At 40.1% G+C, this 72,089-nt stretch overlaps 1 protein-coding gene and 1 long non-coding RNA gene across 2 annotated transcripts; one reads left to right on the forward strand and one right to left on the reverse strand.

Moving 5' to 3' along the window:
• Positions 1–9,557: 9,557 nt before the first annotated feature.
• LOC140035985 (uncharacterized) lies at positions 9,558–10,179 on the forward strand. Its single transcript, XR_011839879.1, has 2 exons — positions 9,558–9,607; positions 10,008–10,179. It is a non-coding gene; the product is annotated as an uncharacterized lncRNA (long non-coding RNA).
• A 27,758-nt stretch (positions 10,180–37,937) lies between these two features.
• Positions 37,938–47,810, reverse strand: LOC140035693 (uncharacterized). Its single transcript, XM_072077022.1, has 5 exons — positions 47,397–47,810; positions 45,605–47,303; positions 45,062–45,265; positions 44,291–44,890; positions 37,938–38,173 (listed from the first exon to the last, which is right to left on the reverse strand). Exons 1-5 carry the CDS (start codon positions 47,808–47,810, stop codon positions 37,938–37,940), a joined length of 3,153 nt encoding a protein of 1,050 aa, XP_071933123.1.
• Positions 47,811–72,089: the final 24,279 nt, after the last annotated feature.

The raw sequence follows: 72,089 nt of genomic DNA on the forward strand, positions 1-72,089 counted from the left end.
GTCAAATCTTGTTCAAGGCCTTTTTGTCCCAAAATTTCTGTGTATTTCACTTCCTTACTACTGTGTGCATCATTTGCATCCTTCATTCCACACATTTCGCACAATGGTGAATCTAAGAGGAGGAAAGGTTACTGCCGGACGCAAGCATGCACTCAGGGATGAGAATGATGATCTTCCTACGGTCAAAAGGACATCCAAACGTTTCAAGAGAGGAGCTGTGAAGGGTCAAATGTCACGGCCTACACCACAACCCACCCCTCTGCTTGAATCTGGACAGGGAACCTCAACTCAACCGCCTCCAAAATCAACTACTCTCCCTCCATTTTTTGATGATGCTGCAAAAGATAGACATTCCTGGATATCCCAGAAATGTGTCATCCCTCAACGCACTATAAATTCTTCTGAATTTCGTCACATAGGTTTAGAATCCATTCTGAGTCTATTTGCTTTCCAGAAATGGTCACATCTCATTTCTATGCCCAATGTTTATTACCCTGAAATGCTGTATCAATTCTTTGCTAATCTTAGAAAAGACACTGACCAAACTGAGATCATGTCCAAGGTTAATGGGGTAGACTTAGTCTTTGATTCTGAAACTGTAAATTCCATTTTAAATACTACCATTGAACGTGGTTGCAAGGATAAAATTGCAAATTTCTTTTCCTATGAAGAGCACCCTACTGCTGATAATCATTTTGATGGGGCTAAAATGTTGACTTATTTTAAAAGAAGTTTTTCCTCCCCTGCTGATGCTAAACTGAATGATCTTGCCCCTGTGAATCTAATTGCATTTTCAATCATTTCAAACCTACTTGTGCCTACTGATGGTCATAGAACTGATGCAAACAAAATGGAGTTGTATCTCTTTTACTGTTTTCGAGAAAAAATTCGTATTGATTTTGGTTTTGTCATGTGCAAGTTTTTACTTCGCTATGCCACTGATTCTCGCAGAAAATTATTTTATGGAAAGTTTCTTCAAAAGATTTTTGAGTTTTACAAAGTTCCAATTCTGGGTGTTTGTCCCAAAGAAGCATCTTCTTATGCCTTTACCAAAGGATATTTTGAAAGAAAAAATCTTGTCTTTAAGGATAATCTATGGGCTTATAAGGGGGCATCATCTAGTGAACATAGGTCTAAGGCTACACATGATCCTTCATTTGTCACACTCACTCCCATTCATCCTAGGAAGTCTGCCACTAAGGCATCTTCCTCCTCCAATGATGAAGTGATTGAGCTCCTTCGTGAACTCAAACAGCATGCTCTTCTTCTGGAACATGGTCTAATGCTCACCATGTCCTCTGAGCATCAAACAGCCTACCTAAACAAAAAGAATCTTCTTTTTCCCCTACCTGTGGTTGAGGAAGCTTCACATGGCAAAGAGCCTCGCACCACTGATCCAAGTTCATCAATTCCAGATCCGAACCCATCAACTCCTGTGACTCCTCATGGCCCTTCCACATCAGACAAAGGCAAGGCACCAATTGAAGAGGCTGCTGAAGATGATGAAGAAACTGATGAGGAGGACCTCTCCCAATATCAGCTCTCTCGAAGATCACCTGGATCCACATAGTTCACCATTTAGGACATTTGCATTCTGTTTGTCTCTTTTTATGTGTTTGTGGTGTTCAACAATGGATATGTAGATGAATTCAACATTTGGTTATGCTTATGTTTATGTTTCTTTTGGTACTTTTTGATCGATATGTAAGTATTTTGAATGATGACTGTGTGGATATAATGAATTTCTTTTTGGTTTGCATTAATGAATGTGTTTGTGGATGAGATGGATGTGATTGATTGCCCTTTTGTGATGACAAAAAGGGGGAGAGGACTGGATTGATTGATGATTGATGAGTTGATTAAATTTGGATTGACTGATGGATTGAATTAGTAAAATGTTGGTTGTTGGCTGCTTAATTGTCATATTTTTGGATAATTGTTCAATTCGGTTGGGCAGCCAAGTGAGGGGGAGTTTTTCAAAATTTTTTATGATTCACTAAGTAAGGGGGAGCTTTTATTTCAATCATCAAATCTCATTTCAAACCTTTGTTTTGTCATCATCAAAAAGGGGGAGAATGTTATTCTTGGTTTTGATGATTACAAAGTACTTTGAAATGTTTGTCTAACTTTCTTCAAATATAAGTGTTTTTGCCTATCAAAGAATCAGGTAAATGCAAATCAACCAAAAGAAGAAGCAAAAACAGGACACTCATGTCGGACGTCCGAAAGGAATCTGTAGGACGTCCGAAAGGAGAAAGAACATCAAGAAGGAAGCTCTATCGGACGCTCATAAGGAAGCATCGGACGTCCGGAAGGATCGGACGCACACCTCGGACGCACATCAACCGCATCGGACGTCCGAAAAATTCCAAGATGACTTGCCAACTCTCTGCCAACGATCGGACGCTGTGCTGTCGGACGATAAAAACGCATCGGACGTCCGAACTTCAACTTGGCTACTTTCGGACGATGATTTGGTCGTCGGACGTCCGACAGCCCTAACGGCTAGTTGACTCTTCATCTGTCTTCTATCCGTTGGAAGCATTGATGAAGCCCATTTTTGGTCCCCTTTAAAAACAAAGTGTTCTGAACCAAGAAGGGACTTTTGCACACTTTGTTTACAAGATCTCAAGAGATATTTTAGCTAGAAAATAGTTTCCAAAGCTAGATTTGTTCTCCAAGTGGTGTGAATTTCTTGTGAGCATTTCTTTTGCGGTTGAAAGCTTCATTAGTGTATCTCTGTTGAGGGTTATCTGAGTGTTTGTAAAACTTCTTAGCTTGATTAAGTAAGGCTTAGGGCAAGGAGGAAGTGCTCCCTCCATTGTACATCTAGTTGAACATCTTTCATCAAAGAGAAGTTGCTCAACCTAGTGATTGGTCTTCAAGTTTGAGGAAAGCTTGGTAGTCAATCGGTTTGATATTCTATCTTATTTTTTGCTTAATAAAAATCTCATTGCTTATCTATACTTGTTTTTCTATTCAATAGTGTTCTCTTATTCTAATTTACTTGGTTGATCATTACTAGAAAAGAAGGTAAATTTTTATTAAAGAAAAAGGTGCATAAATTTGATTAAGATTTTAATCAACCTAATTCACCCCCCTCTTAGGTTGTATTTGGGCCTTACAGAAGACATTCTGCAAATTCTAAAAAAAAAAACTTTCGGCCAACATCAAAAGCTCATGTGAATTTAGAAACATTCACTCAACAATGTAAGACCGAGAGTTTAAACCTTTTTCAACAAAATACGATGATCAATCACTCCTAAAACAAGATTTAATTTAGTAAGGATGAACGAATGCATACACAACAGCAAGAGATGTCCCTGTCAAGTATAAACGGCTCTTCCATATGACCGACTCCACAATACAACAGAGACACAAAGGGAGAGGCTCGCGGCAGATATGCATACAGCTTGCCAACCAAACATACTAAAGAAAACACAGGTTTCAAACCAATCCAAACTTGAACAAACTGAGGGAAGAAACAGAATTCATCTGTCCAAGCTGCTGCAACAAGCCGAGAGCCTCTAACTTGTTGCAGCGCATCTTTCGAGTGAACTCCAAAGACTCTAATAATTTCAGGTTACGCAAATAAGGTCCAAAGATGCAGCCTTTAACGCACCAGATTTCATTTCGTCAGATTGGGCTCTGTTTAGCAATGGAAACGAACAAGGAAAAGGGCGAAAAATTACCTATTCCACTGCTGGAACGCACCCTCCTCTCTGCTTGATCTTTGGAGTTGCCGCAGTCGTGAAGCTCTCAGTTTCTTAGCCTCTCCTTCAGCCCGTAGCTTCTTCCCTTTGCCTGTAACCCTTTTATCCTTTTCTCCAGCTTTCGGTTTTTCCTCCTCAGCCGCAAGTCTGACTTTTTCTCGTCCCTTTTGCCGTCACTTCCAATTTTCTTGATCTCGCTCACCAAAACCTCTCTCGGCCGTCCAGTTCTCTATTCTCTCCCTCAGGTTTATAGCTTTCCAAAAAACTTAGACCCTCAGCTCTCGTTTTGTTTTCAGTTTTTTCCTTAGCCGTCTCTTTCTCTCGGCCTTTTCAGATTTTCCCAGCCGTCAGCTCCCTATCTAACCCCTCCTGGTTGCGGCTGCTGTTTTCTATTTATATAGGACCTCAACCCTAAACTCCCAACCATTTCTTCCATATTTGCAGCCAAGGGGCTGACCAAGCCCTCCCTTGCAAGCTGCGAAAAAATGCAGCTTGCATGCTACGGGCGGGCTTTTTTTTTTTCAAAAATAAATAAAATGCCCAAAAGATTGAATTTAAAAGAAATAAACATATTTTGTGAACAATTTTCTTTTCTTTTTTCTCTTTTTTTTTTCTTTCTTTTTTCCTTACAAATTTTATGCTAAAATGTCTAAAAATGAGATTAGTAAAACCAAACTAAAATAAATATCAATAAAACTAATAATGAAAAAATAAAGTCAAAAATTTGGTGTCTACAACACGCCATCCGCATATTTAAGGAAATCGATCCTAATCCTACAAGGAAATGTGGTATGGTGCCCACGAGAAAAATAAAAATAGGGTGAAATTAATGCATGCACATATGAAGTGCTTCCTTTTGAGGGGAGGGATTATATTTAAAACACGCATGAAGTCTCTAAGGTGATATTTCCCACCCCAAATGTAAAGCGCGATACGAATAAGTAAATAAACAAAAGTAAATAAATAAACCATTCATCACATACATGAGGAACGATGAACGAATACGAGTGTGAAATTCAAAACATCCTAAAAATGAAAAATGCAACCTAAAACATCCAAATATGATAAATAAAAGGGTTAAAAAGAGAAAAGACAACTAAACCAAGTGCTTGGACTCTCTAGCGTTCCCAGTGGAGTCGCCAAGTTGTCACGCCCCATTTTTCGCGATGAAAATATGGTATTTATAAAAATGTGATTTTATTTAAAATAAATGAAAAGAATATGTGAAAAAGGACCTAAAATGGGACCTTAAAAAATGCGACAATTTGGATCCAAAATTTAATCTAAAAGGATTTTTAAGAAAAAGAAGAGTCGTCGCTTGGTATTGAGTTTGGATGTACCAAGTCACATCAAAAATATTTTTGACAAAAATAAAATAAAATAAAACCCTTTTTGACAACTCTAGATCTTTGAAAAATAAGAAAAAATGGGTTCGGGAGTCACGGTTGAACAAAGGAAAGACAAAGGTTAGATTAACTCAAACCTAATGCACCCTTTCAACCTAGTCTAACTTAGTTGCGAGATTAAGTCAAAATTTTCTTAATTTAACCCTTAATTTTATCACATTTGGATGTTTCCTACATGGATGCAAATCTAAATTTATAAAATATCGAAAGGGATAAAATATCTATTCAAGGGTTTAATTGATACCAATCGCATTGATTGCGAAGGTCAAAATAATTCTTTGAAGGGGTCACGAGCATGCATGAATAAAATTCAAAGAAAAGAAAAGAAACTTAAATTATATATCTAGATATAAGTGGGCAAAGAATAGGAATGCAATATAATCGATACGGGTGACAAAATTCGTGACATAATTTTCTTACACAGGGATCGATGGGGTATTTAAACTAAAGAATTATAATCACCCATATCCATGTTCAAAAAATAATTCTCCTAATATGAACAAGCAAATGAACTAACTTATTCTACAATTTCTTAAATGAGATGCAATTCTAAATGATATGATTAACACAGATAGAGGATAGGGGATAATATAATAGGGAATATCATGCAAATGAGAAAAGATCTTAAAAATGAAAATATGCATGAAAATGTAATGAATATCACACAAAAATAAATCTATCGCACGGACGATCTAAGGGTCTAGCGTTGGACTAGTCCATTTTTAAACATCCTTATTAGCGTTAGACCAACAAGTAAACGGAGGGAGAAACCACAACTAGCGTGTGCTGAGATATGAGTGAATAAAGCAGGACTGCTAGTTGATTTCCGCAGTGAATTTCGAACTGGAAAATCTGGAGTTGTTTTGGAAAATTTGACCTAGTTAGGGTGAGAACTGGACTGAGTGGTCTTCATGAAAGTTATATGGAATGATATTTTAGAGGTGCCTGCAAAATTTCAGGTCAATCGGAGTAGCGTAGCTTGAGAAAAGTCGAAATTACTATTGCTGTTCTGGTTTTACCCGAATGTAAGAATTGCGCCTGTAATTGGTTGTTTTGGTCAGGATTGCTTTCGAATTAGTTGTTGAGGCCTTCTGATGAAATTTAGCCCTATTTCTTAGCTATCTTTTGGTTTTGGAATTTCGGGATTTGGACTTGGAGAGCCTGAGTTATGATGTTTCCGCTAGAATGCGTTCGGTGAATCTGTTTTTGTGATTCTGGTGTCGTTTCTTGCATTTTTGACCTGGTTACACTCGAAACTGAGTTAAGTGACCTTCTGTAATATTGTAGCCCTATCTCTTAGCTTCGAAACGGTGGGTCTTGCATCTTCATCCGACAATCGTAGTGCCTTTGGTGCCATTACCGTAAAAGGATGTCAAAAGCTATTTTTCTGGTTTTGAGCTTAACTTTCATTTCCAGACTTTTTCCTAGCTTGACTTGTCTTTGTACTACTTGGAACTTGCTGAATGGCTATTGGATGAACTTGTTGTTGTGTGTGTACCTTTGGGACTGGCTGAGGAAATAATGAAGCCATGATGGCTGGAAAAGTTAGCAAATTCAGGGGAAGTGCTGTCCGAACTTTGAAGGGACTTGTTTGCATTGAGCTTGTGATCTAAAACTTGGATTTGAGCAAGGCAATGTTATATGATGGATGATTTCTGAGCCGTGGAGGTGAGTGACCCTAAACTGTTTCCAAAGTTACTTATGAACCGTTTCTTGCACTATTTACTTGATTGCATATCATGAGTGCTTGCATGTGGCCCATGACATATTTTGGCTTAAATGAGTATTGGAATTCGTGTGCTGAACACCAACGTCTCCACCTCTGTGTACTGTTCATCTGGAGCAAATGGCTCCCCCTCTGACTGTTTACTGTTAAATGTTTGTTTGGAGCGTTGGGTGTTTAAGTACAACGATTTCACTGGCTCACGAGAGCAATAAATGTACATTTGATCTTAGAATCATGACATCACTGAAATGAACGACTGTGAAACTGATTTGCTTACCGATTTTATTGGTTACTCGCTGAGCTTTTAGCTCACCCCCAAAACTATTTTATTGCCCTCCCCAGGGCTCGTGGCGAAGGAAGGACTTGTAGTACTTGTTCACGTGACTGGATGACATGTGATTATTGAAGACTTGGATGTATAGTTTGGGGAATCGTTTCCGCTTTGCTTATAACATGTAATTATTGGAGAATTTGATGTAATTTTTGAGATTTATATTGTAATCTGTTTGAGGAATGTAGTGAACGACTGAGTCCCGGCGAGAGTTGGGCAGGCGGCCCGCCGAACCCTCTGGTTCGGCCTAGGGAGAGGTGGGGCCATAATAGTTGGTATCAGAGCTTAGGTTTTAGATCTCTGTAGTGTATCCTAGGCTTGAAGTTTAGGATGCCGGACTGTGGGTTTGGTTTGAAATATTAGTGATTCTTGCGGGATGTTTTGACTTGATTGGTACAAGAGGGAATGTCGAGGACGACATTTTTTTAAGGAGGGGAGATTGTGACGCCCCGAAAAGTATGAGTATGAGAATCCGAAAATTTTTTTTTATATATTTTCTTGACATTATTTTGTTTTCTTGTCTATAAGTTTGTTTTCTTCAATATATTAATTTTCTATACATTTTTATAAGGAAACATAGTTTTCAAATCATTTTCTTGATCCAAGTTAGTCCACGTTAAGTTTGAAGTGTATTATGGACGTGGGACCCGCTAGTGCGGTAAATGTGGTATATTTTTAACAACTCATTGGAGTTAATTGTAAAGATTAAAAGAAGTTTGGGCCATAGTGTGACTTTTGGTTAAGCACAAATTGCTAGACTTCGTAAAGGTTCCATGAAGTTCCTAAGCTTAATTGTGATTGGCTAAACAAAAAGGTGTTGGACTTTGACCAAGTGACTTAGTTAATATCTTCTTAGCAAGACCAAAGGCCAAAACAACAAGGAGAATTTCAGCCAGCTCTAGGGAGAAAAGAGGGGAGAAAAACCAAGAGAAAATAAGAGAAAGAACAAGAAAAAATTCTGGTTTTGTGCAACCCATCCAACAAGCTTGGGAGTTAGAGCAAAAGAAAGCTAATGAACTTGGTTCTTGAAGTGCAGCCTTGTAAACCCACCTTTGGAAGGTAAAGCAGCCTTGAACTCTTGCAAAAGCTTATAGCAATTGGGTAGAAATGTTGTTTTTGATGTTGTAAGATGCTAATAAGGGTTAATGATGGTTTATATATCACTTTTGTGGGTTTGTGTGGAAGATTTGGTGATTTCTATGGTTGTTGAGAAAATTCCAGAATTGAGATTTCTTATGGTTCAGTTCTGTCCGTTTCTGTTTGACCAGGTTAGAGGCCGAATTGGCCTTAGCACAAAACATGAAAGTTGTAGATAATGATGTTTTCTAGGTACCTGTAAATTGTCAGCTCAATCTGAGCTCGGTATCCTGTGAAAAGACCAAAATACCCCTCTACCCTGTTTCTGTCCGAAACTGATAATCAGCTTTGGTAATTGGTTAGTTTGACTGGGAATACTACTGATTTAGTTATTGATGTCTTCTTAAGAATTCTAGCCCTGTATCTTAGCTTTCAAATGGCTTTGGAAGTACCTGAATTGGAGTTGTGTGTGCTGAGATATGAGTGAATAAAGCAGGACTGCTAGTTGATTTCTGCAGTGAATTTCGAACTGGAAAATCTGGAGTTGTTTTGGAAAATTTGACCTAGTTAGGGTGAGAACTGGACTGAGTGGTCTTCATGAAAGTTATAGGGAATGATATTTTAGAGGTGCCTGCAGAAGTTCAGGTCAATCGGAGTAGCGTAGCTTGAGAAAAGTCGAAATTACTATTGCTGTTCTGGTTTTACCCGAATGTAAGAATTGCGCCTGTAATTGGTTGTTTTGGTCAGGATTGCTTCCGAATTAGTTGTTGAGGCCTTCTGATGAAATTTATCCCTGTTTCTTAGCTATCATCTGGTTTTGGAATTTCGGGATTTGGATTTGGAGAGCCTGAGTTATGATGTTTCCGCTAGAATGCTTTCGGTGAATCTGTTTTTGTGATTCTGGTGTCGTTTCTTGCATTTTTGACCTGGTTACACTCGAAACTGGGTTAAGTGACCTTCTGTAATATTGTAGCCCTATCTCTTAGCTTCGAAACGGTGGGTCTTGCACCTTCATCCGACAATCGTAGTGCCTTTGGTGCCATTACCGCAAAAGGATGTCAAAAGCTATTTTTCTGGTTTTGAGCTTAACTTTCATTTCCAGACTTTTTCCTAGCTTGACTTGTCTTTGTACTACTTGGAACTTGCTGAATGGCTATTGGATGAACTTGTTGTTGTGTGTGTACCTTTGGGACTGGCTGAGGAAATAATGAAGCCATGATGGCTGGAAAAGTTAGCAAATTCAGGGGAAGTGCTGTCCGAACTTTGAAGGGACTTGTTTGCATTGAGCTTGTGATCTAAAACTTGGATTTGAGCAAGGCAATGTTATATGATGGATGATTTCTGAGCCGTGGAGGTGAGTGACCCTAAACTGTTTCCAAAGTTACTTATGAACCGTTTCTTGCACTATTTACTTGATTGCATATCATGAGTGCTTGCATGTGGCCCATGACATATTTTGGCTTAAATGAGTATTGGAATTCGTGTGCTGAACACCAACGTCTCCACCTCTGTGTACTGTTCATCTGGAGCAAATGGCTCCCCCTCTGACTGTTTACTGTTAAATGTTTGTTTGGAGCGTTGGGTGTTTAAGTACAACGATTTCACTGGCTCACGAGAGCAATAAATGTACATTTGATCTTAGAATCATGACATCACTGAAATGAACGACTGTGAAACTGATTTGCTTACCGATTTTATTGGTTACTCGCTGAGCTTTTAGCTCACCCCCAAAACTATTTTATTGCCCTCCCCAGGGCTCGTGGCGAAGGAAGGACTTGTAGTACTTGTTCACGTGACTGGATGACATGTAATTATTGAAGACTTGGATGTATAGTTTGGGGAATCGTTTCCGCTTTGCTTATAACATGTAATTATTGGAGAATTTGATGTAATTTTTGAGATTTATATTGTAATCTGTTTGAGGAATGTAGTGAACGACTGAGTCCCGGCGAGAGTTGGGCAGGCGGCCCGCCGAACCCTCTGGTTCGCCCTAGGGAGAGGTGGGGCCGTCATAGTTGGTATCAGAGTTTAGGTTTCAGATCTCTATAGTGTATCCTAGACTTGAAGTTTAGGATGCCGAACTGTGGGTTTTGTGAGAACCCGTAAAACCCTAATATTTTTCCTAGGGTTTATTTCCCCTTAATTGCATGTTTTCTGCATTTTCTGGCTTAGAAATATTTTCTTAGTGGTTTTTAAGAGCAATTATAGTTTTTAGATGATTTTTCTAGTATTGGTGAATTTTTAGAAAATTAAGAATATATATTGGATGTGGGACCCACTAGTGCGAAAAGTTCGGAAAAATTCGGCCAATAAGGTTAAGTTTCGGATACTGTGAAAAATTTATCGGGTGTTAAGGGATAAGTAGTGTGTGTGAAGTGATTTATGTGAGAGAGAAAAGAAAGATAAGAATGCATTTAATGAGGTGACAAGTGTCACCTTCTCATTGGTTGGACTTTAAGAAACACTATTCACATTCTTGACTTTTTTGACCAAAGGATTAAATATCAAAAAAAATTCACAAAAATTACCATTTTCTTCTCCTCCATGGCCGGTTCTCCTTGAGCAAAGAAGGAAGGAAATTCTTCAACTTTCAAGCTTCCATATGCTTCAATCTTCTACAAACAAAAGCTTAGATTAGTTTTACTCCATAAAATCTTTCCTTTTTGTGATAGTAAGTGTATTAGTGAAGTTTGTTTGAAGGTCTAAGGTGGCCAACCTCTCTACATCTCTTGTTACTTGGTAAGTGATGCTTGAACACCCTACTACACCTAATGATGGTTATATTATGCTTAGAAGTGGCTTGAGTGTTGGAATATGTGATTTATTTCTTGATTGGAAGTGTTTTGGTGAAGTTTTCCATTTTATGATGAATTTTCTGGTTTTATATGAATGGGATGTTGTGGCCTTGTATAATGAATGGTAATGGTTTAAAATGACTCTAGTAGGTGTGAATTGTGGTTAAATGCAATCAATTTTGGACTTGGATGGAAAAATGGAAAGTTAGGGTTCATAAACCCCTAATTCTGTCCGGTTTTAGATCATAGGGTTAGAGGCCGAATTGGACTTTGCTCAAAACATGAAAGTTGTAGGTATTGATGTTTTTAAGGTGCCTGTAAAATTTCAGGGCATTTAGATTAGTGTAGAGTGAGTTATGACGAAATTACTGTAGCTGTTCTGCTTTGGCCAGAATGCGAAAACTGAGTTTGTATTTGGCTATTTTGACTGGAATTGGTTTGGATTTTGAAGTTGGTGTCTTCTGATGAAATGTAGCTGAATGTCTTAGCTAACATATGCCTTTGGAATTTCGGCATTTGGACTTGTATAGACTGAGTTATAGTAATTACAGTTTTGTGTGATTTGCAAACCTGTTTTGGGAATTCTGGTATAGTATTTTGCATATTTGACCTAGTTTCGTTAGGAACTGGATTGAGTGACCTTCTACATTGTGGTAGCCCTGTCTCTTAGCTTCGAAACGGTGGGTCTTCCACCCTAATCCAATAATCGTAGTGCCTTTAGTGCCATTTCCGCAAAATGTTGTCACGCTTTGTTTTATCTGAAAATGTTTTTAGCTTGTTTTTCGTAGTTCTTGTTGTATTTATATGACTTTAAGCCTAGTGAATGGCTTTTGGACATGAGATTATTCTATATGACATGTTGGGACTGATTTGAGAAAAATAATGAAGCCATTATTGGCTGGAAAATAGGTAAACACAAGGGATATGCCGTCCATTTATTTTCTTGGAAATTGAATGAGTTAAAGTGGTTTTTGGAAATGTATTTTGTATCAAATTGAACGTTTTTCCTTGGAAGTGTCTTCGGGTCCTTGAATAAGGGTTCGAAGGCTAAGTTTCGGTTCGAATTTGTATATTGTCATTTGGCAAATAAGGTAACCGTTTTATCTTTTGAAAACATGATACCTCTTCCGTTTCAAACTTTAAAGGTTCCTTAAGCCTTTCCAACCTATAGAGGTATGAGTTCGGGTTTTATCGGCCATAAGTGCATTGTTTCTAAGTAAGGTTTTAAGTGTGGAAGTTAAAGTATTTTGCCTTCCTTACACTTTGAAAGTCTTTTATTCGTTTACTCGCGAGTAGTCGAGTATTTCTTGATTGCATCTAAATCATGTTAGATGGATTGTAATGTGGTCTTTGTGTCTTTTAGGTTTCATTGGTGATTGAGAAGTGGGCGTTATTTTACGTGTATAGGTGAGTGTTCCTTGTTTGATTTGTTTCCTGATTATATGGCTTGTTTGAATGATTGATAGCATGTTAAACGCTTTCAATGATTGCTAAAATGATTTTGAGGCGAGTGTGTACTTTACCGCACTTAGCCTAAATGATTGTGAAATTTTAATGATTGAGCGATTGAAATGTTAATTGTGCATGAATGTAAGCCTTCGGGCTGAACTGGCCATTGCCCCTTGTTACCGGTCGTCTCGAGCCAGAAGCGGACTCGGTCGGGCGACAAGGAACTTGGGTGAACGTTTCGGTATACTCGAGTATTACCCTGTAGGTTGGTGGAGCCTGGCCAAAAGCCAGGGACGGGGAGAATGAATGAATGAATGAGTGAATGAATGGACGAGGGGTTTTACTCATGCAAAATGCATTTTCAAATGATTGAAGGTAGGGGAAAGAAAGGAGAATGAATGAATGAACGATTGAACGAATGGCTCCTTGTGAGCACGTATCCTTTTCATGAATGTGGTTACCGCTTTATTTGTACTTGTATCTTGAATTGTTGTTAAATGTATTGAATGCATTGATTCTCTTGTTGACTATGTGTACGGAACCTCACTGAGCTTTCCAGCTCATTCCTTTAGTTTTTTTTTGTTTTTGTTTTCCTTAGCAGGGGAAGACGTGCAAGGATGGAAGCTACGTATAGTCTAGCCGAACTAGTACTTTTGGCTCTTTTGTTATGGTTCTCGCCCCAATGTTTGGTGGGCTGGTTGTATGGAGAACGGAGAACCTTTGTACCTAGTTGTATAGCTTTTGGGATGGATATGTATATAAGTTTACGTTTAAGTTTGAAATTATTGATATTTCGTTTGTTTTATGGACTTTATTGTCTTCGCCTATAGCGACTGACTGAGTCCCGGCGAGAGTTGGGCAGGCGGTCCGCCGATACCCTGGGGTACGCCCTAGGGAGAAGTGGGGCCGTTACAGGTTTGGTTTGAAATATTAGTGATTCTTGCGGGATGTTTTGACTTGATTGGTACAAGAGGGAATGTCGAGGACGACATTCTTTTAAGGAGGGGAGATTGTGACGCCCCGAAAAGTATGAGTATGAGAATCCGAAATTTTTTTTTATATATATTTTCTTGACATTATTTTGTTTTCTTGTCTATAAGTTTGTTTTCTTCAATATATTAATTTTCTATACATTTTTATAAGGAAACATAGTTTTCAAATCATTTTCTTGATCCAAGTTAGTCCACGTTAAGTTTGAAGTGTATTATGGACGTGGGACCCGCTAGTGCGGTAAATGTGGTATATTTTTAACAACTCATTGGAGTTAATTGTAAAGATTAAAAGAAGTTTGGGCCATAGTGTGACTTTTGGTTACGCACAAATTGCTAGACTTCCTAAAGGTTCCATGAAGTTCCTAAGCTTAATTGGGATTTGCTAAACAAAAAGGTGTTGGACTTTGACCAAGTGACTTAGTTAATATCTTCTTAGCAAGACCAAAGGCCAAAACAACAAGGAGAATTTCAGCCAGCTCTAGGGAGAAAAGAGGGGAGAAAAACCAAGAGAAAATAAGAGAAAGAACAAGAAAAAATTCTGGTTTTGTGCAACCCATCCAACAAGCTTGGGAGTTAGAGCAAAAGAAAGCTAATGAACTTGGTTCTTGAAGTGCAGCCTTGTAAACCCACCTTTGGAAGGTAAAGCCGCCTTGAACTCTTGTAAAAGCTTATAGCAATTGGGTAGAAATGTTGTTTTTGATGTTGTAAGATGCTAATAAGGGTTAATGATGGTTTATATATCACTTTTGTGGGTTTGTGTGGAAGATTTGGTGATTTCTATGGTTGTTGAGAAAATTCCAGAATTGAGATTTCTTATGGTTCAGTTCTGCCCGTTTCTGTTTGACCAGGTTAGAGGACGAATTGGCATTAGCACAAAACATGAAAGTTGTAGATAATGATGTTTTCTAGTTACCTGTAAAGTTTCAGCTCAATCTGAGCTCGGTATCCTGTGAAAAGACCGAAATACCCCTGCTACCCTGTTTCTGTCCGAAACTGATAATCAGCTTTGGTAATTGGTTAGTTTGACTGGGAATACTACTGATTTAGTTGTTGATGTCTTCTTAAGAATTCTAGCCCTGTATCTTAGCTTTCAAATGGCTTTGGAAGTACCTGAATTGGAGTTGTGTGTGCTGAGATATGAGTGAATAAAGCAGGACTGCTAGTTGATTTCTGCAGTGAATTTCGAACTGGAAAATCTGGAGTTGTTTTGGAAAATTTGACCTAGTTAGGTTGAGAACTGGACTGAGTGGTCTTCATGAAAGTTATAGGGAATGATATTTTAGAGGTGCCTGCAAAATTTCAGGTCAATCGGAGTAGCGTAGCTTGAGAAAAGTCGAAATTACTATTGCTGTTCTGGTTTTACCCGAATGTAAGAATTGCGCCTGTAATTGGTTGTTTTGGTCAGGATTGCTTCCGAATTAGTTGTTGAGGCCTTCTGATGAAATTTATCCCTGTTTCTTAGCTATCCGCTGGTTTTGCAATTTCTAGATTTGGACTTGGAGAGCCTGAGTTATGATGTTTCCGCTAGAATGCGTTCTGTGAATCTGTTTTTGTGATTCTGGTGTCATTTCTTACATTTTTGACCTGGTTACACTCGAAACTGGGTTGAGTGACCTTCTGAAATATTGTAACCCTATCTCTTAGCTTCGAAATGGTGGGTCTTCCACCTTCATCCGACAATCGTAGTGCCTTTGGTGCCATTACCGCAAAAGGATGTCAAAAGCTATTTTTCTGGTTTTGAGCTTAACTTTCATTTCCAGACTTTTTCCTAGCTTGACTTGTCTTTGTACTACTTGGAACTTGCTGAATGGCTATTGGATGAACTTGTTGTTGTGTGTGTACCTTTGGGACTGGCTGAGGAAATAATGAAGCCATGATGGCTGGAAAAGTTAGCAAATTCAGGGGAAGTGCTGTCCGAACTTTGAAGGGACTTGTTTGCATTGAGTTTGTGATCTAAGACTTGGATTTGAGCAAGGCAATGTTATATGATGGATGATTTCTGAGCCGTGGAGGTGAGTGACCCTAAACTGTTTCCAAAGTTACTTATGAACCGTTTCTTGCACTATTTACTTGATTGCATATCATGAGTGCTTGCATGTGACCCATGACATATTTTGGCTTAAATGAGTACTTGGAATTCGTGTGCTGAACACCAACGTCTCCACCTCTGTGTACTGTTCATCTGAAGCAAATGGCTCCCCCTCTGACTGTTTACTATTAAATGTTTGTTTGGAGCGTTGGGTGTTTAAGTACAACGATTTCACTGGCTCACGAGAGCAATAAATGTACATTTGATCTTAGAATCATGACATCATTGAAATGAACGACTGTGAAACTGATTTGCTTATCGATTTTATTGGTTACTCGCTGAGCTTTTAGCTCACCCCCAAAACTATTTTATTCCCCTCCACAGGGCTCGTGGCGAAGGAAGGACTTGTAGTACTTGTTCACGTGACTGGATGACATGTAATTATTGAAGACTTGGATGTATAGTTTGGGGAATCGTTTCCGCTTTGCTTATAACATCTAATTATTGGAGAATTTGATGTAATTTTTGAGATTTATATTGTAATCTGTTTGAGGAATGTAGTGAACGACTGAGTCCCGGCGAGAGCTGGGCAGGCGGCCCGCCGAACCCTCTGGTTCGCCCTAGGGAGAGGTGGGGCCGTCATATTCGCCCAAGGGGGAGGTGGGGCTGTCACAGTTTGGGGATGGTACGCAGTACTAAATTTCAACTTGGTCCCCAAAGACTCTTGAAATTACTGCCAAAAACGCGAGACGAACCTTGGATCTCGGTCGGACACGATACTCACTGGAATACCATGTAGCCTTAGGATCTCTTCTGTGTACAACTTGACCAATTTCTCCAATGAAAAACTCATGCTCACAGGTAGGAAATGTGCAGACTTGGTGAGTCGATCGACTATTACCCAAATTGCATCAAATCCTTTTTGACTTTTAGGCAGTCCCGTTACAAAATCCATGGTGATGTGTTCCTATTTCCATTCAGGGATTTCTAACGGTTGCAACAAACCAGAGGGCTTCTGATGCCCTGCTTTTACTTGTTGGCAAGTTAAACATTTCTGTACATACTCTGCCACATCCTTTTTCAAACCTTCCCACCAATATAAACTCTTCACATCATGATACATCTTGGTCACTCCTGGATGTATGGTATACTTCGATCGATGTGATTCGTCTAAAATCTCCTTCCTTATCTCTTCGTCTGCCGGAATCACGATTCGATTTTGAAATCTTAATACTCCTTCAGGCCCTAACTTGAAATCTGGGGTTTCCCCTTTTTGCACTTTCTCCAAATTCTTTTGAATTGTAGGGTCCGTTTTCTGGGCCTCCTTAATACGCTCTAGCAATGATGACTTCAATGATAAATTCCCAAATAATATCCTCAATTTCTCCAAGCGAGGGTTCCAACTAGTAACTTCTTCCAGCATGTCCCACTCCTTAATCATTAACCTTGCTATTTGGGCCTTTCTACTTAGAGCGTCAGCTACCACGTTGGCTTTTCCTGGGTGGTAATTGATCGAACAGTCATAATCTTCCAAAAATTCTACCCATCGCCTTTGTCTCAGATTCAGTTCCTTTTGGGAGAACAAATACTTGAGGCTCTTATGATTTGTAAAAACCTCAAAAGTCACGCCATACAAGTAGTGTCTCCATTTCTTTAAGGCGAAAATCACTGCTGCTAACTCTAGGTCATGAGTTGGGTAGTTCTGTTCATGAGGCTTCAATCTCCTGGAAGCATAAGCAATCACTTTACCTTTTTGCATTAAAACACATCCGAGACCTTCTCCAGAGGCATCGGAGTACACGGCGTAGCCTTCGCATCCGTCAGGTAACACCAAAACAGGAGCGGATGTTAAACGCCTCTTTAACTCCTGGAAACTTGACTCGCATTTTGGAGTCCAGATAAACTTATTTCCTTTCTTGGTTAGCTCGGTCATGGGTCCTGCAATCTTCGAAAAATCCTGGATAAATCGCCTATAATAACCTGCTAAACCCAAGAAACTTCTGATTTCAGTTGGAGTTTCTGGCCGCTTCCAATTCATAACGGCTTCAACTTTTGCCGGATCCACGGCAATCCCATCTTTGGAAATCTTGTGCCCTAAAAAGGAAATCTCCCACAACCAAAACTCACACTTGCTGAATTTTGCGTATAACTTGTGCTCTCTTAATATCTGCAATACTATCTCCAAATGCGTAACGTGTTCCTCCTGAGTCTTGGAGTATATCAAAATATCATCTATAAAAACTACTACAAATTGGTCCAGGTATTTCTTAAAAATTCTCTGCATTAAATCCATAAATGCAGCTGGTGCATTAGTTAAACCAAAAGGCATGACTGCGAACTCAAAATGTCCATATCTTGTACTAAAAGCAGTCTTGGGTATGTCTTCCTTCTTAATCTTCAGCTGGTAATACCCTTGCCTTAAATCCAACTTAGAGAAGACCACTGATCCTTGCAGTTGGTCGAACAAGCTATCAATCAATGGTAGAGGGTATTTATTTTTAATGGTAACCTCATTTAACCCTCGGTAATCGATACATAGCCTCAAACTTCCGTCCTTTTTCTTAACAAATAGAACGGGTGCTCCCCATGGTGAGTCACTCTCCTTCACGAAACCTTTCTCCAAGAGGTCTTGTAATTGAATTTTCAACTCTTTTAACTCGGCAGGAGCCATTCGATACCGAGTCTTAGAAATTGGAGCCGTTCCAGGCACCAAGTCGATTTTGAACTCCACATCTCTTTCTGGTGGTAAAGTCTTTAATTCTTCGGGAAAGACATCCGGAAATTCCCGTACCACTGGTACATCCTCTAACTTTGCTTGATCGCTGGGAGTATTGATCAAGAAGGCTATGAAACCTTGAGCTCCTTTAGATAACATTTTCCTTGCCCGTATTCCCGAGACCATAGCAGAAGATGCTAACCTACTTTTAACATCTAATCTCAGAGTTGCTTCTGCAGGTATACAAAACTCCACCACTTTCGCTCGGCAATCAAGCTTAGCATGATGGTGACCTAGGAAATCCATTCCTATGATAACGTCATAACCTTTTATGTCCAAACTGATCAGATCCACTAACATTTTTCGCTCTCCAACCCAGAATTCGCAATTCCTATAGGTCAAGCTAGCGATTACCTTCTTATTACCCATTGGTGTCCTAATTTCAAGATCATAGGGTAATCTAACGGGTTGCACATCTATTCCAGACATAAAAGATGGATTTACGAATGAATGCGTTGCACCAGGGTCAATTAACACTTTAGCTAATCTATGAAAAATTGGAAGTGTACCTTCCACAACTTCCGAGGAATCAGGTACGGGTTGATCATCTATAGCATACACTCTGGCAGGAACTGTTGGCCGGCTCCCTCCAGAAGTGTTTGGTCTAGCGTTCTGAGGAGTCCCTTCCTGCACCTTTGGACATCCAAAGATTTGGTGCTCACTACTTCCGCATCTCAAGCACCTTCCTTGCTTCTTCCAGCAACTATCCATAGAATGACCAGGTTTCTTGCAATAAGCACATGTCACTTGAGGAACTATTGCTCGACCCCCTTGCGGCCGATTCCTAGGTTGTCCTCTTCCAATTGGTCCCCTTCTAGCTCCATTATTTCGTCCCCCTGCTTTCCTGGCCCAGTTTCCTCTTGCTTGGGCGCCTCGTGGTGCTCCAGAACTATTCACTCCACTAGTTCCTCAGCCCACTTTGGCCAGTGGGGCATTTCCAAAAGTCGGCTCCCGACTACTGCTAGGAGCAAATCTTTTCTTGGACTGAAAAGACTTCACTTGAGCTCTGGCTACTTCAACTCGCTGCGCTCTTTCAACAGCCTCAGTGAAGGTATCTATCCTTACAGCGGCTAAACTTTCCTGTAGTTCCACATTCAAACCCTGCACAAACCTCCGAACACGCCTTTGCTCGGTGGCTATCAGCTCAGGTGCAAAGCGTGACAGCTTTGTGAACTGGACTTCATATTCGGAAACACTCATCGCCCCTTGTTTGCATCTAATGAAATCATCCTCTCTCTTCTCCTGAATGAGAGGTGGAAGGAATTTGGCATTGAACTCCCTTGTGAAGTTCGCCCAAGTCCTTGGTGTATGGTTAATCTCCCACGTAACCCTCACCAGGTTCAGTGACGACTCGTAAAAACTATTATTTTATGCCTAATTTATGGCTTAATAAATCATTTAATTGGATTTTTATTCCAAGGAATATTTTCTAGTCTTATTAGACCTAAATACATGGTAATATAACTTCGTTATATTTTTAAAATGATTCGTTTCGAAAATTAATTTCCTAGAGCGCGTTTAGTAAAAATAGTGAATAGTACTTGGAGATTTTATCCGCGTAGTAGCACAATAAGCTTGGAATATTGGAGACTTATACTATGGTCCTAAAATAGGTAATCTTATGAATAAAAACTCACGTGATAGTTAATAGTGCAATCGTTATAAGAATTTCTCGGAAGTTTCGCGTTATAGCGTTAAATTTGACGGTACGCGTTTTCATACGCGCGACTTCAATTGGGGGACTTTAGACCCTTATTTCGGGACAATTAAGAGTGGATAATATTTACATGAATATATATGCCTTGGAGGTTTAGTGCACTAGTGAACCAAACGCGCGAGAAAATCGAGCCGTAATCGCACCAAACGGCCCCTAATGAGAGTTGACTTTTGGGTGAATTACCACCACTTATTTCACCTTCTCTTGGAAGCTAAAGGACATCAGATTTCCCTCCACCTTCTCTCTCCTCATTGCCGACCAAACTCCCTCCTCTCTCTAACTCATTTGCAACAAAATTTCTGCTCACTAATCTCACTCAAAACCACCCCAAATCATCTCCAAATTTAACCAAACTTGCACCACACCTAGCTTGACACTTGAGGATCATTTTGAGCTGCAAACAAGGGCTGGAAATCACGGTTTTTCAGGTGCATTAGAGGGCCGAAATTTCTGCTTGAACATCAACCCAAAGTAAGTGATGATCCACTCTTGAAAACTTGAAGTTTGGAAGCTATCCTACCTTGTTAAGTTCATACATGCATTTGGTTAGCTTGTGTATGGTGTAAAAATGTGATTGTGGGCTCTTGGAATTCCCACACTTGGGTTGTTGTTGCTGATGTGATGATTGATGGTGATTATATTGTTGGTTTAGTGATTATTATGATGCATTAGTGGTGGGTAATTAGTAGAAACTTCATTGGGTGTAAGAAGCAAAAACTTCCGATTTTACCCCTGCCATGTTCGGCCATTTCCAGGCCAATTTTTAATGGTTTAATGGCTTGAATTAGATTTTTATAGGATGTATTAGATGTGTGAAAAATTTCATTGGAAAATATTGAGGTTTGATTGAGCAAATGAATTTTTCTTGAGAAACTAGCAATCTGGAAAACTGTTCGCGTATGATTCTGACCAGTGGTAGTATTTTGGCTATAACTCTGTCCTCGGATGTCGAAATCATGTGTCATTGGTGGCGTTGGAAACTAGACATTCCTGGATTTAATTTGGTATATAATGCACGTTCTGATTCTTTGTGAACAAGCCGAACCAAATGTTTTAAGTTCGCTGTCCTGTTGCTCTGTTCATCTGGAATGAAGTGTACAGGCAGCAACTTGATGCCCGATTTTGAACCAGATTGATACCGAATTTGGGAACGATTTCTTCTGTGATATTTTACCCCTATGGACGTATTTTCCAACAGCGTAATCCATGCTCGATTTCGAGTTAAATTGACTGAGTTGTGACTGAAACAAGCGGACTGCTCTGTTTTGGAAAAACCCTAATGTTGGACTGGTTTGGAACAAGATCTTGGAGTGAACTTGTTAATTGATGTTCTTGATACTAAACACTTACCAAAGGCATTATGGATGTTTCTTAGGCCTTTATTTCACAAATTAACCATGATTGGATAGTTTGCTTGATTAAACGTTTTGAAATGGGTAATGAAAGTTTGAAGGCAGATTGCCTTATAATTTTTCTGAACTTTAGTTGACTAATTAACTATCTTACCGAAAGTATTTTTCCCTGAAATTTGATAGAGTGGTACCTTTCATATGGGAGTAAAATACTGCCAATTTTGGTACCAATCCAAGTTCGTTTCGATACCCAATTAAATTCCTCATGTTGGAGGTTCAAATCTGGAAATTCTTCTCCAATCTTGAATTTCCCAAAACTTCGGGCTACCGTATCTCGGTACTCGAAACTCCGATTCTTGATCCGCTTGTTTTGTTATAAACCACACTTGTAACACTAATTGAGCTGCAAATTTCAGAGGCCGGTTTGCAACGTGTGAATCGTGCCGAATTTCCAAAGTTGGCCGAAATCCAACTTAATTCTGCCATAAAAACCAACTCTGCATCTTCAAGCTCATTTTTGACCACTTTTCACTTCGATTCCTGGAAAAGTGTCTTCTAGGAACTTATAGTACTTTCTAAGAGGTTTCCAACGGTATAAAGTTTTCCAATTCTCGACTTATACCGAGCGAGTTATGATTTTTCAAAGATTCATCATAAAACTGAAAATTTGCCAATCTCAAAGAAATAGAGCTTTCTCAAGAACTCTTTATTCTTTTAATATTTTTAAACGTTTTGCTCACGATTTTCATGATAAAAAACTCAAACAATGTTGTGCATAATAATAGGGCAAGTTGAACCTCGATTTACGTGTAATTGAGGTTCCTTTTTGCAAAATAATCCATAGATTGTACTAGTGTACAATCTTCTTGATAAGTGGATTAATTGTGTGATTATCCACTGTTAAATTGCCAGGCGCACAAGGAGACCTTCAAGAGGATCTCACCGTGGACACTTGAACTCCCAGAAAATAATTCTTATTGAATTGCTCGGTGAGTGTCAAGTGTGTGAATTTTGATACTTGTTTATTTGTGGTATTTGTTGAAAGTTTTAAAAATAAGGGCGGGTGCGTACTTTATCGCACTCGTTCTAATTTCAAATGAATGAATGAAATGTATTGAATGAATGAATGAAATGCAATGTTATGTCATGAATGCTTATGTCGTTGGAGTGAACCTCCTCGACTTTCAAATGAATGGGGGACGCCCAAACTCATAGGCCGTCCTTAGACTCGAGCCAGCAATGGGCTTGGTCGGGGATTTGGGCGAGCCATGAGATACATATAAGCTTGACCTAATAAGAGGTCTTGCTTGGCATACTCATTGAGTATCGCCCAATAATGGACATTGTGGGCCCTTGGGGTGTACGGTGGACGGAGGGAAGTAAGTGGTGATCTACGGAAATGGAAATACCGACCCGGTTGACAGGAGGGTCAATGCGGGAAGGTATACGAATGACATCGGCAGATCGAGTGGAACTTAGCTCCTGAGAGCTACTATATCCTTGAATTGTTTCTGATTACTTTTCCTGTTTGAACGATTGATTATTGAAAAGACATGGCTTTATTTATTAAATTTGGGTTTGTTATTTGACTAAGTGCTTGCTTGTGTGTTCTTGGCCTCACGAGCGTTAGCTCACCCTATAGTTTTGTTTTCCTTAACAGGACCGAATCTTGGAGATATATGAAGGAACTATCCGTTGTACTTTTGTTAAGACTCCTGTTATACATTTTGACTAGGCCCTAGTTTGGGTTGTACTTTTGGAAATTGTAAACTTGAAACGTTTGGGGCCCTGATGTGTACTTTGAATTTAAGTCGTTTCATGATTACCCGATGTACTGGTGATACATTAAGTGACTTGTTAAGCTTGAACGCTTCCGCATTATTGTATTTATATTGCTCTCTTCGAAGTGTTTAGTTCGGTTTGAAATTGAATGGAATTGCTTGAGTCCTGGCGAGAGCTGGGCAGGCGTCCGCGGATACCCTTTGGTCCACCTTAGGGAGATGTGGGGCGTCACAGTTGGTATCAGAGCGCTAGGTTAGAGGTCTATATGGGAGACATATTAGATACTCTACCTTTAAGACTCGATATGGGATGACTTAATCCTACCCTAAGTGATACTTGAGGCGAGCTAGCAACTAAGTTAGTCCTACCTCAGGTGACGAATGGGATGAACCAACGATTAAGATGGGCATGCATTGCAGGATATTGGAACTGAGTAGTGATTTAAGTTTCTAACTTGAAAAATATTATTATTGTTATTATTTTGCAGGGATGGCTGATGGGAACGGAGCCCCGGCAGCTAACGGGAATGGCCATGCGAATGGTCATTACGAGCCTCTTAGGACTATCTTCTATCGAGCTCTAGCGGGAGGAGATCGAGTTCGCTACTCACCTTACGATAGATACGCTCGATGTTCGTGTAGGTTGACTTTCGCCTACCCAAACCACTTGGTGCTTTCTTTGGACGACGAGCGTCGTCAGTTGGTGGATGCCAACCGCGATCTACAGGCTGAGGTAGACGCGCTTAGGCAGATGGTTAGCGCTCAGGGTGAGCGGATTGCCGAGCTTGAGGAGGTGCTAGAGGGTGAGGTAGCCACATCTGCAGTGGTTAATGAGGAGCTTCGGGATACTAGGGCTCGACTCATTAGGTTAGGACGGGATGTCCGTACTCGGGCTTCCGAGATCCTGGTTGATGCTACTAGTTTGGTTGAGGACGCTACTGCGGTGATTCCTGATGATGAGGAGGAGGATCCCGAGGAGGAGGTTCCTCCTGATAGCCCTGCTATGGACTAGGATCTTGGTCGTTGACCTCTTTTGACTTTTGACTGGTACAGTTAGGACTAGTTAGGGTGACGCGAGTGCTGAGGCCATTGTATTTTGCATGCTTGTGTGGCCTACTTTTGGGCACTTGTTCTTACTTTAGTCTTCTGTGACTAAAAGTATACTTTTGAGCACCTGTGTGCCATATTTTGTGAATAGTCCCTAACTTGCTAATTGTACGAACTTGACATGCTTATGAATGTAAATTATTGTTAATTTCAATGCTTTCTTGGTTAGTTCTAAATTCGATATATTTCTTGTTTTCTGCTTAAATTAATTTATTTCTTGCACTAGGCACATTTAGACTAATGGAAGGATTAAGGAGTGGTCGAGGCCGTGGGCGAGCGTTTAGACAGGCCCAACCTCAGGGGGATGACCAGGGATCGGCAACTGGACCGACCCAGGGACAGGAAAACGTTGAGGGTAACCAAGTGGCTACTGCCATCAATAGGATGACTGATATCCTAGAACGTCTAGCTGAGAGACAGGGTCCTGGACCATTTAACCAACCTGAGGGCCAGGATAGAGGAGAGGATAGAGCCTTGGAAAGATTCCTAAAGTTTAACCCACCTAAGTTTATGGGTGAACCTGACCTCGAAGTAGCGGAGAATTGGTTAGAAAGGATGACTAATATATTCGCCGCTCTAGACTACACTGAGGATAGGCGAGTGAACTTTGCTGCTTTTCAATTTGAGGGAATGGCCCGTGCTTGGTGGGATTTAATAAAAGGAAAATGGGAAAGGGCTCGAACCCCTTGGACTTGGGAGAATTTCACAAGGGAGTTTAACGAAAAGTTTCTTCCGCCCTTGATCCAAGAGAAAAGGGAGGACGAATTTATTAAGTTGAAACAAGGAACCCTTACTGTAGCAGAGTATGAAGGGAAGTTCACTAAACTTTCCAAGTACGCTCCTGAGTTAGTAGCCGATGAACGGAGGAGGATTAGAAGGTTCATACAGGGACTTAATGTGGAACTTCAGGAGGGCCTGGCTGCAGCCCAAATCTCTACTTTTACTGAGGCTTTAGAGAAAGCGCAAAGGGTTGAGAATGCAAGATCGCATGTGAGGGATTTTCACAACAGAAAAAGGAATTTTCCTAATCGCACTACTGGGCAGACCAGTAAGTTTGTACACCCTTCTAAAAAGGGAAGAGGGGAAGGAGAAATGAGAACTGCTGGAGCTTCTAGGGGAGCTCTATCGAGGGGAGGTCGTAGCGGGACGACTCTAGTTAGGGGGGCACCATCTGTTGGATCGACTGTGACCCCTCAAGTTACTTGTGGGTATTGTGGTAAATCCAACCACTCTGAGGATGACTGCTGGAGAAAGCTGGGAAAATGCTTGCTGTGTGGGAGCACTGAGCATCAAATTGCAAATTGTCCGAAATCGTCGAAGTCAGGGGGAAGCCTGCAGAGGCCTGAAAAATCGACGTCTGAGCAGACCAGTGCCGGAGGGAGTCGACCGAAAGTACCGACTAGGGTCTACGCATTGGGCTACCCACAAGTTCCAGAGGCGACCGAAGTGGTCGAAGGTACAATTCCAATCTTTCACCGCCTAGCTAGGGTTTTAATTGATCCGGGTGCAACGCACTCTTTTGTAAACCCTGATTTCATGAGTGGAATAGACTTGAAGCCAATTAAGTTACCATATGACTTGGAGGTTAAAACACCCACTGGGGACAAAAGTCTAATTGCTAATCTGGTGTATAAGAATAGTGAAATTTGCGTGAAGGAAAGAAAATTGCTGGCCGATTTGATAGGCCTGGCGATTAAAGGATATGATGTGATCCTAGGGATGGATTGGTTAGCCCGATATAATGCTCAGTTAAATTGTAGGACGAAAATTGTAGAATTGTGTATTCCAGGGGAAGCAACCTTGGAATTGGATGTGAGGGGTAAGTTAGTCTCGTCTGCACTTATTTCGGGAATTCGGGCTAGAAAATTGTTAAGTAAAGGAGCTCAAGGGTATTTGGCTTTTCTTATTAATACCCCTAGCGATAAGGTGAATCTGGAGGACACACCGGTAGTGAAAGAATTTTCTGATATTTTTCCTGAAGAATTGGAGTCTCTACCCCCGGAACGGGAAATAGCTTTTAAAATTGATTTAGCTCCGGGAACAGCACCTATATCAAGGACACCATACAGGATGGCTCCGGCTGAGTTGAAGGAGTTGAAGTTACAATTACAGGATTTGTTGGAACGGGGTTTTATTCGAGAGAGTGATTCCCCGTGGGGAGCCCCAGTTTTGTTTGTAAAGAAGAAAGATGGGAGTTTGAGGTTATGTATAGATTATCGAGGCTTAAATGATGTTACAATTAAGAATAAATACCCACTACCCCACATTGATGAACTGTTTGACCAATTGCAAGGGGCGGTGGTGTTTTCAAAGTTGGATCTAAGGCAAGGTTACTATCAATTGAGGATTTTGGAGAAAGACATACCTAAGACTGCTTTTAACTCGAGGTATGGGCACTTTGAGTTTGCAGTAATGCCTTTTGGGTTAACCAATGCACCTGCCACTTTCATGGATTTAATGCATAGGGTTTTTAAGCCTTACTTGGATCAGTTTGTGGTAATCTTCATTGATGACATTTTGGTGTATTCTAAGAATGTGAAAGATCATGAGAAACATTTGAGAATCGTTTTACAAATTTTGAGGGAACATCAGTTATATGCTAAGTTTAGCAAGTGTGAATTCTGGCTAAAAGAAGTGACTTTCCTAGGGCATATAATTTCTAAGGATGGGATTAAAGTGGATCCAGCTAAAGTGGAAGCTGTTTCGAAATGGAAACGACCGGAAAACCCAACGGAAGTTCGGAGTTTTATAGGATTGGCAGGGTATTACCGGAGATTCATCCAGGATTTTTCGAAAATTGCTGGACCTATGACTGAGTTGACCAAGAAAAATGGAAAATTTATTTGGAGTCCTAAGTGTGAAGGAAGTTTTCAGGAGTTGAAAAGACGGTTGACTAGAGCGCCTGTTCTAGCTCTACCAAATGGACAGGATAGTTTTGTGGTTTACACCGATGCATCTAAGGAAGGTTTGGGATGTGTTTTGATGCAAAATGATAAAGTGATAGCTTATGCCTCTAGAAAATTGAAACCGCATGAAGGAAATTATCCGACCCATGATTTGGAGTTAGCGGCTGTGGTCTTTGCTTTGAAGAAATGGAGACATTATTTGTATGGAGTAACATTTGAGGTTTTTACCGATCACAAAAGCCTTAAGTACTTATTTTCTCAGAAGGAGCTGAATTTAAGACAACGCAGATGGATGGAATTTCTGGAAGATTATGACTGCATTATTAAGTACCACCCTGGAAAGGTCAATGTAGTGGCCGATACTTTGAGCCGTCAGGTACAAATGGCTGGATTGATGATTAAGGAATTTCGATTGTTGGAGGAAGTTAGTTATTGGAATCCTCGATTAGAACCAAGGAAAGTGATTTTGGAGAATATTGTGATAACCTCCACTTTATTGGAACGTATTAAGAAATCTCAGGAAAAGGACCCTGAAATGCAGAAGTTGGTGGAGAAAGTCAAGATGGGAGACCAGACCGATTTCACTTTGGGATCAGATGGAATATTGAGATTTCGAAATCGGGTGGTTATGCCAAAGGATGAAGAGCTTAGAAAAGAAATTTTGGAAGAGGCTCACCGATCAAAGTTTACAGTACATCCAGGAGGAAATAAAATGTACCAAGACTTGAAAAGTCTATATTGGTGGAAAAAAATGAAGAAGGAAATTGCCCAATTTGTTCAGACATGCTTGGTTTGTCAGCAGGTTAAAGCCGAACATCAAAAACCCTCGGGACTTTTGCAACCTCTAGAAATACCTGAGTAGAAATGGGAAAATATTACCATGAATTTTGTATCAGGCTTACCAAGGACACAGAGAGGCCATGATGCCATTTGGGTGATAGTAGATAGATTGACTAAATCGGCTCATTTTCTGCCGATTAATATGAAATATCCATTGGAGAAGTTGGCCAGATTGTACTTGGATGAGATCGTTAGACTACATGGTATACCTGTGAGTATTGTGTCAGATAGAGATCCAAGATTTGTTTCGAGGTTTTGGCAAAAGATGCAAGAAGTGTTGGGGACTAAGTTGAACTTTAGTACCACCTATCATCCCCAGACTGATGGACAATCTGAAAGAACAATTCAAACTCTTGAGGACATGTTGAGGACTTGTGTACTGGATTTTGGAGAGAATTGGAGTAAGTTTTTGACTTTAGTGGAATTTGCCTATAACAATAGTTTCCACTCTTCTATTCAGATGGCTCCGTATGAGGCACTTTATGGTCGGAAGTGTAGATCCCCAATTTGTTGGGACGAAATAGGTGAACGGAAAATTTTAGACCCGACAACCGTATCTTGGATTGAGGAGGCGAATGAAAAGGTGAAATTGGTACGGCAAAGAATTCAAACCGCTCAGAGTAGACAAAAAAGTTATGCCGACAATCGGAGGAAGGATTTGGAGTTCACTGTTGGAGATATGGTATTTCTCAAGATTACGCCTTTAAAAGCAAGTTTGATGTCCGAAAAAGGGAAGAAACTACAACCAAGGTTTGTAGGGCCTTATAAGATTATTCAGCGAGTTGGGAATGTGGCCTATAAGCTGGAATTACCACCGAACTTATCTCGTATTCATAACGTGTTTCATGTGTCCATGCTTAAGAAATATCATCCAGACCCCTCTCATGTTTTACAACCGGAGAATATTGAGATTGATGAAACCCTGACCTATGAGAAGAGACCGGTAAAACTTCTGGATCGAAAAGTGAAGAAATTGAGGAACAAGCAGATACCACTAGTGAAAGTTTTATGGAAGAACCATGGAGTAGAAGAGGCAACATGGGAAGTTGAAGAGACAATCAGAGAGAAGTATCCAGACTTGTTCATCAACCAAGGTAAATTTCGAGGACGAAATTTTCTTAAGGGGGAGAGGATGTGAGGACTCGTAAAAACTATTATTTTATGCCTAATTTATGGCTTAATAAATCATTTAATTGGATTTTTATTCCAAGGAATATTTTCTAGTCTTATTAGACCTAAATACATGGTAATATAACTTCGTTATATTTTTAAAATGATTCGTTTCGAAAATTAATTTCCTAGAGCGCGTTTAGTAAAAATAGTGAATAGTACTTGGAGATTTTATCCGCGTAGTAGCACAATAAGCTTGGAATATTGGAGACTTATACTATGGTCCTAAAATAGGTAATCTTATGAATAAAAACTCACGTGATAGTTAATAGTGCAATCGTTATAAGAATTTCTCGGAAGTTTCGCGTTATAGCGTTAAATTTGACGGTACGCGTTTTCATACGCGCGACTTCAATTGGGGGACTTTAGACCCTTATTTCGGGACAATTAAGAGTGGATAATATTTACATGAATATATATGCCTTGGAGGTTTAGTGCACTAGTGAACCAAACGCGCGAGAAAATCGAGCCGTAATCGCACCAAACGGCCCCTAATGAGAGTTGACTTTTGGGTGAATTACCACCACTTATTTCACCTTCTCTTGGAAGCTAAAGGACATCAGATTTCCCTCCACCTTCTCTCTCCTCATTGCCGACCAAACTCCCTCCTCTCTCTAACTCATTTGCAACAAAATTTCTGCTCACTAATCTCACTCAAAACCACCCCAAATCATCTCCAAATTTAACCAAACTTGCACCACACCTAGCTTGACACTTGAGGATCATTTTGAGCTGCAAACAAGGGCTGGAAATCACGGTTTTTCTGGTGCATTAGAAGGCTGAAATTTCTGCTTGAACATCAACCCAAAGTAAGTGATGATCCACTCTTGAAAACTTGAAGTTTGGAAGCTATCCTACCTTGTTAAGTTCATACATGCATTTGGTTAGCTTGTGTATGGTGTAAAAATGTGATTGTGGGCTCTTGGAATTCCCACACTTGGGTTGTTGTTGCTGATGTGATGATTGATGGTGATTATATTGTTGGTTTAGTGATTATTATGATGCATTAGTGGTGGGTAATTAGTAGAAACTTCATTGGGTGTAAGAAGCAAAAACTTCCGATTTTACCCCTGCCATGTTCGGCCATTTCCAGGCCAATTTTTAATGGTTTAATGGCTTGAATTAGATGTTTATAGGATGTATTAGATGAGTGAAAAATTTCATTGGAAAATATTGAGGTTTGATTGAGCAAATGAATTTTTCTTGAGAAACTAGCAATCTGGAAAACTGTTCGCGTATGATTCTGACCAGTGGTAGTATTTTGGCTATAACTCTGTCCTCGGATGTCGAAATCATGTGTCGTTGGTGGCGTTGGAAACTAGACATTCCTGGCTTTAATTTGGTATATAATGCACGTTCTGATTCTTTGTGAGCAAGCCGAACCAAATGTTTTAAGTTCGCTGTCCTGTTGCTCTGTTCATCTGGAATGAAGTGTACAGGCAGCAACTTGATGCCCGATTTTGAACCAGATTGATACCGAATTTGGGAACGATTTCTTCTGTGATATTTTACCCCTATGGACGTATTTTCCAACAGCGTAATCCATGCTCGATTTCGAGTTAAATTGACTGAGTTGTGACTGAAACAAGCGGACTGCTCTGTTTTGGAAAAACCCTAATGTTGGACTGGTTTGGAACAAGATCTTGGAGTGAACTTGTTAATTGATGTTCTTGATACTAAACACTTACCAAAGGCATTATGGATGTTTCTTAGGCCTTTATTTCACAAATTAACCATGATTGGATAGTTTGCTTGATTAAACGTTTTGAAATGGGTAATGAAAGTTTGAAGGCAGATTGCCTTATAATTTTTCTGAACTTTAGTTGACTAATTAACTATCTTACCGAAAGTATTTTTCCCTGAAATTTGATAGAGTGGTACCTTTCATATGGGAGTAAAATACTGCCAATTTTGGTACCAATCCAAGTTCGTTTCGATACCCAATTAAATTCCTCATGTTGGAGGTTCAAATCTGGAAATTCTTCTCCAGTCTTGAATTTCCCAAAACTTCGGGCTACCGTATCTCGGTACTCGAAACTCCGATTCTTGATCCGCTTGTTTTGTTATAAACCACACTTGTAACACTAATTGAGCTGCAAATTTCAGAGGCCGGTTTGCAACGTGTGAATCGTGCCGAATTTCCAAAGTTGGCCGAAATCCAACTTAATTCTGCCATAAAAACCAACTCTGCATCTTCAAGCTCATTTTTGACCACTTTTCACTTCGATTCCTGGAAAAGTGTCTTCTAGGAACTTATAGTACTTTCTAAGAGGTTTCCAACGGTATAAAGTTTTCCAATTCTCGACTTATACCGAGCGAGTTATGATTTTTCAAAGATTCATCATAAAACTGAAAATTTGCCAATCTCAAAGAAATAGAGCTTTCTCAAGAACTCTTTATTCTTTTAATATTTTTAAACGTTTTGCTCACGATTTTCATGATAAAAAACTCAAACAATGTTGTGCATAATAATAGGGCAAGTTGAACCTCGATTTACGTGTAATTGAGGTTCCTTTTTGCAAAATAATCCATAGATTGTACTAGTGTACAATCTTCTTGATAAGTGGATTAATTGTGTGATTATCCACTGTTAAATTGCCAGGCGCACAAGGAGACCTTCAAGAGGATCTCACCGTGGACACTTGAACTCCCAGAAAATAATTCTTATTGAATTGCTCGGTGAGTGTCAAGTGTGTGAATTTTGATACTTGTTTATTTGTGGTATTTGTTGAAAGTTTTAAAAATAAGGGCGGGTGCGTACTTTATCGCACTCGTTCTAATTTCAAATGAATGAATGAAATGTATTGAATGAATGAATGAAATGCAATGTTATGTCATGAATGCTTATGTCGTTGGAGTGAACCTCCTCGACTTTCAAATGAATGGGGGACGCCCAAACTCATAGGCCGTCCTTAGACTCGAGCCAGCAATGGGCTTGGTCGGGGATTTGGGCGAGCCATGAGATACATATAAGCTTGACCTAATAAGAGGTCTTGCTTGGCATACTCATTGAGTATCGCCCAATAATGGACATTGTGGGCCCTTGGGGTGTACGGTGGACGGAGGGAAGTAAGTGGTGATCTACGGAAATGGAAATACCGACCCGGTTGACAGGAGGGTCAATGCGGGAAGGTATACGAATGACATCGGCAGATCGAGTGGAACTTAGCTCCTGAGAGCTACTATATCCTTGAATTGTTTCTGATTACTTTTCCTGTTTGAACGATTGATTATTGAAAAGACATGGCTTTATTTATTAAATTTGGGTTTGTTATTTGACTAAGTGCTTGCTTGTGTGTTCTTGGCCTCACGAGCGTTAGCTCACCCTATAGTTTTGTTTTCCTTAACAGGACCGAATCTTGGAGATATATGAAGGAACTATCCGTTGTACTTTTGTTAAGACTCCTGTTATACATTTTGACTAGGCCCTAGTTTGGGTTGTACTTTTGGAAATTGTAAACTTGAAACGTTTGGGGCCCTGATGTGTACTTTGAATTTAAGTCGTTTCATGATTACCCGATGTACTGGTGATACATTAAGTGACTTGTTAAGCTTGAACGCTTCCGCATTATTGTATTTATATTGCTCTCTTCGAAGTGTTTAGTTCGGTTTGAAATTGAATGGAATTGCTTGAGTCCTGGCGAGAGCTGGGCAGGCGTCCGCGGATACCCTTTGGTCCACCTTAGGGAGATGTGGGGCGTCACAGTTGGTATCAGAGCGCTAGGTTAGAGGTCTATATGGGAGACATATTAGATACTCTACCTTTAAGACTCGATATGGGATGACTTAATCCTACCCTAAGTGATACTTGAGGCGAGCTAGCAACTAAGTTAGTCCTACCTCAGGTGACGAATGGGATGAACCAACGATTAAGATGGGCATGCATTGCAGGATATTGGAACTGAGTAGTGATTTAAGTTTCTAACTTGAAAAATATTATTATTGTTATTATTTTGCAGGGATGGCTGATGGAAACGGAGCCCCGGCAGCTAACGGGAATGGCCATGCGAATGGTCATTACGAGCCTCTTAGGACTATCTTCTATCGAGCTCTAGCGGGAGGAGATCGAGTTCGCTACTCACCTTACGATAGATACGCTCGATGTTCGTGTAGGTTGACTTTCGCGTACCCAAACCACTTGGTGCTTGCTTTGGACGACGAGCGTCGTCAGTTGGTGGATGCCAACCGCAATCTACAGGCTGAGGTAGACGCGCTTAGGCAGATGGTTAGCGCTCAGGGTGAGCGGATTGCCGAGCTTGAGGAGGTGCTAGAGGGTGAGGTAGCCACATCTGCAGTGGTTAATGAGGAGTTTCGGGATACTAGGGCTCGACTCATTAGGTTAGGACGGGATGTCCGTACTCGGGCTTCCGAGATCCTGGTTGATGCTACTAGTTTGGTTGAGGACGCTACTGCGGTGATTCCTGATGATGAGGAGGAGGATCCCGAGGAGGAGGTTCCTCCTGATAGCCCTGCTATGGACTAGGATCTTGGTCGTTGACCTCTTTTGACTTTTGACTGGTACAGTTAGGACTAGTTAGGGTGACGCGAGTGCTGAGGCCATTGTATTTTGCATGCTTGTGTGGCCTACTTTTGGGCACTTGTTCTTACTTTAGTCTTCTGTGACTAAAAGTATACTTTTGAGCACCTGTGTGCCATATTTTGTGAATAGTCCCTAACTTGCTAATTGTACGAACTTGACATGCTTATGAATGTAAATTATTGTTAATTTCAATGCTTTCTTGGTTAGTTCTAAATTCGATATATTTCTTGTTTTCTGCTTAAATTAATTTATTTCTTGCACTAGGCACATTTAGACTAATGGAAGGATTAAGGAGTGGTCGAGGCCGTGGGCGAGCGTTTAGACAGGCCCAACCTCAGGGGGATGACCAGGGATCGGCAACTGGACCGACCCAGGGACAGGAAAACGCTGAGGGTAACCAAGTGGCTACTGCCATCAATAGGATGACTGATATCCTAGAACGTCTAGCTGAGAGACAGGGTCCTGGACCATTTAACCAACCTGGGGGCCAAGATAGAGGAGAGGATAGAGCCTTGGAAAGATTCCTAAAGTTTAACCCACCTAAGTTTATGGGTGAACCTGACCCCGAAGTAGCGGAGAATTGGTTAGAAAGGATGACCAATATATTCGCCGCTCTAGACTACACTGAGGATAGGCGAGTGAACTTTGCTGCTTTTCAATTTGAGGGAATGGCCCGTGCTTGGTGGGATTTAATAAAAGGAAAATGGGAAAGGGCTCGAACCCCTTGGACTTGGGAGAATTTCACAAGGGAGTTTAACGAAAAGTTTCTTCCGCCCTTGATCCAAGAGAAAAGGGAGGACGAATTTATTAAGTTGAAACAAGGAACCCTTACTGTAGCAGAGTATGAAGGGAAGTTCACTAAACTTTCCAAGTACGCTCCTGAGTTAGTAGCCGATGAACGGAGGAGGATTAGAAGGTTCATACAGGGACTTAATGTGGAACTTCAGGAGGGCCTGGCTGCAGCCCAAATCTTTACTTTTACTGAGGCTTTAGAGAAAGCGCAAAGGGTTGAGAATGCAAGATCGCAAGTGAGGGATTTTCACAACAGAAAAAGGAATTTTCCTAGTCGCACTACTGGGCAGACCAGTAAGTTTGTACACCCTTCTAAAAAGGGAAGAGGGGAAGGAGGAATGAGAACTGCTGGAGTTTCTAGGGGAGCTCTATCGATGGGAGGTCGTAGCGGGACGACTCTAGTTAGGGGGGCACCATCTGTTGGATCGACTGTGACCCCTCAAGTTACTTGTGGGTATTGTGGTAAATCCAACCACTCTGAGGATGACTGCTGGAGAAAGCTGGGAAAATGCTTGCTGTGTGGGAGCACTGAGCATCAAATTGCAAATTGTCCGAAATCGTCGAAGTCAGGGGGAAGCCTGCAGAGGCCTGAAAAATCGACGTCTAAGCAGACCAGTGCCGGAGGGAGTCGACCGAAAGTACCGGCTAGGGTCTACGCATTGGGCTATCCACAAGTTCCAGAGGCGACCGAAGTGGTCGAAGGTACAATTCCAATCTTTCACCGCCTAACTAGGGTTTTAATTGATCCGGGTGCAACGCACTCTTTTGTAAACCCTGATTTCATGAGTGGAATAGACTTGAAGCCAATTAAGTTACCATATGACTTCGAGGTTAAAACACCCACTGGGGACAAAAGTCTAATTGCTAATCTGGTGTATAAGAATAGTGAAATTTGCGTGAAGGAAAGAAAATTGTTGGCCGATTTGATAGGCCTGGCGATTAAAGGATATGATGTGATCCTAGGGATGGATTGGTTAGCCCGATATAATGCTCAGTTAAATTGTAGGACGAAAATTGTAGAATTGTGTATTCCAGGGGAAGCAACCTTGGAGTTGGATGTGAGGGGTAAGTTAGCCTCGTCTGCACTTATTTCGGGAATTCGGGCTAGAAAATTGTTAAGTAAAGGAGCTCAAGGGTATTTGGCTTTTCTTATTAATACCCCTTGCGATAAGGTGAATCTGGAGGACACACCGGTAGTGAAAGAATTTTCTGATGTTTTTCAAACAATGTTGTGCATAATAATAGGGCAAGTTGAACCTCGATTTACGTGTAATTGAGGTTCCTTTTTGCAAAATAATCCATAGATTGTACTAGTGTACAATCTTTAAAACCGTGGACACTTGAACTCCCAGAAAATAATTCTTATTGAATTGCTCGGTGAGTGTCAAGTGTGTGAATTTTGATACTTGTTTATTTGTGGTATTTGTTGAAAGTTTCAAAAATAAGGGCGGGTGCGTACTTTATCGCACTCGTTCTAATTTCAAATGAATGAATGAAATGTATTGAATGAATGAATGAAATGCAATGTTTTGTCATGAATGCTTATGTCGTTGGAGTGAACCTCCTCGACTTTAGACTCGAGCCAGCAATAGGCTTGGTCGGGGATTTGGGCGAGCTATGAGATACATATAAGCTTGACCTAATAAGAGGTCTTGCTTGGCATACTCGTTGAGTATCGCCCAATAATGGACATTGTGGGCCCTTGGGGTGTACGGTGGACGGAGGGAAGTAAGTGGTGATCTACGGAAATGGAAATACCGACCCGGTTGACAGGAGGGTCAATGCGGGAAGGTATACGAATGACATCGGCAGATCGAGTGGAACTTAGCTCCTGAGAGCTACTATATCCTTGAATTGTTTCTGATTACTTTTCCTGTTTGAACGATTGATTATTGAAAAGACATGGCTTTATTTATTAAATTTGGGTTTGTTATTTGACTAAGTGCTTGCTTGTGTATTCTTGGCCTCACGAGCGTTAGCTCACCCTATAGTTTTGTTTTCCTTAACAGGACCGAATCTTGGAGATATATGAAGGAACTATCCATTGTACTTTTGTTAAGACTCCTGTTATACATTTTGACTAGGCCCTGGTTTGGGTTGTACTTTTGGAAATTGTAAACTTGAAACGTTTGGGGCCCTGATGTGTACTTTGAATTTAAGTCGTTTCATGATTACCCGATGTACTGGTGATACATTAAGTGACTTGTTAAGCTTGAACGCTTCCGCATTATTGTATTTATATTGCTCTCTTCGAAGTGTTTAGTTCGGTTTGAAATTGAATGGAATTGCTTGAGTCCTGGCGAGAGCTGGGCAGGCGTCCGCGGATACCCTTTGGTCCGCCTTAGGGAGATGTGGGGCGTCACAGGTTCCACCAGGAGCGGGCAGCTCCCTCAAACTGGAAGGTAGCAAAGGTCACTTTTCGCTCCTCTGTATAGTTCAAGGCGGCGAAAATCTCAGTGATTCTCTCCCACCAGCCTTCGGCCACTTCCGGCTCGGGTCCTCCATAAAATTTGGGAGGTCCAAATTTCAGAAACCTTTCCAGTGCCCGATCATCGGAGTCAGCTGGGCCTCCTGGTTGATGCACTGGTCTAGCGGTTTGGCATTCAGTCAAGCGCTCGAGGACTTCAGTGATACGGTCAATTGCGGTGGCCACCCGATCTCCGGCCACACCTTCTTGCCCTTGGTCTTGATTGACCTCGGGTTCCCTAACACCACCCGCTTCCGGGTGTTGTCTAGTGGGTCTCCCCCGACTCCTTCCTATCACTTGACGATCCATATTCTAAATATGCCTATTACGGAAGGATAGGTCAATTAGGCAAAAGTATTATTTATTTATGATTATTACCATTCTTTTTGGTAAATAAAATCAATATGGAAATAGAGAAAAGATAAATAAAACACTTAACATATAATTCCACATAAAAGTCATACAAATAACAAGTTGGGACATTTCCAGAAGTAAGGCACCTAGGCTAACATCAATATATATAGCTAATCCCTTATACAAAAATTAGGGATATAGTGCCTCGGAGGTAAGTCATCCACCTAAACAAAACTTGATGACTTAACTAATGTCTCTTGCCTAGCCTTCTATGTCTAGTGTAACCAGGTTAATCCTAACCTAACCCTGAGCAGGGCTATCCGGAGCAACGTCCTCCTCCGGATCCTCCTCCGGGTCCTCCTCTGGATCCTCCTCCGGATCCTCCTCTACCCCTGCCTGCTCATCAGCCTGAATAAAACTGGTGACCTGGCAGCATCAGCCCTGATGCCTGCGCTCCTATCACGCATCCTCTCTGCTAATCGAGTCGCCCTAGACTTTTGCCACTCTATCTCCAAGCGAGCAGCCTCCAGTAGATGATGCTCAGCAGTGAGCCTAACCTCCAGATCAGCTATGCGATTAAACTGAGTATCCACCATTATACTCAGCTCCTCTACGTCCTAGGTCAGGGTGAAGTTAGCGTCCCTCAACTGGCGGCACTCGTTGTCTAAGGATAACACTAGCTCATTGGGATACGCGTACATGGCTCGGCAATGGCACCTAGGGTGCCTGTCAGCAAGTGAGTAACGTATATGAGCTCCTCCGCCTCGTGGCCTATAGGAGATGGATCTAAGCGGCTCCGCATGTCCATTAGCCGCACTACCCCCGTTAGCATGTCCGTTCCCATTTTCCATACCTGTAAAATGATCAAAACTTAAAGATTAAAACTTAAATAGCTAATTGGATCGGATATCACTTAATGTATGACTAAGGTCTCCATTCTTATTTCTAGAGAGGATTAGGGTTTCTAACACATCTATTAAGTCTCTTGAATAACTTTTCTAACCTAAGCTCTGATACCACCTGTGGCGACCCCACTTCCCCCTAAGGCGAACCAAAGGGTTGGCGGGCCGTCTGCCCAGCTCTCGCCAGGACTCACGCAAGCATTTTAACCCAAATCCATTCGAAAGATAACTTAATCTATGATAAAACAATTTTTTTCACAACTAGGGTCATCCTTAAAACCACATTAACTTCAGAGATAGCAAAGATAAATTTGCCAGTCATGGCTCTTAAACTTCCCACGTACTACGTACTAAAGTATAAAGTCGTACCAATCCGGATAGATAACTACATAAATCTCTATTACAAACATACAAGCCAAGTAACCGAATTAGGGTTTACACATTTTCCAGCTTCAAGTGGCAATCCAAAGAAAAGGAAATACATTTTTCCAAAACACATTACAGGCATAGAATAGGTTATAGTATTCAAATACAATCCAAAAAGGGAAACATAAGTAAGCATCCAGCTTTCAGTTTTCAGAACCTGTTAAGGAAAACAATAAACGTGGGGTGAGCTAAAGCTCAGTGGTGCCCCAAAACATGCAATCACATAAATCAAACAACGGATAACAATTTAAACAAATTTAATCAATTAAGAAAGCGTATAACAGCACAAGGTAGGATACAAGGGCTCTCAGGAGCCATTCTCCTCGCTTGATCAGATACCCTCGTAGTTGACCCTCCGTCAACTTTCACTACTTATAGTCCATGTCGATCCACTCATTTTAATCCTAACCCGTCACCGTTCATACCTCTGCTTCGGGCCCGAACTTCGTCTACCGACGCAGTATACTCGAGATATACCCGTAATTGATTGGTCGAGGGATTCACCCAACGACGTTTTGGTAGTTGGATTCAGAAGTCGAGAGATTCACCTAGCGATGCAACTACATTTAGATTCACGGATTCAGATGTTATGGTAGTTGGATTCACATGTCGAGGGATTCACCCAACGACGCAACTACATTTAGATTCACGGATTCATTAGAAAATGTTTCACACACGTCACCACTCGAACGGCTAGTGCAATAAAGTATACACTGCTCACTTCGATGGATCAGAAACCATTTATTGCATTTTGACAATTATCACATAGCGAGTTAATAAAGCACTTAACCACGTAGGCATAAAACAAGCAGAGACACTCACCAAGAGTGAAGTTCAGATATCGAATGAGGAATCGAATTCCACGTCCTCGTAATATCCTAAAAAAAATCAGGTTTTGAAACTATAAGTTACTATACAGTTTTTGAGCTTGTAAATATCGAGGTATACCTAATATATTACTAGTTTACTTTCCTTTAGAAACTTTGACAAAAATAGAAGGAATGTTTATCATAGTTTCCCTTAAGATACTTTTCCTGAGGAAAATAACTGGTATTACTTTCTTGAAATAAGTCGATAAGTCTCTTAATATTAATGTTAGGAAGTTACTTTGAACATTTCTTTTAAAGCTATGGCTCTTGCAAAAATTATTATTAAAACTATTTTACTAAAATAGGATTTCTTGCCGCGCAAGTTTCCCAAGCTTTTCACTAAATTTAGTAAAACTCGTATTTTGGAACTTTTCCTATAGTTAACTATCCAGAAGCAATACTTAAGGAAAGAAAAGGATTTAATATAAAGCTTAGGTTTTCAAAAGCTATAGAGTTTATTTACTATAGTTATCGAGGCTAGTTTGAACTAAAGGAAATTATCAAGTTGGAAAGTTTTAGGCCAAAACACTAGATTTTGAGTTTTATAATTTAATACTAGCTGGGAAATATTTTTGATTGCTTTGATCACAGCTACTCGAGTTCACAAGGTCGATACAATTTCCGTAGCTCCGATTCCGTTTCGAAATCGTATTATGGAGGGCAAAAATCACGTAGCCAATTACTAAGGCTTCGTCCATCCTTAGCCCTAGATATCAACAAATGCAATTTTTTTTTTATACAAATAAAATGAACGACCAAGGCTTCATCAATCATTAGCACTTGGTTTCAGCAAACCCAGCATAGGCAAATAAAAGTAAAAGTAAGGCTTCCAAGACATTCCAACAATCAATGCTCGTCATCGAGTAATAATTATAAAGTCATTCAAATGGCCAAGGGCTTCATCAATCATTAGCCCTTGACATCATCAATTACTTCCAACCATAATTCAGTCAAGAATTTGAACCACTAGTAAAGATAAAAGCTCAATCCGAATTCAAGTTTAGTTTCACAATGAAACAAGTCATTCATGCAAAACAGTCCACTTCAAAACTAGATTCATTCGGCAACTAAAATCATCCAGAAAAGTCCAGAAATTTTGTCCATTAGCCACGGATGAACATGCATGGAGGAATGTTCTGTAATCATTTTATTTTTCTGGGCTAAAACATGCTTTAAAACTCTCAACTTCCTCATGCAATCTATTAGCAAAACAATGCACATCTCCAGATCAGGAGTTGAAATTAAACCATGATTACAAAACTCCAAAATTTCCAGGTTTAAATCTCACGGCTCTTTCTCAAAATTTCTAGCAATAACAATGGTTCTAAAACCGGATTTTCTTTGGTTAAAACAGGAAATTTTTTTTTTTTGGTACTCTATTAGGACATGTAAACACGTAGCTAGCTAGTAAAGGTTTTCAAATCAAATCCAGGTTCAAGCTACAATTATACTCCTCTAACACAAATCCAGAAATTTTACCAACTATTCTCGAATGATCATTCATGAACCAATTTTTCGGCTTTCATTTTATTTTCCAAGTTCCTAGTTTCATTGTCCAATCGTGTAACTCAACATGCAGGCCCTTAAGTATTTTGTCTTCACTTGGATAGTTAGGATTGTAACCACAGCTTGTCATAATTAAGCAAATTAAGCAAATCATTTCTTAACTAGTCTCGGCAGAAGGTTTTCATCAAACCAGAATTTCTTAGGTTCCTTAATTCATCAATCAACTTCATCGAATTAACATGCAGGGTCCTAGACATCATAAACATTAAGTTCTACTCGGCTAATTACACTTGAGTGCTCAGGTTATCACAAGAAAACAGAATTTCAGTTGCATTTCCAAACCATTCTCTCGGCAGAATCATTCTCAACAAAACAGAATTTTCTAAGCTCCTTAGTTCATCATCCGATATTTTCTTCAGTTAAAGCCTTTTATTTTGCCCTTAATTCTCACATGCACAATTGCTGAGTTAATTAGCTAACATCCAGACCAGAAAATCAGCTCGGCAGCAGCAAAACACATTCATAATTCCAGAACTTGGTGAGACTACACTCGGATGAGTTTGCATGTGAAAAGTTCTATTTCATTTTTTTATTTCCAAAGTAATCCAGGCTAATTAAATTCATGCATGACCCTAATCATAATAATCATCTGAGATTCGATTAGTTAATCACCAATGCATGCTCAAATCATTTCCGGAAAACACATTAGAGCTGAAATTCCAACTCAGCTACTCGGCAGGGACATTTAACCAAAACAGAAATTTTCTAATAACTTGAATTCATCATCCGATTGTACCACAATACATGCATGACTTTATCATTTTGTTTTCAGGTGATTAAACACAAATTCAACCTCTGATCATCCCACAATTTACATGCTTAGCACACGGCAGAACCATTTACTCTTCCAAACCAGATTCTGGTAGCTTAATATCAATTCATCATCTAGCTAATTACATCATCCGAACTTAAAGTCCTCTCATGCAAGTCCAGAGCTTGCTTATATTACCACTGGTTATCCATTTTATAGTCCAGAAATTTACCTCACTAGGTGCTCACTCACTCGACAAGACGCTGAAGTCTATCCCTTTCTATCGGCTCTTCTCCTCAAGCACGGGTAAGTTGGTTCTGGTTGAGTTGTAGTGGGTGCAGCTGGTGATGGTGGAAGCTGGATAACTACCGGCTGAGCTTGGGGAATGCAGAGGAAAGTCTGCTCACGGCTCCTCCTCCTCTCCTCCCTCTTCGATGCTTGCGGTCAGAACCAGAAATGGAATCGCAACTCTCAGCTTCCTTCCTCACTCTCGGCTTTATGGAGCAGCTCGACCTCTCCCTCACTCTCGGTCGATGATAACAATGTAATGGTGGAGTGTGGCCTGAGGTGAAAGGTTGCAGAAGCTATAGAGTGGAGGTAGAGTGTTGGTGAGGGTTGAGTGCGCAGATGGTGAAGAAGGGCATTGGCCGGATGAAGAGGTGCATGATCATTGTGTTCCGGGGAAGTGTTTGGCGTTACGGAAAATGGTTATGGCCGTGGGTGATGTTGTGAAATTGTGAGGAGTATTCTAGTCCTTTCACTTCTCCTCCTATTATTCACTTAAGTCCTTAGTTCTAACTTAGCTCCAAAAATTATCCCCAAGTGTGATTTGAACGCCTAATGATTCTCTAATCTTGCAAGGCTTTGGTTATCGAAATTTTATGTCCTAAATATGGTTAGAGTACTTGTATTGTTTTTATCTAGAATTTATCGGTTGCATAAAAATATTGAGATATCTAGCTACACTTAACCTTATTCGAAATTAGAATTAGCTATATAACAAAAATTAAGGAATTATTTTCAAGGAGTAAACTTAATATAAATCAAGAATTATTAACTTAGTGTAGCAAAGCTAAGTGCTTTAATAGTTAGCACCGTTATATTATTTTGCACACGAAAATTATTTTTATTTACTTGTTTAAAACAAATGAAATAGCGTGGTAGATTAGAATAAGAACTACGAATGAAATATGCACTAGTATATAAAAGCGAGTGAAAGTAATACTAGAAAAGATTTAAAGAATACGAATGCTAAATAAAAGTGAAATTGAAGTATGCATTGCTATTTCTGCAAAATTCAAGGTTCTCACATCCTCCCCTCCTTACAATGAATTTTTTCCTCAAAATTCACATATTCTGGATAAATAAATCGGGATACTTTTTCTGCATTTCTTCTTCTAGCTCCCAAGTTGCTTCCTCGAGTCCATGATTTTTCCACAAAATCTTCACCAGAGGAATTTTCTTATTTCTCAGCTCCTTCATTTCCCTTTCCAAAATCCTGACTGGTCCTTCTTCATAGGTTAGTGTCTCATCCACTTCAATTCCTTCCAGTTGTAGCACATGGCTTGGGTCAGGATAATATTTCCTAAGCATAGAGACGTGAAATACATCGCGAACCTTGGCCATGCTCGCGGGCAACCTTAATTGATAAGCTACATTCCCGACTCGCTTTAAAATTTCAAAAGGTCCGATATACCTTGGTTTTAGCTTCTTACCTTTCTTAGATACTACTCCGCTCTTCAAGGGTTTAATTCTTAGGAAAACCTTGTCTCCTACTTCAAACTCCAAATCTTTTCTCCTTGTGTCGGCGTAGCTCTTTTGTCTACTTTGGGCAGCCTGAAGCCTTTCTCTAATCAGTTTCACTTTTTCCAGGGCTTCTTCTATCCAAGGTATGGCTGTAGGATCTAGAATTTTCTTTTCTCCAACTTCATCCCAATGAATCGGAGATCGACACCTTCTCCCGTACAAAGCTTCATAAGGTGCCATTTGAATCGAAGCCTGATAGCTATTATTATTTGCAAATTCTACCATGGTCATATATTTATTCCATTTATTTCCAAAATCCAATATACACGATCTCAGCAGGTCCTCCAAAGTTTGGATTGTCCTTTCCGATTGCCCGTCGGTTTGGGGATGGTACGCAGTACTAAATTTCAACTTGGTCCCCAAAGACTCTTGAAATTTCTGCCAAAAACGCGAGATGAACCTTGGATCTCGGCTGGACACGATACTCACTGGAATACCATGTAGCCTTAGGATCTCTTCTGTGTACAACTTGACCAATTTCTCCAATGAAAAACTCATGCTCACAGGTAGGAAATGTGCAGACTTGGTGAGTCGATCGACTATTACCCAAATTGCATCAAATCCTTTTTGACTTTTAGGCAGTCCCGTTACAAAATCCATGGTGATGTGTTCCCATTTCCATTCAGGGATTTCTAACGGTTGCAACAAACCAGAGGGCTTCTGATGCTCTGCTTTTACTTGTTGGCAAGTTAAACATTTCTGTACATACTCTGCCACATCCTTTTTCAAACCTTCCCACCAATATAAACTCTTCACATCATGATACATCTTGGTCACTCCTGGATGTATGGTATACTTCGATTGATGTGATTCGTCTAAAATCTCCTTCCTTATCTCTTCGTCTGCCGGAATCACGATTCGATTTTGAAATCTTAATACTCCTTCAGGCCCTAACTTGAAATCTGGGGTTTCCCCTTTTTGCACTTTCTCCAAATTCTTTTGAATTGTAGGGTCCGTTTTCTGGGCCTCCTTAATACGCTCTAGCAATGATGACTTCAATGATAAATTCCCAAATAATATCCTCAATTTCTCCAAGCGAGGGTTCCAACTAGTAACTTCTTCCAGCATGTCCCACTCCTTAATCATTAACCTTGCTATTTGGGCCTTTCTACTTAGAGCGTCAGCTACCACGTTGGCTTTTCCTGGGTGGTAGTTGATCGAACAGTCATAATCTTCCAAAAATTCTACCCATCGCCTTTGTCTCAGATTCAGTTCCTTTTGGGAGAACAAATACTTGAGGCTCTTATGATCTGTAAAAACCTCAAAAGTCACGCCATACAAGTAGTGTCTCCATTTCTTTAAGGCGAAAATCACTGCTGCTAACTCTAGGTCATGAGTTGGGTAGTTCTGTTCATGAGGCTTCAATCTCCTGGAAGCATAAGCAATCACTTTACCCTTTTGCATTAAAACACATCCGAGACCTTCTCCAGAGGCATCGGAGTACACGGCGTAGCCTTCGCATCCGTCAGGTAACACCAAAACAGGAGCGGATGTTAAACGCCTCTTTAACTCCTGGAAACTTGACTCGCATTTTGGAGTCCAGATAAACTTATTTCCTTTCTTGGTTAGCTCGGTCATGGGTCCTGCAATCTTCGAAAAATCCTGGATAAATCGCCTATAATAACCTGCTAAACCCAAGAAACTTCTGATTTCAGTTGGAGTTTCTGGCCGCTTCTAATTCATAACGGCTTCAACTTTTGCCGGATCCACGGCAATCCCATCTTTGGAAACCTTGTGCCCTAAAAAGGAAATCTCCCCCAACCAAAACTCACACTTGCTGAATTTTGCTTATAACTTGTGCTCTCTTAATATCTGCAATACTATCTCCAAATGCGTAACGTGTTCCTCCTGAGTCTTGGAGTATATCAAAATATCATCTATAAAAACTACTACAAATTGGTCCAGGTATTTCTTAAAAATTCTCTGCATTAAATCCATAAATGCAGCTGGTGCATTAGTTAAACCAAAAGGCATGACTGCGAACTCAAAATGTTCATATCTTGTACTAAAAGCAGTCTTGGGTATGTCTTCCTTCTTAATCTTCAGCTGGTAATACCCTTGCCTTAAATCCAACTTAGAGAAGACCACTGATCCTTGCAGTTGGTCGAACAAGCTATCAATCAATGGTAGAGGGTATTTATTTTTAATGGTAACCTCATTTAACCCTCGGTAATCGATACATAGCCTCAAACTTCCGTCCTTTTTCTTAACAAATAGAACGGGTGCTCCCCATGGTGAGTCACTCTCCTTCACGAAACCTTTCTCCAAGAGGTCTTGTAATTGAATTTTCAACTCTTTTAACTCGGCAGGAGCCATTCGATACCGAGTCTTAGAAATTGGAGCCGTTCCAGGCACCAAGTCGATTTTGAACTCCACATCTCTTTCTGGTGGTAAAGTCTTTAATTCTTCGGGAAAGACATCCGGAAATTCCCGTACCACTGGTACATCCTCTAACTTTGCTTGATCGCTGGGAGTATTGATCAAGAAGGCTATGAAACCTTGAGCTCCTTTAGATAACATTTTCCTTGCCCGTATTCCCGAGACCATAGCAGAAGATGCTAACCTACTTTTAACATCTAATCTCAGAGTTGCTTCTGCAGGTATACAAAACTCCACCACTTTCGCTCGGCAATCAAGCTTAGCATGATGGTGACCTAGGAAATCCATTCCTATGATAACGTCATAACCTTTTATGTCCAAACTGATCAGATCCACTAACATTTTTCGCTCTCCAACCCAGAATTCGCAATTCCTATAGGTCAAGCTAGTGATTACCTTCTTATTACCCATTGGTGTCCTAATTTCAAGATCATAGGGTAATCTAACGGGTTGCACATCTATTCCAGACATAAAAGATGGATTTACGAATGAATGCGTTGCACCAGGGTCAATTAACACTTTAGCTAATCTATGAAAAATTGGAAGTGTACCTTCCACAACTTCCGAGGAATCAGGTACGGGTTGATCATCTATAGCATACACTCTGGCAGGAACTGTTGGCCGGCTCCCTCCAGAAGTGTTTGGTCTAGCGTTCTGAGGAGTCCCTTCCTGCACCTTTGGACATCCAGAGATTTGGTGCTCACTACTTCCGCATCTCAAGCACCTTCCTTGCTTCTTCCAGCAACTATCCATAGAATGACCAGGTTTCTTGCAATAAGCACATGTCACTTGAGGAACTATTGCTCGACCCCCTTGCGGCCGATTCCTAGGTTGCCCTCTTCCAATTGGTCCCCCTCTAGCTCTATTATTTCGTCCCCCTGCATTCCTGGCCCCGTTTCCTCTTGCTTGGGCGCCTCGTGGTGCTCCAGAACTATTCACTCCACTAGTTCCTCGGCCCACTTTGGCCGGTGGAGCATTTCCAAAAGTCGGCTCCCGACTACTGCTAGGAGCAAATCTTTTCTTGGACTGAAAAGACTTCACTTGAGCTCTGGCTACTTCAACTCGCTGCACTCTTTCAACAGCCTCAGTGAAGGTATCTATCCTTACAGCGGCTAAACTTTCCTGTAGTTCCACATTCAAACCTTGCACAAACCTCCGAACACGCCTTTGCTCGGTGGCTATCAGCTTAGGTGCAAAGCGTGACAGCTTTGTGAACTGGACTTCATATTCGGCGACACTCATCACCCCTTGTTTGCATCTAATGAAATCATCCTCTCTCTTCTCCTGAATGAGAGGTGGAAGGAATTTGGCATTGAACTCCCTTGTGAAGTTCGCCCAAGTCCTTGGCGTATGGTTAATCTCCCACGTAACCCTCACCAGGTTCCACCAGGAGCGGGCAGCTCCCTCAAACTGGAAGGTAGCAAAGGTCACTTTTCGCTCCTCTGTATAGTTCAAGGCGGCGAAAATCTCAGTGATTCTCTCCCACCAGCCTTTGGCCACTTCCGGCTCGGGTCCTCCATAAAATTTGGGAGGTCCAAATTTCAGAAACCTTTCCAGTGCCCGATCATCGGAGTCAGCTGGGCCTCCTGGTTGATGCACTGGTCCAGCGGTTTGGCGTTCAGTCAAGCGCTCGAGGACTTCAGTGATACGATCAATTGCGGTGGCCACCCGGTCTCCGGCCACACCTTCTTGCCCTTGGTCTTGATTGACCTCGGGTTCCCTATCACCACCCGCTTCCGGGTGTTGTCTAGTGGGTCTCCCCCGACTCCTTCCTATCACTTGGCGATCCATATTCTAAACATGCCTATTACGGAAGGATAGGTCAATTAGGCAAAAGTATTATTTATTTATGATTATTACCATTCTTTTTGGTAAATAAAATCAATATGGAAATAGAGAAAAGATAAATAAAACACTTAACATATAATTCCACATAAAAGTCATACAAATAACAAGTTGGGACATTTCCAGAAGTAAGGCACCTAGGCTAACATAAATATATACAGCTAATCCCTTATACAAAAATTAGGGATATAGTGCCTCGGAGGTAAGTCATCTACCTAAACAAAACGTGATGACTTAACTAATGTCCCTTGCCTAGCCTTCTATGTCTAGTGTAACCAGGTTAATCCTAACCTAACCCTGAGCAGGGCTATCCGGAGCAACGTCCTCCTCCGGATCCTCCTCTACCCCTGCCTGCTCACCACCCTGAATAAAACTGGTGACCTCATCCATCATCATGGCAGCATCAGCCCTGATGCTTGCGCTCCTATCACGCATCCTCTCTGCTAATCGAGTCGCCCTAGACTTTTGCCGCTCTATCTCCAAGCGAGCAGCCTCCAGTAGATGATGCTCAGCAGTGAGCCTAACCTCTAGATCAGCTATGCGATCAAACTGAGTATCCACCATTATACTCAGCTCCTCTACGTCCTGGGTCAGGGTGAAGTTAGCGTCCCTCAACTGGCGGCGCTCGTTGTCTAAGGATAACACTAGCTCATTGGGATATGCGTACATGGCTCGGCACTGGCACCTAGGGTGCCTGTCAGCAGGTGAGTAACGTATATGAGCTCCTCCGCCTCGTGGCCTATAGGAGATGGATCTAAGCGGCTCCGCATGTCCATTAGCCGCACTACCCCCGTTAGCATGTCCGTTCCCATTTTCCATACCTGCAAAATGATCAAAACTTAAAGATTAGAACTTAAATAGCTAATTGGATAGGATATCACTTAATGTATGACTAAGGTCTCCATTCTTATTTCTAGAGAGGATTAGGGTTTCTAACACATCTATTAAGTCTCTGGAATAGCTTTTCTAACCTAGGCTCTGATACCACCTGTGGCGACCCCACTTTCCCCTAAGGCGAACCAAAGGGTTGGCGGGCCGTCTGCCCAACTCTCGCCAGGACTCACGCAAGCATTTTAACCCAAATCCATTCGAAGGATAACTTAATCTATGATAAAACAATTTTTTTCACAACTAGGGTCATCCTTAAAACCACATTAACTTCAGAGATAGCAAAGATAAATTTGCCAGTCATGGCTCTTAAACTTCCCACGTACTACGTACTAAAGTATAAAGTCGTACCAATCCGGATAGATAACTACATAAATCTCTATTACAAACATACAAGCCAAGTAACCGAATTAGGGTTTACGCATTTTCCAGCTTCAAGTGGCAATCCAAAGAAAAGGAAATACATTATTCCAAAACACATTACAGGCATAGAATAGGTTATAGTATTCAAATACAATCCAAAAAGGGAAACATAAGTAAGCATCCAGCTTTCAGTTTCCAGAACCTGTTAAGGAAAACAATAAACGTGGGGTGAGCTAAAGCTCAGTGGTGCCCCAAAACATGCAATCACATAAATCAAACAACGGATAACAATTTAAACAAATTTAATCAATTAAGAAAGCGTATAACAGCACAAGGTAGGATACAAGGGCTCTCAGGAGCCATTCTCCTCGCTTGATCAGATACCCTCGTAGTTGACCCTCCGTCAACTTTCACTACTTATAGTCCATGTCGATCCACTCATTTTAATCCTAACCCGTCACCGTTCATACCTCTGCTTCGGGCCCGAACTTCGTCTACCGACGCAGTATACTCGAGATATACCCGTAATTGATTGGTCGAGGGATTCACCCAACGACGTTTTGGTAGTTGGATTCAGAAGTCGAGAGATTCACCTAGCGATGCAACTACATTTAGATTCACGGATTCAGATGTTATGGTAGTTGGATTCACATGTCGAGGGATTCACCCAACGACGCAACTACATTTAGATTCACGGATTCATTAGAAAATGTTTCACACACGTCACCACTCGAACGGCTAGTGCAATAAAGTATACACTGCTCACTTCGATGGATCAGAAACCATTTATTGCATTTTGACAATTATCACATAGCGAGTTAATAAAGCACTTAACCACGTAGGCATAAAACAAGCAGAGACACTCACCAAGAGTGAAGTTCAGATATCGAATGAGGAATCGAATTCCACGTCCTCGCAATATCCTAAAAAAAATCAGGTTTTGAAACTATAAGTTACTATACAGTTTCTGAGCTTGTAAATATCGAGGTATACCTAATATATTACTAGTTTACTTTCCTTTAGAAACTTTGACAAAAATAGAAGGAATGTTTATCATAGTTTTCCTTAAGATACTTTTCCTGAGGAAAATAACTGGTATTACTTTCTTGAAATAAGTCGATAAGTCTCTTAATATTAATGTTAGGAAGTTACTTTGAACATTTCTTTTAAAGCTATGGCTCTTGCAAAAATTATTATTAAAACTATTTTACTAAAATAGGATTTCTTGCCGCGCAAGTTTCCCAAGCTTTTCACTAAATTTAGTAAAACTCGTATTTTGGAACTTTTCCTATAGTTAACTATCCAGAAGCAATACTTAAGGAAAGAAAAGGATTTAATATAAAGCTTAGGTTTTCAAAAGCTATAGCGTTTATTTACTATAGTTATCGAGGCTAGTTTGAACTAAAGGAAATTATCAAGTTGGAAAGTTTTAGGCCAAAACACTAGATTTTGAGTTTTATAATTTAATACTAGCTGGGAAATATTTTTCATTGCTTTGATCACAGCTACTCGAGTTCGCAAGGTCGATACATTTTCCGTAGCTCCGATTCCGTTTCGAAATCGTATTATGGAGGGCAAAAATCACGTAGCCAATTACTAAGGCTTCGTCCATCCTTAGCCCTAGATATCAACAAATGCAATTTTTTTTTTGATACAAATAAAATGAACGACCAAGGCTTCATCAATCATTAGCACTTGGTTTAAGCAAACCCAACATAGGCAAATAAAAGTAAAAGTAAGGCTTCCAAGACATTCCAACAATCAATGCTCGTCATCCAGTAATAATTATAAAGTCATTCAAATGGCCAAGGGCTTCATCATTCATTAGCCCTTGACATCATCAATTACTTCCAACCATAATTCAGTCAAGAATTTGAACCACTAGTAAGATAAAAGCTCAATCCGAATTCAAGTTTAGTTTCACAATGAAACAAGTCATTCATGCAAAACAGTCCACTTCAAAACTAGATTCATTCGGCAACTAAAATCATCCAGAAAAATCCAGAAATTTTGTCCATTAGCCACGGATGAACATGCATGGAGGAATGTTCTGTAATCATTTTATTTTTCTGGGCTAAAACATGCTTTAAACCTCTCAACTTCCTCATGCAATCTCTTAGCAAAACAATGCACATCTCCAGATCAGGAGTTGAAATTAAACCATGATTACAAAACTCCAAAATTTCCAGGTTTAAATCTCACGGCTCTTTCTCAAAATTTCTAGCAATAACAATGGTTCTAAAACAGGATTTTCTTTGGTTAAAACAGAATTTTTTTTTTGGTACTCTATTAGGACATGTAAACACGTAGCTAGCTAGTAAAGGTTTTCAAATCAAATCCAGGTTCAAGCTACAATTATACTCATCTAACACAAATCCAGAAATTTTACCAACTATTCTCGAATGATCATTCATGAACCAATTTTTCGGCTTTCATTTTATTTTCCAAGTTCCTAGTTTCATTGTCCAATCGTGTAACTCAACATGCAGGCCCTTAAGCATTTTGTCTTCACTTGGATAGTTAGGATTGTAACCACAGCTTGTCATAATTAAGCAAATTAAGCAAATCATTTCTTAACTAGTCTCGGCAGAAGGTTTTCATCAAACCAGAATTTCTTAGGTTCCTTAATTCATCAATCAACTTCATCGAATTAACATGCAGGGTCCTAGACATCATAAACATTAAGTTCTACTCGGCTAATTACACTTGGGTGCTCAGGTTATCACAAGAAAACAGAATTTCAGTTGCATTTCCAAACCATTCTCCCGGCAGAATCATTCTCAACAAAACAGAATTTTCTAAGCTCCTTAGTTCATCATCCGATATTTTCTTCAGTTAAAGCCTTTTATTTTGCCCTTAATTCTCACATGCACAATTGCTGAGTTAATTAGCTAACATCCAGACCAGAAAATCAGCTCGGCAGCAGCAAAACACATTCATAATTCCAGAACTTGGTGAGACTACACTCGGATGAGTTTGCATGTGAAAAGTTCTATTTCATTTTTTTTTTCCAAAGTAATCCAGGCTAATTAAATTCATGCATGACCCTAATCATAATAATCATCCGAGATTCGATTAGTTAATCACCAATGCATGCTCAAATCATTTTCGGAAAACACATTAGAGCTGAAATTCCAACTCAGCTACTCGGCAGGGACATTTAACCTGTGACAGCCCCACCTTCCCTTAAGGCGAACCAAAGGGGTTAGCGGACTACCTGCCCAGCTCTCGCCAGGACTAACGGTTCAGTTTACGTCGATCTATTACGTTCCGGAACTTACTATTGCGCGCTAACAAGTCAAAATCACAAAATAAAAAAAAATGAAAAAAAATCGAAGCCGAAATTTATCCAAACCACGGCCAAGCATATATATACATTGGAAATCAACATTTACAAGCCAAACGGCAAACCAAGATATTCGTCTAGTTCATACAGGTACCAAAAGCCATTAACACACCAAACATTGGTGGAATCAAAATACTTAGGGTTTTTTTTTTACCCTCAAGGAGCTATTCAAAAATACATGTACAAGAGCTCAACTTGTCATCCAACTATCACAATCTTTTCCAAAAGTTTCATTTTCCTGTAAGGAAAACAAATGACACGGAATGAGCTAAAGCCCAGTGAGCAACTATCACAATAGCAGTTAAGATCACATAAGCATAACCATTCAACTCAAGTATGCAATTCCGAAGTAAAGCAAATCAGTGAAAGGATACGGTCGGCTCTCAAGAGCCCATTTCCTCGCTTATATTCTTGATCCAACCTCATTGACCCTCCGTCAATGTTAAAAGAATAACCAACCGTAGACAACTCTTTACTTCCATTCCTTCCACCCAACATACCCCAACCGGGCCCGCACTCCATTCAGTCATTTTGGTAATACTCGAGTATACCGGAACCAAGAGTCTCATTACTACAAGGTTCCTCAGTACAGTCCCCGTGGCATGACAATTTTCACGACCAAGCCCTCGCCGGCTCGATCCAATTGACTACCAAACGGGGTTGAGCTCAGTAATACAGTAAGGCCGTTGGACATTCGTCCAAACGACACCAAAGCAGTTTCCATGAAATGGAATTCACCATCCAATATATCAAGTTCAGTAATGCAGTAAAACGGTAGCCAATCAGTGATACTATCAAAAGGGGTGAGGGCGGTCAAGTACACCCTCACCTTAATCAATTCCAATATCCAAGTAAGCCTTCAAGGCATCACATATACATTTAGCAAAGCCACATAGTAACAATTAAGTGAGTAGTATACTCACCAAGCAAGAAAATGATGTTTCATGCACTGCGGTCCAAAGTGCGTCGTGAACCACCGTTTCCTCCTAGAACACATAAATAAGTGCCATAAGACTCGTGAACGAGTCGCAAAACAATGCTAAACATAGCCCCAATAGGGTTTCATATGCATAAATAAGCATCATTGGTAACCAGAAATTACAAAATGGCCTTAGCTTAAGCCTTGATAGGAAAACCGTATTTGACCTTAAAATGCGGTAATGGCGTCAAATTCACTACGGTTATCGGTTGGGGTGTAAGACCCACCGTTTCGAAGATAAGAAACAGGGCTACAACATTGTAGAAGGCCACTCAGTCCAAATCCTAGCACAACTAGGTCAAAAATGCAGAATACCAAATCCAGAACCGTAATTGCAGGTTCCCAAATCGCACTATGCTGTAATTACTATAACTCAGCCTATACAGGTCCAAATGCCGAAATTCCAAAAGCATATGTTAGCTAAGACATCCAGCTACATTTCATCAGAAGACACCAACTTCAAAATCCAAACCAATTCCAGTCAAAACAAACGATTACAAGCGCAGTTTTCACATTCTGAGCAACCCAGACCAGCAACAGTAATTCCGACATAACTCACTCTACACTAATCCAAATGACCTGAAATTTTACAGGCACCTCAAACAGATCAATACCTACAACTTTCATGTTTTGAACAAAGTCCAATTCGGCCTCTAACCCTATGATCTAAAATCGGACAGAATTAGGGGATTAGGAACCCTAACTTTACATTTTTCCATCCAAATCCAAAATTGATTGCATTTATCAACAATTCACACCTACTAGAGTCATTTTAAACCATTACCATTCATCATACAAGGCCACAACATCTGTAAGTCCCAAAGACAACCAAGAGGGGGGGTGAATTGGGTTGATTAAAATCTTAACCAAATTTATGCACTTTTTCTTTAATAAAAATTTACCTTCTTTTCTAGTAATGATCAACTAAGTAAATTAGAAGATAGGAGCAATATTGATCAGAAAAACAAGTATAGATAAGCAATGAGAATTTTAATTAAACAGAAAAGTAAAATAGGGAAACAAACCAAGTGTCTACCAAGCTATATGTGACGACCCCACTTCTCCCAAGGGCGAACCCAAGGGTATCGGCGGGCCGCCTGCCTAGCTCGCGCCAGGACTCAAAACTTAAAACAATTAAAGCCAGAAAATGCAAAAGAGTACTATATACAACCCCAAAAGAGTTATAATTACATTCTCCAAAAGTATCGAGTCAAACCACCAAAACAAAAACAAACATCCTAACTGTTCAACTATTACAAGCCAAACTAACTATACTAGTATACGAGCCAAAAGTCCCCGCGTCGGCCCCTGCTAAGGAAAACAAAAGGAATGGGGTAAGCTATATGCTTAGTAAGTAAACAGGGGCGAAAGCATAAATTTCACGTAACAGTTACACAATAAGAGTAAAGCAAAAGCAGAAAAGTAACATCACATAATAAGGATACAGGTGGCTCCAAAGCCAAGTCGTTGCCATGCGTGACCTCCTGTCGACACTCCGTCGACCATACATAAGGTCCGTAGAACTCCCCTTGTACACCCACCGAACACCTTATCACCCTCACTGGCCAGTCACCTCACAAACTTGCCCAGGCGAACGAAATCACAAACTTGAGCTTCAGTCACAAGCTCGGGTCACAAAATTGGTTCACATACTCAGCGAACCGGGTTCACAAACTTGGTGACCTCAAACCAAGTTGGACTGACTTCGACCAAGCCCTAATCGGCTCGAATAGTCCATCTAGGTATTGAGTTCAACCTCAAACTCACAAAATTCACAAAATTATTCAAAAGTCACCCTGAGCCACCAGCTCAAGGGTTTTAGTTCCAAAATTGCTCATATACATAAGCCATGTACAAATATGTGTGCAAATTAGGGTTTAGAGCGAGTGCGATAAAGTACACCCTCGTCTAAGTACCCTCTTCATACATATCGAAACACATAAGCAACTAACATACAAAAGCGGCCTGAATACTTACTCAAAAGACAAAAGTAGTACAAAAGCAGAAATCACTTCGTTTGTTGGCTAGTAGTGGGCCCCACCGGCTCCACCTAGTTCACCACCGTCTGAAATCGAAGATTGTGTCACAATATATCACAAACGGATACTAACATACGTAAAACAAGCAAAACGGCAAAATTGGCACGCGCAAGTGCGAAAACGGCAAAAAGGGGCACACGCGCGCGCGGAACGGCAAACGGGACGGCCAAATCTGCCATCTCAAACCGTTTTGGTCGAAAGTTAGGCTAGGGGTATCGGATCAAGGTGAGCAAGACACCGTTTCGAAGCTATGAGAAAGGGCTACAATTTTCGTGAAGACACCTTAACCTAGATCTGAATAGGTATAGGTCAAAAAGGCACGAAATAGTGCCAGCCGTTTCATGGCGGGTTACCAAACAGGCCCTGTTTACAAGGCCGTAACTCACGGCTCAAAAATCGAAATCAAGAAATTCCAGAGGCGTTAGAAAGCTGAGACATAAGGCTAAAACTTTGATGTTTTGGCTAAGACCTGAATCCATTCAGAACAGAACGAAAATCAAGTGTCAAAATACCCGTCAGAACTGTCCAAATACAAGGCAGTTCTGACGATCGATATTGTTTTGATCATAACAGGGGCTACGGAACTCGGATTTCGACGTACTTTATACCGTTTCGAAGCTGAGACCAAGATCTAAATTTCTTATGAAGGATTCGACACCCAGATCGTACGGGATCAAAACGGAAAAATGCACGGCAGAAACTGAAATTCAAAACGTACACAAACGGACGTCTAAAACAGGTCTGAGGGTTTTGTCTATAACTCAGAATACATTAATCCGTTTGACCTGCAATTTTACAGGTAGATTCAGCACTTAAAAGGCTACAACGTTGAAGAAGGCCACTTAACCCAGTTTCGAGTATAACTAGGTCAAAACTGTAAGATACTAAACCAGAATCGTAAAACAGGTGAACAAACCGCAACTTGGTACAAACAGCATAACTCAGCCTACTTAAGTCCAAATTCAGAAATTCCAAAGGCATACGAAAGCTTAGAAACAGGGATACATTTCATCAGAAGACTGGAACGACCAATTCTGAAGCAATCCTATCCAAAATCACCAATTACAAGTGCAGTTCTTACATTCGGACAAAACCAGAACAGCAAGGGTATTTTCGACTTTTCTCACTCTACGCTACTCCGATTGACCTGAAATTTTACAGGCACCTGTAAAATGTCATTTCCTACAACTTTCATGTTTTAAGCCAAGGCCAATTCGGCCTCTATCTAGGACCAAAATATTCGGACAGAATGAAGAACCAAGAAACCCCAATTTTCCAGATTTCATTCAAAACAGAAATCACTTGCAATCTTCCACTTTTTCCACCATCTAGCATCATTACATACCATTTCCAACCATCATATATAGCCACACAATCATGCTTATATTAAAACAGGAAAAATCCCAATAAATATAAAACTTCACTAAATCATCCACAAATCAAGATATAAACCATAATTTTTCATCTCTCAACACCACTAAGCATGAATTAAGCTTCATTAGGTGAAGGAGAGAGTTCATTCATTACTCACCTAGTAAAACAAGAGAGAGGGAGTTGCTTGTCACCTTAGCTTCCACAAACACTTCACCAATCAACTTACTAATACCAAATGAAGAGGTTTTATGGAAGGAATTCAAGATTAACCGGTTAGTTTATGAGATTGAGCAAGATTAGGACAAGGAATTGAGAGAGATTTTTCTTTCTTCCTTTGGAGAGAATTTCGGCCAAGAGAGAGAAAAGAATGAGGAAGATTAAGCTTCATTTGTCTTATGAGAAGGTTGGAAAAAATAAGAATTAATTCTAGCCACAAGTTTGGTTAACACTTGGTTGAATCACAACCACACAATTTTCTCTCTCTTGTTGCATTTTGAACCACTAATTTTCGGCCAATAAGAAGCTAAGAGGGGGGGAAGATATTTTGCTCTATTAGTGGTAAACTTGCATGGCAAGTAAGTGGTGGTCAATTGGTGCGTTCAATCGGTAATGCGCGGGACCCGCCGGTTCGCGCCGTTTTTTCTTAAAACACACGTACTAGGGTTTTTACTTCCTATTCACTAATCTTATCTTATTGCTCCTAATTACATATTATTTCTCACTTAAAAGTCACTTTTAATCACCAAATTTGATCCTTTTTCCGTACCAAAATTTCATCCGGCGAAAATTGCAAAAACCCTAATTTTGCTCCAAACCTGAAACCGAAGAGTGAAACCCTACTTTCTAGGCTCACTTGCACTTATTATGGAATAACTGGATAGTAGGGTTTTAAATCTTAATCCCTACATAGGGTTTTCGAAATACTCCCAAAACCAAACGTTACCGCCCAATTAATGAATATATCAACGTAGAACGAACTGGGGCCTCACAATCTCCCCCACTTAGGACAATTTCGTCCTCGAAATTGCAATCAACGAGCTATGGGTTGAAAAACTCGAAATAATCAAAAGATCAAAAGGTGTACATATATATACAAGTCACGCCAAAATGTACGCAATATAATGCACCATATACACCAAGAGACATTTCAAGTTAGACAAAGCCAAGTGCAGCAAGTACTATAGATGCAGGTATTAACATACCACAAGTAAATGACATGTAGGGACAATACAAGGGCAAATGAAAGAAACGCGACTTGTCGTCCCACACTCAGTGAAAACCACCCTCGTCCGGTTTCTTACTCCACTTCCCAAAGTGCCCGTTGATCTCTTGTACTCACTCTAGCCAGACAAAGCTTGTTCATGTTCCCCAAAATGCAAATCTCAAGTACTTAGCAGCGCCTCAACTCTGGAGTACTCAGGCACAAGAATCCGAAATAAGATAATTCACATCTCAAGCTGCAGTCCCAAGAGTAAACTATCTACAATCGAAATTCCTACCTGACGAACCTACCTATGGTCCTCAGATACCATGAGAAAGATTTAAGGCCTATAACATTTATGATCCATAACTTATGCTTGACCGAGCATCTAGTCCTTCATACTTATTCACCACTTCATCCAGGCTCACCCCGCGCAGAGACCACGCGAAGCAGCTATAGGTTTTATCCCTCAATTGCTTAACTTTCAAATTAAATCAAATCCCACAGTCCGGCATCCTAAACTTTCAGCCTAGGATACACTACAGAGATCTGAAGCCTAAGCTCTGATACCAACTGTGACGACCCCACTTCTCCCAAGGGCGAACCCAAGGGTATCGGCGGGCCGCCTGCCTAGCTCGCGCCAGGACTCAAAACTTAAAACAATTAAAGCCAGAAAATGCAAAAGAGTACTATATACAACCCCAAAAGAGTTATAATTACATTCTCCAAAAGTATCGAGTCAAACCACCAAAACAAAAACAAACATCCTAACTGTTCAACTATTACAAGCCAAACTAACTATACTAGTATACGAGCCAAAAGTCCCCGCGTCGGCCCCTGCTAAGGAAAACAAAAGGAATGGGGTAAGCTATATGCTTAGTAAGTAAACAGGGGCGAAAGCATAAATTTCACGTAACAGTTACACAATAAGAGTAAAGCAAAAGCAGAAAAGTAACATCACATAATAAGGATACAGGTGGCTCCAAAGCCAAGTCGTTGCCATGCGTGACCTCCTGTCGACACTCCGTCGACCATACATAAGGTCCGTAGAACTCCCCTTGTACACCCACCGAACACCTTATCACCCTCACTGGCCAGTCACCTCACAAACTTGCCCAGGCGAACGAAATCACAAACTTGAGCTTCAGTCACAAGCTCGGGTCACAAAATTGGTTCACATACTCAGCGAACCGGGTTCACAAACTTGGTGACCTCAAACCAAGTTGGACTGACTTCGACCAAGCCCTAATCGGCTCGAATAGTCCATCTAGGTATTGAGTTCAACCTCAAACTCACAAAATTCACAAAATTATTCAAAAGTCACCCTGAGCCACCAGCTCAAGGGTTTTAGTTCCAAAATTGCTCATATACATAAGCCATGTACAAATATGTGTGCAAATTAGGGTTTAGAGCGAGTGCGATAAAGTACACCCTCGTCTAAGTACCCTCTTCATACATATCGAAACACATAAGCAACTAACATACAAAAGCGGCCTGAATACTTACTCAAAAGACAAAAGTAGTACAAAAGCGGAAATCACTTCGTTTGTTGGCTAGTAGTGGGCCCCACCGGCTCCACCTAGTTCACCACCGTCTGAAATCGAAGATTGTGTCACAATATATCACAAACGGCTACTAACATACGTAAAACAAGTAAAACGGCAAAATTGGCACGCGCAAGTGCGAAAACGGCAAAAAGGGGCACACGCGCGCGCGGAACGGCAAACGGGACGGCCAAATCTGCCATCTCAAACCGTTTTGGTCGAAAGTTAGGCTAGGGGTATCGGATCAAGGTGAGCAAGACACCGTTTCGAAGCTATGAGAAAGGGCTACAATTTTCGTGAAGACACCTTAACCTAGATCTGAATAGGTATAGGTCAAAAAGGCACGAAATAGTGCCAGCCGTTTCATGGCGGGTTACCAAACAGGCCCTGTTTACAAGGCCGTAACTCACGGCTCAAAAATCGAAATCAAGAAATTCCAGAGGCGTTAGAAAGCTGAGACATAAGGCTAAAACTTTGATGTTTTGGCTAAGACCTGAATCCATTCAGAACAGAACGAAAATCAAGTGTCAAAATACCCGTCAGAACTGTCCAAATACAAGGCAGTTCTGACGATCGATATTGTTTTGATCATAACAGGGGCTACGGAACTCGGATTTCGACGTACTTTATACCGTTTCGAAGCTGAGACCAAGATCTAAATTTCTTATGAAGGATTCGACACCCAGATCGTACGGGATCAAAACGGAAAAATGCACGGCAGAAACTGAAATTCAAAACGTACACAAACGGACGTCTAAAACAGGTCTGAGGGTTTTGTCTATAACTCAGAATACATTAATCCGTTTGACCTGCAATTTTACAGGTAGATTCAGCACTTAAAAGGCTACAACGTTGAAGAAGGCCACTTAACCCAGTTTCGAGTATAACTGGTGAACAAACCGCAACTTGGTACAAACAGCATAACTCAGCCTACTTAAGTCCAAATTCAGAAATTCCAAAGGCATACGAAAGCTTAGAAACAGGGATACATTTCATCAGAAGACTGGAACGACCAATTCTGAAGCAATCCTATCCAAAATCACCAATTACAAGTGCAGTTCTTACATTCGGACAAAACCAGAACAGCAAGGGTATTTTCGACTTTTCTCACTCTACGCTACTCCGATTGACCTGAAATTTTACAGGCACCTGTAAAATGTCATTTCCTACAACTTTCATGTTTTAAGCCAAGGCCAATTCGGCCTCTATCTAGGACCAAAATATTCGGACAGAATGAAGAACCAAGAAACCCCAATTTTCCAGATTTCATTCAAAACAGAAATCACTTGCAATCTTCCACTTTTTCCACCATCTAGCATCATTACATACCATTTCCAACCATCATATATAGCCACACAATCATGCTTATATTAAAACAGGAAAAATCCCAATAAATATAAAACTTCACTAAATCATCCACAAATCAAGATATAAACCATAATTTTTCATCTCTCAACACCACTAAGCATGAATTAAGCTTCATTAGGTGAAGGAGAGAGTTCATTCATTACTCACCTAGTAAAACAAGAGAGAGGGAGTTGCTTGTCACCTTAGCTTCCACAAACACTTCACCAATCAACTTACTAATACCAAATGAAGAGGTTTTATGGAAGGAATTCAAGATTAACCGGTTAGTTTATGAGATTGAGCAAGATTAGGACAAGGAATTGAGAGAGATTTTTCTTTCTTCCTTTGGAGAGAATTTCGGCCAAGAGAGAGAAAAGAATGAGGAAGATTAAGCTTCATTTGTCTTATGAGAAGGTTGGAAAAAATAAGAATTAATTCTAGCCACAAGTTTGGTTAACACTTGGTTGAATCACAACCACACAATTTTCTCTCTCTTGTTGCATTTTGAACCACTAATTTTCGGCCAATAAGAAGCTAAGAGGGGGGGAAGATATTTTGCTCTATTAGTGGTAAACTTGCATGGCAAGTAAGTGGTGGTCAATTGGTGCGTTCAATCGGTAATGCGCGGGACCCGCCGGTTCGCGCCGTTTTTTCTTAAAACACACGTACTAGGGTTTTTACTTCCTATTCACTAATCTTATCTTATTGCTCCTAATTACATATTATTTCTCACTTAAAAGTCACTTTTAATCACCAAATTTGATCCTTTTTCCGTACCAAAATTTCATCCGGCGAAAATTGCAAAAACCCTAATTTTGCTCCAAACCTGAAACCGAAGAGTGAAACCCTACTTTCTAGGCTCACTTGCACTTATTATGGAATAACTGGATAGTAGGGTTTTAAATCTTAATCCCTACATAGGGTTTTCGAAATACTCCCAAAACCAAACGTTACCGCCCAATTAATGAATATATCAACGTAGAACGAACTGGGGCCTCACACTATACCCAAACTTGAAGACCAAACACTAGGAAGAGCAACTTCTCTTTGATGAACGAAGATCAACTAGATGTACAATGGAGGGAGCACTTCCTCCTTGCCCTAAGCCTCACTTAGTCAAGTTAGGAAGTTTTACAAACACTCAGAAAACCCTCAACAAAGCTACACTAAAGATCCTTTCAACCACAAAAGAAATGCTCAACAGAAATTCACACCACTTTAAAACAAATCTGCTTTGGAGACTATTTTCTAGCTAAAATATCTCTTGAGAACTTGTAAACAAAGTGTGCAAAAGTCCCTTCTTGGTTCAGACCAGTTTGATTTTAAAGGGATCCAGAAATGGGCTTCATCAATGCTTCCAACGGATAGAAGGCAGCTGAATAGTCAACTAGCCGTTGGGGCTGTCGGACGTCCGACGATCGAATCATCGTCCGAACCAATCGTCCGATGATAGCCAAGTTGAGGTTCGGACGTCCGATGAGTTTTTTGTCGTCCGACAGCACAGCGTCCGACCTTGGGCCGAGAGCTAGCAAGTTATCTTGGAGTTTTTCGGACGTCCGATGCGGTTGATGAGCGTCCGATGGCAAGCGTCCGATCCTTCCGGACGTCCGATGCTTCCATGTAAGCGTCCGACGGTGCTTCCTTCCTGATGTTCTTTATCTTTTCGGACGTCCGACAGTTTCCTTTCGGCCGTCCGACCTAATTGTCCTGTTTTTGCTTCTCATTTTGGTTGTTTTGCATTTCATGACATATTTGAACCTGATTCTTGGATAGACAAAAACACTTGTATTTGAAGAAGGTTAGACAAATATTTCAAAGTACCAAGAATGACAAACTAGACATACTTAAAAGACAATATCTTTGATCGAAACAAAACAATGACTAAATTCATTCATATTATTCCAATCTTGTTTGCCACATCCAAAGCAACGTAGTCAGGAGATAAACGAACATATGCTTTCTTTGTTCCAACAGACCTGATCAAAGTGTTCACTTTCTTGGTCTGTATAAACAAACTTTTGTGATCATCAAAACCAAGAATAACATTCTCCCCCTTTTTGATGATGACAAAACAAAAGTTTGAAATGAATTTTGATTGATTGCAATGAAAACTCCCCCTTTCTAAATAGATTAGAACTCCCCCTTTCTTAGTGAATCATAAAAAATTTGAAAACCTCCCCCTCACTAGGCTGCCCAACCGAGTTCCAAAAACATGACAATTAAGCAACTCACAACCAACATATTACCAATTCAATCCATCATCAAAATCCAAATTTAATTAAACCATCAATCAATTCAACATATCCAACATCATCAAATCCAACATATCAATCATCAATCAGATCTCTCCCCCTTTTTGTCATCACAAAAGGGCAAACCAAAAACATCCATCTTATACACAAATACATCTTATCCACAAATGCAAACCAAAAACAATTCATTCCATTCACACAAACAGAATAGACAAACATCACCAGTACTTAAACATCACCAATAACTTCCATCAAGATACTTAGACCACCAGTACTTAAACATCACAGGACTTAAACATAAACAAGAATATCCATTATATTACACCACAGTACTTAGAACATCCATCAAAACACACCAAAAGAAACTTAGAATATCCATTACATAACATATTCATTGTTGAATTCCACAAACACCTAAAAGAGACAAACAAAATGCAAATGTCCTAAATGATGATCTAAGTGGATCCAGGTGTCCTCCGAGAAAGCTGATATTGGTCGAGATCCTCCTCTTCAGTTTCTTCATCATCTTCAGCAGCTTCTACAACTGGTGCCTTGCCTTTGTCTGATGTGGAAGGGCCATGAGGAGTCACAGGAGTTGATGGATTCGGATCTGGAACAGATGAACCTGGATCAGTGGTTCGAGGTTCTTTGTCATGTGAGACTTCCTCAACCACAGGTGGGGGAAAAAGAAGATTCTTTTTGTCAAGAAAGGCAGTTTGTTGCTCAGAAGACATGGTGAGCATTAGGCCATGTTCTAGAAGAAGAACATGCTGTTTGAGTTCATGAAGAAGCTCAATTACTTCATTACTTGAAGAGGAAGATGCTTTAGTGGCAGACTTCCTAGGGTGAATGGGAGTGAGTGAAATGGGTGAAGGATCATGTATAGTCTTAGACCTCTGTTCACTAGATGATGCCCCCTTATATGCCCACAGATTATCTTTAAAAACAAGATTTTTCCTTTCAAAATATGCTCTGGTAAAAGCATAAGAAGATGCTTCTTTGGGACAAACACCTAAAATTGGAACTTTGTAAAATTCAAAAATCTTTTGAAGAAACTTTCCATAGGATAGTTTTCTTCGAGAGTCAGTAGCATAGCGAAGTAAAAACTTGCACATGACAAAACCAAAATCAATCCGGATTTTTTCTCGAAAACAATAAAAGAGATACAACTCCATTTTGTTTGCATCAGTTCTGTGGCCATCAGTGGGCACAAGCAGGTTTGAAATGATAGAAAAGGCAATTAAATTCACAGGGGCCAGATCATTCAACTTAGCATCAGCAGGTGAGGAAAAACTTCTTTTGAAATAAGTTAACATTTTTGTCCCATCAAAATGATTTGCAGCAGTAGGGAGCTCTTCATAGGAAAAGAAATTAGCAACCTTATCTTTGCATAAACGTTCAATGGTAGTTTTTAAAATGGAATTCACAGTATCAGAATCAAAGATGAGGTCTACCCCATTTACCCTAGACATGATCTCAGTTTGGTCAGTTCCTTTCCTAAGGTTGGCAAAAAATTGATGCAGCATATCAGGATAGTAGACATTGGGCATGGAAATGAGATGTGACCATTTCTGGAAAGCAAATAGATTCAGAATGGATTCTAAACCTATGGAGCGAAATTCAGAGGGGTTTACAGTTCTTTGAGGGATGACACCCTTCTGGGATATCCAGGCGTATCTGTCTTTCGCAGCATCATCAAAGAATGGAGGGAGAGGGACTGATTTAGGAGGCGGTTGAGAAGAGGTCCCCTGTCCAGATTCTGGTTGAGAAGTGGGTTGTGGAGTAGGTCGTGACATCTGACCCTTGATAGCTCCCCTTTTGAAGCGCTTGGATGTCCGTTTGACAGTAGGAAGATCCTCATCCTCATCCCTGAGTGGATACTTGCGTCCGGCAGTAACTTTTCCTCCCCTTAGATTCACCATTTTTCTAAATGTGTGGAATGGAGGATGCAAATGATGCACACAGCAGTAGGGAAGTGAATCGCACAGAAATTTTGGGACAAAAACACCTTGAACGAGATTTGACAGAGCGGTTATGCAAGAGTAGGGTTGTGAGGAAAATTTGGGGATTTGCGAAATGTTATTCAGTTTGGTGAAATGATCAGGAGAAATGAAACGCAAACGATGGGGAAATGTTTTGGTTGAGTCAATTTGGGAATGGTAGCTACAAAATGGTACGAATTTGAGAGTGAGGGAAGAGAGAGTTTTCGTCCGAGAGGAAATAGGATGGGAAGAGTCTGAAGCAAATGCGGAAGAAAGTTGTTTTAAAAAATGAGCCGTTGCACTGTCGGACGGCCGAACGAAGTTGTGCGTCCGACAGTTGCGTCCGAACAGGCGCAATCTGGAAAATGGCTGAAGAACATCATCGGACGTCCGTTCATCTTCTTTCGGACGTCCGAAGACCCCAAAAAAAATTAAGATGATTTTTCGATTATTCCTAATTTTGATCTTAGATGAATGAACTGATCTAATGGCAAAGCTTTTGTGAAAATATCAGCAAATTGATCTTTAGAGCAAACATAATTTACACATATTTCACCTTTTTGAACAAGATCACGAATAAAGTGATGCTTTATATCTATGTGCTTTGTCCTAGAATGATGAATAGGATTTTTGGTCAAATTTATAGCACTAGTATTATCACAGAATACAGGCATGCAGTCATACAACAATCCAAAATCATTCAAAGTGTGCTTCATCCATAAAAGTTGAGCACAACATGCACTAGCGGCAATATATTCCGCTTCGGTTGTAGACAAAGAGATTGCACATTGTTTCTTGCTAAACCAAGAGACTAAACAATTTCCAAGAAAATGACAAGTTCCACTAGTACTCTTTCTATCCACACGACAACCTCCAAAATCAGCATCTGAATAACCATATAGTGCAAACTCATTAGATCTAGCATACCAAAGACCATAGTCTAATGTACCTTTCAAATACCTAAAAATTCTTTTTACAGCATTCAAATGTGATTCTTTTGGACAAGATTGAAATCTAGCACACAAGCAAACAGCAAACATAATATCAGGTCTACTTGCGGTTAAATAGAGTAGGCTTCCGATCATACCTCTATAATGCTTTTCATCCACATGATTACCTTCTTCATCTTTGTCAAGCTTTGTAGAAGTGCACATTGGAGTTCCAACTTGTTTTGAGTCCTCCATGCCAAACCTTTTCAGCAGTTCCTTGGTATATTTTGCTTGATTTATAAAAATTCCCTCAAGAGCTTGATGTATTTGAAGTCCAAGGAAGAAATTTAATTCTCCCATCATACTCATTTCAAATTCATTTTGCATAGTAGTGGAAAAATCCTTGCATAGATACTCATTAGTAGCACCAAAAATAATATCATCTACATATATTTGCACAATGAGAAGGTCATTCAACACTTGCTTAGTAAAAAGTGTGGTGTCCACAACACCTCTTTTGAAACCTTTTTCAATCAAGAACCCACTTAATCTTTCATACCAAGCTCTTGGAGCCTGTTTTAAACCATATAAAGCTTTAGAAAGTTTAAACACATGACTTGGAAATTTTGTATTTTCAAAACCGGGGGGTTGATCCACATACACTTCTTGATCAATAAAACCATTTAAAAAGGCACTTTTAACATCCATTTGAAACAATTTGAAACCTTTGAAGCAAGCAAAAGCAAGAAGCATTCTAATAGATTCTAATCTTGCTACGGGAGCAAATGTTTCATCAAAATCAATTCCTTCTTCTTGTGCATATCCTTTAGCAACTAATCTGGCTTTATTTCTTACAACAACACCTTTATCATCCAACTTATTTCTAAAAATCCACTTTGTGCCAATGATAGGTTGATTTTGAGGTCTATCAACAAGTGTCCAAACTTCATTTCTCTCAAATTGATTAAGTTCCTCTTGCATAGCCAAAATCCAGTTTTCATCCTTTAAAGCATCATTGATATTTTTAGGTTCAAAAAGAGAAACTAAAGCAAAATTATCAATCAATTTTCTAGATGAGGAACGAGTGTTTACCTTCTCGGATGGATCACCAATTATAAGCTCTTTTGGATGATTTTGGCTGAATTTCCAAGCCTTGGGAAGATCTTTGAGTGGATCATCATTTTTGTCTTCATCTTCCTCTTCTTGATCATTATGAACTTCATTTTCCATTTCAGTTGCTGCTGGTTTAGAACTTCCTTCATTTCCAATTGATAGCTTTTCCATTCCTTCTCGAACACCTACATCATCATCCTCACACAAACTTTTGGAATTATCATCATTGGCTTCATCAAATGTTATATGTATAGCTTCTTCAATCACAAGTGTCCTTCTATTAAAAACTCTATATCCTCTTTTATTCTCACAATACCCCAAAAATATTCCTTCATCAGATTTTTTGTCAAACTTACCAAGATGTTCCTTTAGATTCAAAATAAAACATTTACAACCAAATACTTTGAAATAACCAACGGTAGGTTTCTTATCAAAAATCAGCTCATAAGGAGTTTTCTTTAAAATAGGTCTCAAGAGTATTCTATTCATCACATAACATGCAGTGTTTACCGCTTCAGCCCACAGATATTTAGGCAACCTACATTCATTCAACATAGTTCTAGCAGCCTCTTGGAGAGTCCTGTTTTTCCTTTCTACAACACCATTTTGCTGTGGAGTCCTTGCAATAGAAAACTCATGTGTTATACCATTATGATCACAAAATTCTGGAAAACCACAATACTTGAATTCCGTCCCATTATCACTTCTAATCCTAACAATTTTTAACCCAAGCAGATTTTGCACTTTAGCAAACATTGAAGTAAAATTTTTGAAGGCATCATCTTTATGAGCAAGAAATATCACCCAAGTGTATCTAGAATAATCATCAACAATTACAAAACAATATTTCTTACCTCCCAAGCTAGTGATTTGAGTGGGACCAAATAAATCAAGATGCAAGAGTTCCAGAGGTTTTGAAGTAGATACACACATTTTTGGTTTAAAAGAAATTTTTGTTTGCTTCCCAAATTGACATGCATCACATATTTTGTCCTTATCAAAACTGATTTTTAGCAAGCCTCTAACCAACTCCTTTTTCGAAATTTCCTTTAGTAAATCCATGTTAAAATGACAAAGTCTTCTATGCCATAACCAAGGATCTTCATTTGAAGCTTTAAGACATTTTAAGTTAGAAGAATCAACTTTATCAAGAATCACAATATATATGTCATTAAACCTCTTCCCTTTGAACACAATATTATATTTGGAATCAAGTACAATGCATTCATGCTTTTTAAACAACACATACAAGTCTTTATCACACAATTGACTAACACTAAGCAAGTTATAACCTAAGTTATCAACCAAGAGCACATTATGAACAAAAGTTTCACCATCCTTACCAACATCACCTATTCCAATTGTCTTAGCTTTCACATCATCACCAAATGTTACCTTTCCACTTGATTTTGATTTCAGCTTTATGAACAAGGAAGGATCACCGGTCATGTGCCTTGAGCAACCACTATCAATGAACCATTTGGACTTGTTTGAGCATTTTTCCTGAAAAGAAAAGGTGTTTGGTACCCTTTTTAATTTTTGGGTCCATAATAGTTAGCATTGTATCTAACTAACCACATGCACTTCATCCCTTTGTTCAGATTTCTTTTCACATAGCAATTACCTTTCAAATGCCCTCTTTGACAACAAAAACCACACATAATGGAAGAGTCCTTAACATGTACTGGTTTGATATATCTCAATCCACCTCTTCTATATGTTGTGAAACCATGTGCAATTTTGTTGTGTGCAAATGTTCTTTGAAAAGTAGTAGGATGGGTAAATAACATGTTCCTTTTGCTAAACTCCTGCTTTCTTGCTTTCAAAGTCTCATCCAAGTTGTCCATTCTTTTTTTCAAATCACCCTGTCTTTCCTTCAGCATTTCACAAATATTTGTCTTTCTATCAAGCTCATCTTGAACATTACATCCGGCTCTTACTAGACTTTCATTGTCGGTCTTTAGTTGTTTATTTTGTTGAAAAAGACTTGTATTTTCTTGAATGAGAAAAGCCATTTTCTGTTTTAACTGCTTGTTTTTATCATAAGATTCCTTCAAGGCATTATGCAGTTTTTCAACAAAAGATTCAAGATCATCATCTTCATCATTATCACTTTCAGATTGAGAGTGTGGGGAAGTTACCTCATTATTTCCAATAGCCATGAAGGCCATTTGAGCTGATTCTTCCTCTTCTTCAACTTCCCCTTCGGAGTTGCATTCATTCCAAGTAATCTGAAAGTTGTTGAATCTTGGCTTCCGATCAGCTTTTCCATCTTTCATCTTCTTCATGGGGCATTCGTTTGCATAGTGTCCAGGCTGTCCACATTCGAAGCATTTGTCCAACTGTTTCTTGTTGAAATCTTGTTTTCCTTTGTACTTTGTGATAGATGGCTGATTCTGGAATTGATTGCTAGGTCCTCCCCTTCTAAACTTTCTTTTATTCAAGATTCTCTTGAAGCCTCTGGTGATGAGAGCAAGATCATTATCATCACTATCTGAGTCTTCATCATCCAAGTGAGCTGTATCATCTTCACCTTGAGTAGTCTTTAGAGCAATGTTTCTCTTTGCTCTAGCATCCTCTTCCTCCTGCACTTTAGATTTCAGTTTCAACTCATAAGAGGTTAGTGAGTTAATGATAGATTCAATAGGCACAGAACTTAAATCCTTAGCCTCCTCTATTGCAGTCACTTTATTTTCCCATTCTTTGCCCAAAACATTGAGAATTTTCCTGTTCTTCTCTCCCAAGGTGTACTCTTTGCCCAACGCCTCGAGATCTTTGATCAAGTCAGTGAACCTGCAATACATTTTGTCAATATCCTCAAGAGGTTCAATTTTAAATGATTCATATTTCGTGACCAAGATGACTTTTTTCTGTTCTTTCACATTGTCACCACCCTCATGGATTTCTCTTAGTTTATCCCACATTTCTTTAGCCGATTTGCAGCCTTTTACTCTGATTGATTCATTTGAATCTAGGGCACTATAAATAACATTCATGGCCTTGGCATTCAATGTGAGGTTAGTCCTATCTTGAGCATTCATTTCAGCTCTTGTTTTTGGCCGAAGCAACCCTGTATCTGCATCAAGAAAGTTAGCTTCATGCGGTCCTTCACTCACAATAAACCATAGTTCAATATCAATAGATTGTAAAAAGATAATCATCCGTTCTTTCCAGCTAACATAGTTAGAGCCACTGAACATGGGAGGCCTAGTAACAGATTGCCCCTCAACAAACATAGCATGACTGGTTGTCATCTTTACTCCAAGCCGTTAGAGCTTAATCTCAAGGAGACCAAGCTCTGATACCAATTGTAAGTCCCAAAGACAACCAAGAGGGGGGGTGAATTGGGTTGATTAAAATCTTAACCAAATTTATGCACTTTTTCTTTAATAAAAATTTACCTTCTTTTCTAGTAATGATCAACTAAGTAAATTAGAAGATAGGAGCAATATTGATCAGAAAAACAAGTATAGATAAGCAATGAGAATTTTAATTAAACAGAAAAGTAAAATAGGGAAACAAACCAAGTGTCTACCAAGCTATACCCAAACTTGAAGACCAAACACTAGGAAGAGCAACTTCTCTTTGATGAACGAAGATCAACTAGATGTACAATGGAGGGAGCACTTCCTCCTTGCCCTAAGCCTCACTTAGTCAAGTTAGGAAGTTTTACAAACACTCAGAAAACCCTCAACAAAGCAACACTAAAGATCCTTTCAACCACAAAAGAAATGCTCAACAGAAATTCACACCACTTTAAAATAAATCTGCTTTGGAGACTATTTTCTAGCTAAAATATCTCTTGAGAACTTGTAAACAAAGTGTGCAAAAGTCCCTTCTTGGTTCAGACCAGTTTGATTTTAAAGGGATCCAGAAATGGGCTTCATCAATGCTTCCAACGGATAGAAGGCAGCTGAAGAGTCAACTAGCCGTTGGGGCTGTCGGACGTCCGACGATCGAATCATCGTCTGAACCAATCGTCCGATGATAGTCAAGTTGAGGTTCGGACGTCCGATGAGTTTTTTGTCGTCCGACAGCACAGCGTCCGACCTTGGGCCGAGAGCTAGCAAGTTATCTTGGAATTTTTCGGACGTCCGATGCGGTTGATGAGCGTTCGATGGCAAGCGTCCGATCCTTCCGGACGTCTGATGCTTCCATGTGAGCGTCCGACGGTGCTTCCTTCCTGATGTTCTTTATCTTTTCGAACGTCCGACAGTTTCCTTTCGGCCGTCCGACCTGATTGTCCTGTTTTTGCTTCTCATTTTGGTTGTTTTGCATTTCATGACGTATTTGAACCTGATTCTTGGATAGACAAAAACACTTGTATTTGAAGAAGGTTAGACAAATATTTCAAAATACCAAGAATGACAAACTAGACATACTTAAAAGACAATATCTTTGATCGAAACAAAACAATGACTAAATTCATTCATATTATTCCAATCTTGTTTGCCACATCCATAGCAACGTAGTCAGGAGATAAACGAACATATGCTTTCTTTGTTCCAACAGACCTGATCAAAGTGTTCACTTTCTTGGTCTGTATAAACAAACTTTTGTGATCATCAAAACCAAGAATAACAACATCCCATTCATATTAAACCAGAAAATTCATCATAAAATGGAAACTTCACCAAAACTCTTCAAATCAAGAAATAAATCACATATTCCATCACTCAAGCTACTCCTAAGCATAACATAAACATCATTAGGTGTAGTAGAGTGTTCAAGCATCACTTACCAAGAAATCAAGAGAGAGGGAGATGTTGGACACCTTAGCTCTTCAAACAAACTTCACCAAACTACTTACTAGCACTAGAAGAAAGGTTTTTATGGAGTAGAATCTAATCTAGGTGATTAGTTGTGGA

Source organism: Coffea arabica, chromosome 2c (assembly GCF_036785885.1).
Source record: "Coffea arabica cultivar ET-39 chromosome 2c, Coffea Arabica ET-39 HiFi, whole genome shotgun sequence".
Lineage (NCBI taxonomy): Eukaryota > Viridiplantae > Streptophyta > Magnoliopsida > Gentianales > Rubiaceae > Coffea > Coffea arabica.

What these genes read in the sequence shown, in the direction of transcription:
- LOC140035693 (XM_072077022.1), bottom strand. Translation starts at nt 47,810, where the DNA reads ATGGATCGCCAAGTGATAGGAAGGAGTCGGGGGAGACCCACTAGACAA. An exon ending in GTTCGCAGTCATGCCTTTTG is followed by an intron (nt 45,266 to 45,604) that starts GTTTAACTAATG and finishes TGGGTTTAGCAG; the next exon opens with GTTATTATAGGCGATTTATC. An exon ending in CTCCGATGCCTCTGGAGAAG is followed by an intron (nt 44,891 to 45,061) that starts GTCTCGGATGTG and finishes AGGTTTTTACAG; the next exon opens with ATCATAAGAGCCTCAAGTAT.